The following is a 72,089-nucleotide window of genomic DNA, read 5'->3' on the forward strand; positions in this document are numbered from 1 at the left end:
TTCTTTCATCTCTGAATCTTTATAAGCTAGTCCTCTGTGTGGAATAAATTTCCCTCAGTGATCCACAGAAAACTGAACTTTTCTTATCAAAGGACATATTAAATTATGGAATTGTCTGTTTCCCTGCCTGTAGCATCTAATAAAGAAAGTTCCTGGGATTGGGGCTGCACAAAGTGTGTTTATCCTTATATCCTAGTTGCCCAGCTAGCTAAGTTGGTAGAGAATAAGACTCAACCTCATATTCCACACTTAGCAGAATGATTGAGACATAGTAATCTACTCAATAAGCACTTGAAAATGGAATCAAACCTGTCTGGTTTTTTCTACAGTGCCATATTTCTAAGTTTAAATGCATATATTTGATGTTAAATAAATAGTAATTGAATGGATGCTTATGATGTTATTTTTTAAATATCTTATTGAAATAATTTATACTTTTCTTGTTGTTCTTATTTGCCAGGAATATTAGTCCCATTTCAGGTTATTATCTTAAATTTCTTCTTATCTACCTTAAACTTTGCCAAAAGATTCATATCCTTTTCTTTCTTCCTCTGCGACCACAGAAGAATAAATATCTACCTTCTCATTTTAAGACTTCAGGGTCAAGGGTGTCTTCTCTCCCCCTCTCTGGGATCTTGTTTTTGCAGATATATCCAGTAGTTATAGATCATTTAGACTCTTCCCTTCAATTAGTTTTTTATGCTCTGTTAATTTACCTATTATCTGAGTTCTACTGCTGATTTACATAATTAGAAAATAAACTACTTGGATCAACTGAAGAAGAGTGAAGAAACCAAACTTTACAGATTATGAGTTTTTCTTTACTGTATTGTGAACTTCTTCCTATGTCATATATATCTTTATATTCACATAACCCAAGGCTTGTTAGGCTTATCATATATGTTAAATAAATAAATATTTATTAATTAATTTACTTATTATACTTTAAGTTCTAGGGTACATGTGCACAACGTGCCGGTTTGTTACATATGTATACATGTGCCATGTTGGTGTGCTGCACGCATTAACTCGTCATTTACATTAGGTGTATCTCCTAATGCTATCCCTCTCCCCTCCCCCTACTCCACTACAGGCACTGGTGTGTGATGTTCCCCTTCCTGTGTCCATGTGTTCTCATTGTACAATTCCCACCTGTGAGTGAGAACATGCGGTGTTTGGTTTTTTGTCCTTGCGATAGTTTGCTGAGAATGAATGACTATCAGTTTAGAGCTCTTGAATTTAGACCTACCTCTGTTCCAAGCTAGTTTTGTGACCCTGCTTAAATAACCTTTCAAATAAAGAAAAGACTATATTTAAAGTCCTTTTAAGGCCCAAAGTCTAGGATTTTATTATTTTAATGCTCTGCAATAAGACTTTACCAGCTGTACAATTTAACATTGTGTCTCTTTACAGAACATCAGTGGAGGAACAGTTTATCAAATGAGCATTAGAGTAAAAATTAGTCTATTACAATTTGACCAGAGATTAATTTAAAAAACTATTTTAGACTAAAATTAAATCTTTGTGGTATAGAGTTGGTATATTGGAAGATGATGCTGATAATGTTGATGATAATTTGCATTGAGTTATTGACTGTGATAAGTTTATGTGGTTTTGTGCTATTTGGTGAACAACTTAACCCATTTAAAAACAGGAAAAAAAGAATACTGAAATTAGTATATGCAGCACATGTTGAAATGCTGAAATTCTCAATAAATAGTACAATTTTATATTAAACAAACTCATTTCCTGCAAATGCTATACCAATACAAAAGGTTCTAAATTATTGCGTTTATTTTAGGTTGACATTTGCTTTGCAGTCTATTCTGAGGGTAGAAATGTGTAACTATGGAAAAAAGCTTCTTTCACTGGCAGGGAAACAAAATGACCAAGATGCTAGTTTACAACTGGGAGCTTGAAGAAAATGTAGGGTAATTCATATTCTGAATAATCTCCAGGGTAACCATGGGTAAATTGAATATACAGACATCCACAGAGTTGCTAAGTGTATTTGGTGGAAAGTGCATCTTCAAGTCATTTCTATGGCAATCATAAATAAATCCAACTACTCTGAAATTAACACAGCAGCTGCACATTCAAACAGATATGATCAGCAGAATCTGGAGAGTTTCAGCATACATCAGGAATTTGATTCTCGGCATGCTTTGTTTACAATAGCATAATAAGTTATTGGATAATATTTACTATGTTAACTCCTAAAGTTTCCTTTTAGTTACAACTTTGTTCACATTTAGTAAAGATTTTTAAAAGAGGAGTGATGAGGTTAATTTTTTAAACAGAAACACTGAGTCACTAGTGCTTTCGTTTCCCAATGTAAGAAATAGAAAAAAAAAAAAAGTTCTCTCATGAAAAGGGTAATCAGTTCAGTACACATTTCATTCAATAACAATAAGACAACTCTTTGTTATTATTTTATTATCTTCTTTGTATATAATAACATTATAACATTATATACTAAGAAGATATTATATACTTAGTATATAATAACAATATGCTGAACACATTATCAATATTATCTTTAAAAATTTGATTGTTAAGTTATTGTTGCCCTATTTTATAAAGAAAGGTACAGGCCCAGGGTGATTAAATGACATGTCCAGGTAATATAGCTAGTAAGAGGAGAAGCAGAATTTGAACTCAAGCAAATGTTTGTTAATTTTGATAGGGAAAAGCCATTCTAAGTGATAGAAAAAAACTTAATTTCAGAAAACATTGTACATTTGTTTATATAAAACCAAAAATGTTTTGTAAAATCAAAAACAAAGTTGGTGAAGTTTCAAGAAAATAATAAATTGTGAACAAATATTTGCAGCTCACATCAAAAGGTTAATTTTCCTAATAAACACAGTGTGCCTAAAAGTCAATAAGAGAAAGACCAAATATCCAATGGAAAAATAGGCAATGGATATAAACAGACAACACATAGTAAAGGGTATTCAATCAGCTTTTAAACATAAGAATGATGCAATATCCCATACAAGAAGAGAAATACAAATTAAAACTACACCCAAACTATTTTTCATCTATCATATTGGCAAATACCAAAGAAAGATAACAATGTGGATTGACAAACATGTATGAAAAACACTCATATATTGTTGGAAAATCATATAAAGTCCTAAAAATTCTGTGGAGGGTAGTATGGCAATAAGTATCAAAATTATAAATGTGCTAACACTTTGACCATCAATTCTCCTCTAGGAATTTATAGTAAAGATGACATTTGAAATGAAGTGTACATAAGTTTATTATTGCACTAATAGAAAAACACTCAAAGCAGCCTACATGTGTATCAATAGGGGACTGGTTGGGTGATTTACTATAAAGACAAAGAGTGGGATGCTATATCTGATTCTTTACAACCCTTAAGGCTTTCCTATTCCTGATCTTGCCTGAAACTGTAAATCTGGGTACTGGTGCCACAGCCTCTCAAGTAGATGGGATTACAGGCACATGCCACAACACCCATTGAATTTTGTTTGTATTTTTAATAGTCGCGGGGTTTCTCCATATTGGCCAAGCTGGTCTTGAACTCCTGATGTCAAGTGATCCACTCTCTTTGGCCTCCCAAAGTGCTGAGATTACAGGAGTGAGCTGCTGCACCCGGCAAACTCCCGATTTCAATGAGCAGAAAATGCTAATTTGATATTCTTGTGTTCAGTAAATGTTTGTTGCAGGCTTGTGTATATTGTGTGCAAAGTATGGTGCTAGATTTGGAATGTATTAAAAAAAAATTACAGAGACTCCTATCTCAATGGTGTAACAGTCCAACAGGAGCAGGGATAGTACAGTATGTGTTATAATGGGGTGTTCCATGATGATAGTAAAGGGTACCTAATTTAGCTTAGCAGGTGTTAGGTAGACCACTCAAGAATTCCACGAGAAAGTGAAAGTTGATCAGGGATGGCAAACAGAAAGATAAGTAGATAAAAGAGAGAGGAATTAGAGTTGACTTTCTAAAATACTTTTATATAAATTACTTTTATATAAATTATAAGTTTTTTGTTAAAATTTGCTAGATGATGTCACAGAGTAAATGCTGCCTAGTTATTTTAGTCTTAAATAGCATCAACATTAGAGAAAAATTAAACCTTTGTCCTTCTTTACTTAGAGCATAATATGATGTTTGTTGATTTTGTGTCTCTGCTTTTTTTCTAAAGTGATGACAAAGATGAATAAGTTCTCTCACTGAAACTACATTATCAATTTCACATAGACAGAAATGTAATTACTGAAAATGGATTTTAGCCAGACCACCTGAATTAATAACCAGTCTGAATCCTTTTACTCTGGGAGAGGGTGGAACAGAACTCTTTATTGACCACCAGTGGTCATGACCTTTGCTATCTTCCTCACTCAAAATGCCACAGGAGGAAGTCATGTAAAATGCCATGACATTTAAACAAAGTGAGAAATAAGTATATACAGTTGATGAGAACAGACTAACACTTTTCTTAATTTGCACTCATTTTTAGGTACCATGATTAAAAATGCCCATTTAGTATTTCCAGAAAAATTCGAAAATATTTGTCATTTTATTAAAGTACTACAACCTTTAACCCATTTTGCCCCACATAAAAGTTTACCTCTTTTTGGTTTGTATGACACTTTATGACACTAGAACAAAAAAGAGAGTTTCCAGTTTTTTACTTTGCAATCATGTAGTGTAGTGGCTTATTATACTTGGCTGCAAAAATAAACTCTCAAAACAAATATTCAGCCAATGGTCTTCTATTCATAGTTTTCATTATATTTTCTATAGCTAAAGCCAAAATATCCAAGGTAAATATCCTCCAAGACTTGATTTAACTCAACTTTGATTGCAAGAATAGAAATATGATTTAAAGTAACTCAAATAATTAAAAAGGTAATTCACCATCATTCATTTTACCAAACCACTGCAAGCACAGAGAGAAGCTCATCTTGAGGATGTGGAAACCAGGAATTCAAATGGCATCAGGACTCTGCTTCTTAGGCTTTTATTTCCACTTTTCTCTGTTTCAGCTATTGCATTTATCCTGGCATCTCCATGTGGCCAAAAATTTGACCATGGGTAGAAAAAGTCCTAGCTCTTAGCTTTATTTAGACATATCACAAGAAAAGCGTCAATAATCTCAGATTAGTTCCTGTGTATCCAAATTTTAGGTTAGAAAGCTGTGGCTGAAACAGATAAGGAAAAATAATTTATAAACAGAAATAAATGCTGTTGACATAAGAAGCAAGACTCCTAGGCAGGCCAAACTGTCAACAGCCTGTATGTGTGTTAACACATTAAAACTGCACTTGTTCAAGCCATAGAAGCAATTCTCAAGGAAAATATTAGCTAAGGTAGTAGAGTTGCTTTAGGACAAATGTATCATTAGGGGTAAAAATCTGTTTATTTATTGTTTATTGAGGTATATCAATTATTCTATAAAGCATAACAGTGCACATTAGTGTGACCATCAAAATATTATAGAAAAACATAAATAATTGTTACACCATTATTTTAGTTTTCTGACAGTTATTAACCCAGGAAAGCAAACATATTTAAAAATAAATAAATGGGAAATAATAAATAATCGATTAACATTGATTGACTTTAAATAATACTATGAGTCATTCTTTGAAAAGTCCCTTTCTATCAAAAAAATCAGTTTTATAAACCAATACACTTATGCTTTATTTGCTGATAAACATCAATTCAACATCCACGCATGCATAACAAAGCAAGTATTTTTTGAGTGCCTTATAAATTGTAAGCTAGTGTGTTAGGGGACACCATATACCAAAATCCCTTAAACGTACTCTCTGTGCTTGAGGATCACAAAATGACTTAGGGCTAGAAAGACATTACCATAAAGAGATGGAATGTTTAAAAGTACAAGCTTTTGCCAAAAATGGTATATGAAGAGATAGGGAATTGGAACTCAGAAGAGAACGAACTATGCTTCCAGCTAGAAAGATTAAGACTTTTATAGATGAGGATTATCATAATTTGTGATGCATGGTGATTTTACTGTTATATAGGTCTTCCTTTCATATTTAACCTTAAAGAAGTAATTGACTAAGGCAGAGGTCAGAATTGAAGGCATAATTTTGGAAACCAAGCCATCCTCATCAGTTTACTTGCTCTTCTTTCTCTATTTTTCATTCTTGAAGAATTGTCATTTGGTAGTGAAGGATGAGGGTGGGAATATTTTCATTTTATAGATTTAAAAACATTTCAGGCTTAGTGCACAAAACGCACATGTGGATGTAAATATGCATTGTAATTCATTTGTGAAATAATTATGGAGAATTTACTATATTCATTCATTTATTCAACAAATATTTGAAGATTGGGGATGCACTGGTAAACATGACAAAGTTTCTGCCCTCATGGAGATTAGTCTTCTAAGGGTGACAAAAGTTTATAATCCAACAGTGATGACAAACAATACATAATGAAATACAGTGAGTAGAGATAACTTGAGATAGTTAAAAGTTATTTGAATAAAATAAAATTCAGCAAAGGGCTAAAGAGTAACAGAGGATGAAAGAACTCTAGGATAGAGCATGGGAACAGAAATTTCTTAATGATGAAACAGGAAAGGAAACCTCCCTACCCTACATTTGCATGATACTATCTTAAAACACTATACTTTTTGAGATTTCTCAAAATACATGTTTGGTATGTATTTATTATAACAACCAGAACCGTAAAATTTAAAAGGAGAAACAGAAGCATATGCATTGTGAATAAACATGTGGAATGGTACAGTGGACATTCTTTATCTAGGTAAAAATTACAGTGCATGTAGTTATGCAGTTATTAGTTTGTAAAACAGAATTCATTATTTCATGAACATGTTTGATTACTAGTGAATGACTAGTATTAGATTAGTGCTCAAGCAAACACTCCTTCCAAACAAATCCAATGTCTCCGTCTTTGCCAGTGGGTCTCTTCCATGTTGTTGAAGCTATATTTTTGCAACCTAGCTCCTCTTTCAGGATTCCTATCTCAGAGAATCACTCAAAAGTTCTAGCCAGAAAACCAGAGATTATTCTTAGTTATTTATTTACTTATTATATTTTAGAGACAATGTCTCACTCTGTCACTGGAGATGGAGTGCTGTGGCCTGATCATAATTCCCTGCAACCTCAAACTCTTGGGCTCAAGCCATCCTCTCACCTCAACTTCCTGAGTAGCTGGGCCTATAGGCGCACATCACCACACCTGGCTAATTTTTAAATTTTTTGTAGAGATAGGGTCTCACTATGTTGTGCAGGCTGGTCTTGACTCCTGGCCTCAAGCAATCCTCCTACTCAGTTTCCCACAGTGTTGGTATTACAGGTGTGAGCCACTACTCCCAGTCCCATTCTTGACACTCCCTTGTTGGAGTCCTTTGTATTCAATGCGTCATTGAGGCCTTACATATGATAAAATTTTCCCAAATATTTTTCATCTTTGCAGCCTTTCCTTGAAATTTCTCTTATGAGCTGTCATGATTGCTAGTGTAAAATCCTTCTTTTTATTCTCCTTTCTTCCACTCTTGTCCCCTTCAATCTTTCTTTTTAAGGTAGCTGACATGAGCTTTCCAAAACGGAAACCTAATCATACCTGCACCCTTTCAACACTTCCCTTTTCCCTTTGGATTGAGATAAAATTCTTTATCGTGGTCTAGCAGCCCCTTGATCTGACTCATTTTCTGCTCACATAATGATTCTCTTGCACTCTGCACTCCAGCCACATTTACCTCCATTCAGATCCTCAAATATGTGATCCTACCTTTGCCACAGTGTTCTCTCTGGCACGGTTGTCTATCTAGAATTATTTTACCCATCTCTGCTGCCCGTTTCTACAATACCTTGCATGACTCTAATGCCTGTTCGTCTTTCGTATCTCAGGCTATTTCATTTACTTAGCTTAAGAAGTCATCCTTGACCCTCCAAAGGTTGCTGTTTACCTTTCCTCTAAGATTTTATTGTACTTATAATTTTACTTGTGCTTCTTTGGATTATTTTATGAATACTTAACTATCAGGAAGTAAGATCTCATGAGGATAGGGACTATGCTTTGTTAACCTAGCATAGTGCCTCTCATGCTGTTTGTTGAATGATTAGATTTGTCATCATCTTTAAGGCTCCACTTAACTTTGGCATTCCCTGCGTTAACAAGGTATAATATTTATTAAACAAAATAACAAAATTTTGAAAACAATTTGGGTACTGGATTAATATGTTTGAGAGATATAACTTTATCTGGAAAGGGAAAATGATAACCTTTCAGCACTATGGTTCTCTAATGAAGGAGGAATTTTATTTTCTCCAATGTCTTTTCATTTTCTTTGCAGGAGACTTAATAAGATGTCAAATCACTGTATCAGGCTGTGTTTTACTTCAAATACATGATTTTCTTCTTGCTAGAATGAATCCAAACAAGTGTTTCTGAATGACTAGTCACAAATAGTTATGCCTTTTGAGTTTTGTTTTTTCACTTTGCCTGTAGAAACAAATGATGCATGTTTTATTTCTTTATTTCTAAATATGTGTCATTTATCTGTAAGCCTCTCAAAAGTTGGAAAGATCCTAGCAGTACTATGTATTTGTATGATTCAGCCAAGTAGAATGGATTCCAATGAGTCTAGCTATTTTCATCTCCAAGATTTCTGCCCCTAACAGGCTCCTTCCCAGTTGCACAGTCATTGTGTTTACAATCACTTCATATAAGACGTGGAGGACTTGACAAAAGTCCTTCGGATAAGGACCCAAGTGCATTAGAGACTCTATTTTTCCCAAGGACATAAAGATCAATTACTGTATTGTAATTTAAACAATGCAAAATTAATTTTGATGGTTTTTCCAATTATATCTTCTAAGAACTCATAAGCACTACAAAATGGAAAGATTGATAATTTCTTCTCCAGTAAGTACTGGAGATATTTTTTCTAGAAATATTCTAAAACAAGCAAATGCAAAAAGCAAGCAAACAAACAAAAACAAACAAACAACAACAGAAAAACATTGATTAGAGAAGCACAGCTGGGCACGGTGGCTCATGTCTGTAATCACAGCACTTTGGGAGGCCAAGACAGGTGGATCACTTGAGGTCAGGAGTTCGAGACTAGCCTGGCCAACATGGTGAAATCCTGTCTCCACTAAAAATATAAAAATTAGCCAGGCATGCTGGTGAGCACCTGTAATACCAGCTACTCAGGAGGCTGAGGCAGGAGAATTCTTTGAACCCAGGAGGCAGAGATTGCAGTGAGCTGAGATAATGCCATTGCACTCCAGCCTGGGCGACAGGAGCAAAACTCCGTCACAAAAAAGAAAAAGAAAGGAAGAAAGAAAGAAGAGAGAGAGAGAAAGAGACAGGAAGGAAGGAAGGAAGGAAGGAAGGAAGGAAGGAAGGAAGGAAGGAAGGAAGGAAGGAAGGAAGGGAGGGAGGGAGGGAGGGAGGGAGGGAGGGAGGGAGGGAGGAGAAAGAAAGAAAGAAAGAAAGAAAGAAAGAAAGAAAGAAAGAAAGAAAGAAAGAAAGGAAAGAAAGAAAGAAAGAAAGAAAGAAAGAAAGAAAGAAAGAAAGAAAGAAAGAAAGAAAGAAAGAAAGAAAGAAAACACACATAACACACACATATACACACACACACAAAGCACAGAGGCTATTAACTCCAGGAAGTTTCTACTAATCAAATTTAGTGTTTTAATCTAAGCTTTACATATTTAAATTTCACTTATTTTTGCAAAGGATTTTGAGATATTTATTTCTGTTTAAGTTATCTACTGCTGCTTAGGAACCTATCCCCCAAAGTGGTGACTTTGAACAACCATAAACTTTTGTTTTGTTCATGAATCCATAGCCTGCAAAACAGAGGGTGGCTTGTGTTTTTCTTGCGTGGCCTCCGCTGGAGTGGCTTAACTGGGAACTGGAATATCTATCTCCAAGAAGACTTATTCAAGCGGATGGAAACTGGTATTGACGGCTGATTTGGAAGCCAGCCAATGCTATAGACTGAAGGAAGGTTTTATCTTCTTCCCACAGCCTATGCTTAGGCTTCCTCACAATATGGCATCCAAGTTTCAAAAGTAAGCATCTTAAGAGAGCAAGGCAGAAGTACATGACAACTTTATGATCTAGGATCAGATGTCACATAAGTCATTTTTGTCATACTCTATTGAGTAGTAATTAAGTCCCAGACAGGCTCAAAGAGTGTTGATACAGAACTCATCATTTTATGGGATAGTATCAATGTCAGATTATGAGAAGAGCACATTAGATAAATAATGTTTTTGTGGCTACCTTTGGAAAATTCACACTTTGCTCTTTGGGCACAATAATTTATATTCCTCCCCCATGCAAAATACAGTTATCTTTCTCTTGAGAGTCTCAACTTTATTCAATAATGACATGAACTAAAAGTCCAGTATCTCATATTTTAAATCAGGTTTAGTTAACAGCGAAAATTCTGTTACAGCTTATTGAATAGCGTGCTTCTCAGTCTAAAGACCATAATCTAAAGAGACAAGATATTTGCATACCACCTATGCTTTATATGGCAGTGCAAAAATGATCAAATAACTTCTGTACATATGTCCAATCTAACAAGGGAAATAATGAAAGGCACACAGCAAACTTTGGTGCATAGCAATTCTAAAATCCACCAGGACATACGTTGTTACATTCTTGAAGACCAGCTCAGTCTCCTACTTGCTGAAAATTGTTCTTCATGATGCTTGGTTTTGCTCTCTGGGTTCTTGTTGCTATCATGGTCATCTTTTCCTATGCAAAGTAGATCTTCTTCGCAGCTGAGTAATTTTCTGACAGTGTCTCGTTACCGTGGAATTTGGGAGTTCAATGACCTCCTTTAATTTTGTACTCTCTCATTTCCATTCAGTCTGAGTTGAAATAATTATTTTAAAATCTCATAGGGTTTTTTGATATCAATATATAATTCACTCCATTAGAAATCCACAAATATTTTCTATGTTTGGGCTTCCTGTGAAATTGCTGTGTAACAACATTCTTTGGATTCTTAAAAATCTCACTATTAAATAGAATATCTGAGGCATATTGAAACTTCTTAGATATTTTTTTCTGTGTCTGGAAGTTTCTATAAGATATGCCTTAATAATTTCTGATGTTTTAACAAAGGATCTTATAGTCCAATTCTGGATTTTATCTTTGCTCTGAAAGCAATTCTTAATTTGAAGATCAATTGTCATAAAGTAGCTGGGAATGAGAAAGTTTTATTTTTGAACTCAGAAATTTCCTGTTCATTCATATTTAACAAATTATTATTTAGTTCATCTCTGTCCTCTCCCATTTTAATCATAGGTAGCAAGATGAAACTAGATGTCACTTTCAATATTTGGCTATGCTAGGAATTCTCCTTAACTAGATCATTGAGGTGATTGGGTATATTTCTTCCTTTCCACCTCACCATAGAAATAGCATTGCCAAAGTTTCCACCTCTACATAAAATAGCACATTTTCTTGCTGACATTAATAATATTTTTCTCACTTTCCACTGATATCTTACTACCAGTCTCCTCCAGTTTCTATAGGCTTCCATTAACATTCCCTTTAAATACTTTAGGCTGTTTTTAACAGTCACTTCAAAGCTTTCTCAGCTTCCATGGATACCCTGTTCCCAAAGTCAAGAGACAAGTTTTTTAAATTCTTTTTTATTCTGCTATTTTTATTTGTTCTTATTAAATTTGTCTCAGTTTTTTAGTTTTATTTCCATAATTTATCAATTTTCATGTAGACTAGAATAATATTTAAGTCATTATGCACAGCCCACACTTAAGGAATGAGAAGTCATGCTCTACCTCCTTTAGAGTGGAGGGTCTTCATAAATCATTTGAAATTTTTCCACATGGTTGAGTTGTCTCTTTTTTCCACTTATTGACTTAACTGATCATTTATTTACATCAATTGAGCTTATGGATATTTATTTTATTATTTATTTAGAGATAGGATCTATATTAGTTTGTTTTCACGCTGCTGATAATGACATACCCGAGACCAGGTACTTTACAAAAGAAAGAGGTTTAATTCGACTCATTTCCATGTGGCTGGTGAGGCCTCATAATCATGGCAGAAGGCAAAAGGCACATCTTACATGGAAAAGGCAAGAGAGACAATGAGAGCCAAATGGAACAAGTTTTCTATTATCAAACTATCAGATCTCATGAGACTCATTTACTATCACCAGAACAGCGCAGGAAAGTCGTGTCCACATAATTCAATCACCTCCCACAGGGTTCCTCTCACAATATGTGAAATTGTGGGAGTTACAATTCAAGATGCGATTTGAGTGAAGACAGAGCCAAACCATATCATTCCACCCCGACCCCTCCCAAATCTCATGTCCTCATGTTTCAAAACCAATCTTGCCTTCCCAACAGTCCCCGAAAATCTTAACTCATTTCAGCCTTGTCTCAAAAGTCCACAGTTTAACATCTCATCTGAGAGAAAGCAAGTCCTTTCCTCCTGTGAACCTGTACAATAAAAAATAAGTAGTTATATCCTATATACCATGGAGGTACAGGCACTGAGTAAATGCAGCCATTCCCAATGGGAGAAATTGGCCAAAACAACGGAGCTGCAGGCCGCACGCAAATCCTAAATCCAGCAGCAGTCAAATCCTGAAGCTCCAAAATGATCCCCTGTCACTCCATGTCTCACATTCCTGTAATGCTGATGCAAGAGGTAGGTTCCCAATGTCTTGGGCAGCACCATCCCTGTGGCACTGCAGGGTATACCCTCCCTCTTGCCTGCTTTCTTGGGCTTCTATTGAGTGTCTGTGACTTTTCCGGGAGCACAGTGCAAGCTGTCCATAGATCTACCATTCTGGGATCTGGAGCTCCACTAGACAGTGACTCAGCTGGGACTCTGTGTGGGATCGCCCACCCCACATTTCCATACCACACTGCCCTAATAGAGCTTCTCCATGCAGGCCCTGCCTCTGCAGCAAATTTCTGCCTGGGCATCCAGGCATTTCCATACATGTTCTGAAATCTAGGCAGGGATACTCAAACCCCAATTCTTCACTTCTATGCACTGGCAGGTTCAACACCACATAGAAGCTGCCAGGGCTTGGAGCTTGCACCCTCTGAAGCCAGGGCCCGAACTCTATGTTGGCCCCTTTAAGCCATGGCTCGAGCTGCTGGGATACAAGGCACCAAGTCCCTAGGCTATACACATTACAGGGACCCTGGGCCTGGCTCATGATGCCATTGTCTCCTAGGCTTCTGGGCCTGTGATGGGAGGGGCTCCTGTGAAGACCTCTGATATGCCCTGGACATATTTAGCCTACTGTCTTGGGGATTGAAATTCTGCTCATCGTTACTTATGCAAATTACTACAGCTGGCTTGAATTTCTCCTCAGAAAATGAGTTTTTTCTTTTCTATCACATTCTCAGGCTGCAAATTTTCTGAACTTTTATGCTCTGCTTCTCTTATAAAGCTGAATGCCTTTAACAGCACCCAAGTTACTTCTTGAATGCTTCGCTGCTTGGAAATTTCTTCCACCAGATACCCTAACTCATCTCTCTCAAGTTCAAAGTTCCACAGATCTCTGGCTGGGGCAAATGCTGTCAGTCTCTTTGCTAAAACATAACCAGAGTCTCCTTTGCTCCAGTTCCCAACAAGTTCCTCATCTCCATCTGAGACCACTCAGCCTAGACCTTATTGTCCATATCGCTATCAGGCTTTTGGTCAAAGCCATTTAACAAGTGTCTAGGGAGTTCCAAACTTTTCCACATTTTTCTTTCTTCTTCTGAGCCCACCAAACTGTTCCAACCTCAGCTGGTTAGCCAGTTTCAAAGTCACTTCCACATTTTCAGGTATCTTTTCAGCAATGTCCCACTCTACTGGTACCAATTTACTGTATAAGTTTGTTTTCCCACTGCTAATAAAGACATACCTGAGACTGGGTAATTGACAAAAGAAAGAAGTTTAATTCGACTCACAGTTCCACGTGGCTGGGGAGGCCTCACAATTATGGTGAAAGGCGAAAGGCAAGTCTTACATCACAGCAGGCAAGAGAGAGAATGAGAGCCAAGAAAAAAGGATTTCCCCTTATCAAACCATCAGATCTCATGAGACTCATTCACTCTCATGAGAACAGTGCAGGAAAGACCTACCCCCATAATTCAGTCACCTCCCACTGGGTTCCTTCCTCAACACATGGGAATTGTGAGAGTTACAATTCAAGATGAGATTTGGGTGGGGACACAGCCAAACCGTATCAGGATCTTACTTGTTGCCCACCCTGGAGTGTAGTGATGCTATTATAACTAATTACAGCCTTGAACTCCTAGGCCCTAGTGATCTTCCTATCTAGCTTCCTAAATAGCAGGGACTACAGGCATGCAAGATGATACCTGGCTAACTAAATAAAATTTTTTTACAGATAAAATCTTGCTATGTTGCCCAGACTGGCTTCAAAATCTTGGCCTCAAGGGATCTTCCTGCCTCAAACTTCCAGGTAGCTAGATTACATGGGTATCTATTTTGTACATTCAATTATAATCTAATACTGCTTTCTATATTTATTTACTTTTTGTTTTTACTGTTGTCCCCAGTGTTTCAGCTTTGAGTATTGTGAGCTTATTCAGTTGGCTTCTGTGTCATTTTGACATATTCCCATCATCGTGGGCTTTTGTTTTGTTCTGTTCTGTTTTTGAACACTTTCTAATGTTTTGTCACTACAGGAAGTTCCATTATGATTTCGTGTATTTCTGGTACCAGGCCTAGAATCATCTATTTTAATAGGGACACCTCGGTTCCTTTCTTTGGAAATAGTATTAGAAACCAAGATCTAGTGCTAAGTGTGTTTGTTTCTAAGAGTGTGATTGCTTCTAGCTCTTCTCCGCTGACACAGCAAATAGTTAAATGTGTGAATACTAAATGGTGCATGTTCATATATCTATAAATATTTTTATATGCAATGAACTATATCTATATATATATAAGCTAAACGTATCTTCATATTATGTATCCAACTGTAATCCACTACCATATGGATAATTCTAACCTCCATGCTTGACATTTTTGCATATCTATTTAATGTCTGGTTTAATAGAAGAAACCTGGATTATCAAAACTATTCTGTGTTCAATTCACTGAGATAATCACACAGCATGAAGTCTCTAAAAATTCACTCTACTTGTGAAAAAATAAAAGTGAAAAATATAAATACCATGTTAGTATTACTATGAAGATTTTATGAACTCTGAAAGGATTCTGTGGACCTCCTTGAGATCTGCTGCTGTTACAGGATCTTTGACGTGTCACTTTTCTGGCCAGAAACCTCTTTGGGGTGTTGCTTTTCTGGAGGGAAACCTCTGTGGCCAGTGGTGCCTTTGCACAGGTTCTTTCCTGTGTCCAGGAAGAATGAAGTGCCAGAAAAGTGGAAGGTAAACAAGACGAAGAGGAGCTTTATTGAGTTTTACAATAGCTCAGAGGAAGCCCACACTGGGTAATTCCTCTCTATAGGCAGATCGTCTCATGAAGTGTTCAGTTCAGCAGAGAGGAGGCCCTGGGGAGGATGGTTCCTCTCTGCTGGCAGGGCGTCCAGTCTCTCCAGCTAGCAGAGGAGAGGGTATTTCCTCTGTAGCTCCTCCCTGCAGCTGGTCATCCCATAGTCTCTTTGTCCTTGCCCTGATCTTACTCTTCTGCCCTGCTCTGGCTTAGCCTGGGGCTTTTATGGATCTCAGAGGGGAGGAAGTGCCTGCTGATTGGTCTATGGGTGGCCCTGGGCAGGCACAGAGGACACACCGCAAGTCCCCATTGCGGCCAGCTCAGTGGGACTGGCAGTCTGGTCCCCAGCCTTTAGGCCTTCCCTGACCTGAAGGAGGGCCTTACAGGGAACCACCCCCTTCAACCCATGAATCTGTCTGTCTTCCACTGGCATTCATGGCCCTGGGGCTCAACCTCAACCCCACTGGGAGTTCTGAGCAGGCTCCGGGAGGAGCGAAAAGCCAGGCAGCAGGAGCAGACACCCCCGAGCCTGCAGGGTTTGGAGGGTTTTCCAGGCCCATGAAGATGTCCGGTTCCTGCACCTGGGAGGGCGGCTGCATCTGCATATGGGGAGCTTTTGCTCCACCAACTCGGGGAGGATGGAGCTCTCACTTGTCCGGGACTCCTTTCCTGCTCTGTGGAGTAGGAGGCCCAAGTCTGCAGCCCTGATTGGCTACAGCTGCACCTGGGAGGTCAGATCCTGCCTGCTCCCACCCTGCCTCAAGAGCACAGGGAGGCTTGGATCCACAGGGGCAGTTTGGGTGGCTGTAGCCCAACCCAGGAGAACAGGGCTCCTGCCTGCTCAATGGAGCGGGAGGCTTGGGTTTGCAGCCCGGTTTGGGTGGTTGCAGTGGCATCTGGGAAGCTCCTGCCCCAACTCAGAAAGGGTGGGGGCTCCATGGAGTGTGTAACTCCAGGTGTACCTCTCTGTTGCAGCTGGCATGATGTCAGCAGCCACTGCCATCACTGACTTATACTATTTATCCTTTTATTCACTCAGTGCAAGGTTGAACCAAATCTTTGCTTATTTTCTTGTTTTTGCATGGTCAAAGGCAAAGATGGCCTTTAAAAAATGGAGCTGGATAGAAGATTTTCTGCCAATGAAATGGGATTTGTTTGTTACATGTTTGGGTCACCATGATTTCACTTACCTTCCAATGGTCTAGGCCATTTCAGGTTTTCTATTGCCAAAATACAAATTTTTTTAGTTGGCAATTTTATATAGAAAACTCGAATTTGCTTAACAGTTTATTTACTTGACTACCACACTTAACTGTAGTCAAGTAAACTCTATTGTTTATAATGTTTTTATAATCAAATTATAAATTCCATTGTTTATAATGTTTTTATAATGAAATTTTCTCAGAAAATAAAAGAACGCTTGATTGAAAAATAATGGCATGCTTATAGATGTGCTTCAGGCAAGTTTTTGCTTTGTAGGGTCTTGTTTTTTCAGCAGTGGAAAAGTTGAGTATGTAGACAGTAAAAAACCTGATTATATTTTGATGATGAAGAACATTTTATCTGTCTTTATTTTCCTCCAACTATGGAGAAGAATATCTTGCCACTTTTGGCATGTAAGTTTGATAGCACGTATTTAGGAAATCAATTAATTAATTGATTAGTGACAACTCCTTATCACTCGTTTTCTTCATTTCTACAGACCTGTTATAATATTTACAAAATAAGCTTCCGCACTGACTACCTAAGTGCGTCATAATGCTACACACATTTGATAGAATTTAGACAAGCTGGCCTTTGGGATTGGAGTATTTAAAGGTACGCACATATCTTACCAAAATCAATTGTCTATACTATAGATAAAACAGACTTTTATAATTATAATGTATAAAATATATAACCAAAGAAAATTATTTTGATCTTACATCTATAACGACATGGCTGTTAAGAATATTTATTATAATATATGAAAACATATCGTAAAGCAATAATTATCAAAATATCTTAGAACCAATATATTAAAATATTGACTGAAAGACAAAACAAACAGATATTCTTGCAACAAATTTTTCTCTAAATATTTATGAGGCTAGCATTACTTACTTACCAAAACCAGAAAAAGATAATATAAGATAAAATATCATGAAAAAATTCTTAACAAGTTTTATATATATGTATGTAAATGTGTTATATAGGTATAATACATAAATATAAATGTGTCTAAACACACTTATATAAACATATACGTAAAGTATCATAAAAATAATCCTTAACAAGTTATATATATGTGTGTGTATATATGTGTGTGTGTGTGTATGCATGTATGTCTGTAGTTATATAGATATAATATATAAATATATTTATACAAACTTATATAAGCATATATGTACACTACACATATGTGTTTACACAGTGTGTGTAACTCACATGATGACTAACCAAGGGGATTATTGGAGAAATGCCAGAAAAACCCAGAAGATACAATTTATTTTCTCAAACTGACAAAGAGTATCTATGAAGAATTTACAGCGAACATTATACTTAATGATGAAAGACTAATTTTTTCCCCATAAAATTGAAAACAAAGCAAGGATGTCCACTCAACCACTTTTCTTCAACAATATTTTGTTCAACAAAAGATATTTATTTACAAACAACATAACCATGTATATAAAAATTGTAAGGCATCTTCAAAATACTGGCAATATTGAGTTTAGCAAACTCAATACTGGCATTATTGAGTTTAGCAAAGTTATAAAGTACAGAATACCACAGAATTGATATGCAAAAATTTATTCCAATTCTATATACTAGAAACAAGCAGTCAGAAATTACAAAATAACAACATTATAATACACCCAGAAAATAAAATAACTAGAGTTTTTTTTTAAAAAAAACGTGGCATTTCCTATATACTAAAAGCCATAACTGTTTGCAGAAATTAAAGAATATCTTAAGGGATGGAGAGAGATGCAATTTTCATGAATTGACATCTCTATTGTTAAAACGATAATTTTCCCTAATTTTTTCCACAGATTTAGTACAATGCCATTCAAAAACCTAGCAGGCTTTGTTGATTCTTTTGGTGTTTTTGTAGGAGAAACAGACAAACTGATTTAATTAGGTTGGTACAAAACTAATGGCAAAACCAAAATTACTTTGGCACCAACCTAATAAAATTTATATGAAAATATAAAGAACTTGAGCCCTCAAAATTGAAAAAAAGAAAAAACTACCAAACAACAAAGTTGGAATACCTCCATAGTACGTAGTGTACTATGTGATTCCAATACTTATTTTAAAATTACAGTAATCAAGACTGTATGCTATTGGGATAATGATGTTTAAAAATATCTTGTCCAGTATTTCTTCAATTATTGTTTCTGCCTCAGTTTTTTTCTCAATGTCTTTAGGGATTCCAAATATGGCCCTTGAGTTTCAATAGAAAGGTTGAAGTATTTACCAAGACCCTATAAATTGAAGCTGAATTTCGAACTCTTTCTTCACAACATTGATCAGTTGCTGAAATAGCTAATTAGGTCTTTTAGCCTATTACTTTCAGTTGAGTCTTTGGAGACATGTTGCAGTCATATGAATTAGGGAATTAGCCAAAGACTTGATGGGATTTTTGCATGCAAAATGTTGACTCTCTTTCTTAGCTCTACACTTTCCTCAACTTTCCTGCTCCATTTCCAGCTAGCCTTGCAGTCAGCTTTGAACTCTGCTAAATTCTCAAATAAGACTGCTGATTTCTACTTGAGTCTATCGTGTATGGAAGGACAGACTGAGACTACCATCAGGTCAAAGATGATTTCACATGGATCTCACCCACTGTGTTTCCTTCTTTCACGGGCCTTTTCCAGCCATTTTCTGGCTGCTTTTGGTCTTATTTAGTGGCTTCAAGGCATTGTTGATTATATACTTTTAGTGTTCGTAACTGTTATTAGTATTATCTGTTAGTAGACACTTTGCTACTACAAGAGTTACTATCTATATTAAATGTTTAAAAAGAAATTGATTCGTGATAATAGTAGACCCATACTAATAAGTTTAAATTTTTACTGCTTCACAGCTTGTGGATATGGTGGTGAAGGAGTATATATTTTATTAATTTTTAATTTTTGTGGGTACATAGTAGGTGTATATATTTATGGGGTACATAAAATATTTTGATACAGGTATACAATGCCTAATAATCATATGATGGAAAATGGGGTATCCATGCCTTCAACCATTTATCCTTTGTATTACAAACAGGCCAAGTACACACTTTTAGTTATTTTTAATTGTACAATTAAATAATTATTGACTATAATCACCTTGTTGTGCTAACAAACACTAGGTTTTATTTATTTTTTCTAAATTTTTTTTGTACCAACCTTCCTCACCTCTTACCACTCCCTACTACCCTTCTTACCCTCTGGAAACCATCCCTTCTCTATGTGTTCAATTGTTTCGATTTTTACATTCCACAAATAATGAACTTGATGTTTATCTCTCTGTGCCTGGCTTATTTCACTTAACATCATGGCCACTAGTTCCATCCATGTTGCTGCAAATGACCATGATCTCATTCTTTTTATGGCTGAACAGTACTCTATTATGTGTATGTACTACATTTTGTTCATTTTGTTCACTACATATGTATTCATTCATCTGTTGATGGACACATATGTTGCTTCCAAATCTTGGTTATTGTGAACAGTGCTGCAACAAACATGAGAGTGCAGATGTCTCTTTGATATGCTGATATTCCTTCTTTGGGGTATATATGCAGCAGTCGGATTGCTGGATTATATGATAACTCTATTTTCAGTTTTTAAGGAACCTCTAAACTGTTCTCCACAGTGGTTTTACTAATTTACATTTCCACCAACAGTATACAAGGGTTCCCCTCTCTCAATATCCTTTCAGCATTTCTTATTGCCTATTGTTTGGATAAAAGCCATTTTAACTGGGGTGAGATGATATCTCATTGTAGTTTTGATTTGCATTTCTTGATGATGACTAATGTTGAGCACCTTTTCTTTATTATTATTATTATTATTATTTTTATTATTATACTTTAAGTTCTAGGGCACATGTGCATAAGGTGCAGGTTTGTTACATATGTATACTTGTGCCATGTTGGTGTGCTGCACCATCAACTCGTCAGCACACATCAACTCGTCCTTTACATCAGGTATAACTCCCAATGCAATGCCTCCCCCCTCCCCCCTCCCCGTGATAGGTCCCAGTGTGTGATGTTCCCCTCCCCGAGTCCAAGTGATCTCATTGTTCAGTTCCCACCTATGAGTGAGAACATGCAGTGTTTGGTTTTCTATTCCTGCGATACTTTTCTGAAAATGGTGGTTTCCAGCTGCATGCATCCATGTCCCTACAAAGGACACAAACTCATCCTTTTTTATGGCTGCATAGTATTCCATGGTGTATATGTGCCACATTTGCATAATCCAGTCTGTCACTGATGGACATTTGGGTTGATTCCAAGTCTTTGCTATTGTGAATAGTGCCGCAATAAACATACGTGTCCATGTGTCTTTATAGCAGCATGATTTATAATCCTTTGGGTATATACCCAGTAATGGGATGGCTGGGTCATATGGTACTTCTAGTTCTAGATCCTTGAGGAATCGCCATACTGTTTTCCATAATGGTTGAACTAGTTTACAATCCCACCAACAGTGTAAAAGTGTTCCTATTTCTCCACATCCTCTCCAACACCTGTTGTTTCCTGACTTTTGAATGATTGCCATTCTAACTGGTGTGAGATGGTATCTCATTGTGGTTTTGATTTGCATTTCTCTGATGGCAAGTGATGATGAGCATTTTTTCATGTGTCTGTTTGAACGTCTTCTTTTGAGAAATGTCTGTTCATATCCTTTGCCCACTTCACTTTTTGATGTTTTTTTTTTTTTTTTTCTTGTAAATTTGTTTGAGTTTTTTGTAGGTTCTGGATATTAGCCCTTTGTCAGATGAGTAGATTGCAAAAATTTTCTCCCATTCTGTAGGTTGCCTGTTCACTCTGATGGTAGTTTCTTTAGCTGTGCAGAAGCTCTTTAGTTTAATCATATCCCATTTGTCAATTTTGGCTTTTGTTGCCATTGATTTTGGTGTTTTAGACATGAAGTCCTTGCCCATGCCTATGTCCTGAATGGTATTCCCTAGGTTTTCTTCTAGGGTTTTTATGGTATTAGGTCTAACATTTAAGTCTCTAATCCATCTTGAATTAATTTTCCTATAAGGAGTAAGGAAAGGATCCAGTTTCAGCTTTCTACTTATGGCTAGCCAGTTTTCCCAGCACCATTTATTAAATAGGGAATCCTTTCCCCATTTCTTGTTTCTCTCAGGTTTATCAAAGATCAGATGGCTGTAGATGTGTGGTATTATTTCTGAGGACTCTGTTCTGTTCCATTGGTCTATATCTCTGTTTTGGTACCAGTACCATGCTGTTTTGGTTACTGTAGCCTTGTAGTATAGTTTGAAGTCAGGTAGCATGATGCCTCCAGCTTTGTTCTTTTGACTTAGGATTGTCTTGGTAATGCAGGCTCTTTTTTGGTTCCATATGAACTTTAAAGCAGTTTGTTCCAATTCTGTGAAGAAACTCATTGGTAGCTTGATGGGGATGGCATTGAATCTATAAATTACCTTGGGCAGTATGGCCATTTTCATGATATTGATTCTTCCTATCCATGAGCATGGTATGTTCTTCCATTTGTTTGTGTCCTCTTTGATTTCACTGAGCAGTGGTTTGTAGTTCTCCTTGAAGAGGTCCTTTACATCCCTTGTAAGCTGGATTCCTAGGTATTTTATTCTCTTGAAGCAATTGTGAATGGAAGTTCATTCATGATTTGGCTCTCTGTTTGTCTGTTACTGGTGTATAAGAATGCATGTGATTTTTGCACATTAATTTTGTATCCTGAGACTTTGCTGAAGTTGCTTATGAGCTTAAGGAGATTTTGGGCTGAGACAATGGGGTTTTCTAAATATACAATCATGTCATCTGCAAACAGGGACAATTTGATTTCTTCTTTTCCTAACTGAATACCCTTGATTTCTTTCTCTTGTCTGATTGCCCTAGCCAGAAATTCCAACACTATGTTGAATAGGAGTGGTGAGAGAGGGCATCCCTGTCTTGTGCCAGTTTTCAAAGGGAATTTTTCCAGTTTTTGCCCATTCAGTATGATATTGGCTGTGGGTTTGTCATAAATAGCTCTTATTATTTTGAGGTACGTTCCATCAATACCGAATTTATTGAGCGTTTTTATCATGAAGGGCTGTTGAATTTTGTCAAAGGCCTTTTTGCATCTATTGGAATAATCATGTGGTTTTTGTGTTTGGTTGTGTTTATATGCTGGATTACGTTTATTGATTTGCGTATGTTGAACCAACCTTGCATCCCAGGGATGAAGCCCACTTGATCATGGTGGATAAGCTTTTTGATGTGCTGCTGGATCCGGTTTGCCAGTATTTTATTGAGGATTTTTGCATCGATGTTCATCAGGGATATTGGTCTAAAATTCTCTTTTTTTGTTGTGTCTTTGCCAGGCTTTGGTATCAGGATGATGTTGGCCTCATAAAATGAGTTAGGGAGGATTCCCTCTTTTTCTATTGATTGGAATAGTTTCAGAAGGAATGGTACCAGCTCCTCCTTGTACCTCTGGTAGAATTCAGCTGTGAATCCATCTGGTCCTGGACTTTTTTCGTTGGTAGGCTATTAATTATTGCCTCAATTTCAGAGCCTGCTATTGGTCTATTCAGGGGTTCAGCTTCTTCCTGGTTTAGTCTTGGGAGAGTGTAAGTGTCCAGGAAATTATCCATTTCTTCTAGATTTTCTAGTTTATTTGCATAGAGGTGTTTATAGTATTCTCTGATGGTAGTTTGTATTTCTGTGGGGTTGGTGGTGATATCCCCTTTATCATTTTTTATTGCGTCTATTTGATTCTTCTCTCTTTTCTTCTTTATTAGTCTTGCTAGTGGTCTATCAATTTTGTTGATCTTTTCAAAAAACCAACTCCTGGACTCATTGATTTTTTCGAGGGTTTTTTGTGTCTCTATCTCCTTCAGTTCTGCTCTGATCTTAGTTATTTCTTGCCTTCTGCTAGCTTTTGAATATGTTTGCTCTTGCTTCTCCAGTTCTTTTAATTGTGATGTTAGAGTGTCAATTTTAGATCTTTCCAGCTTTCTCTTGTGGGCATTTAGTGCTATAAATTTCCCTCTACACACTATTTTAAATGTGTCCCAGAGATTCTGGTATGTTGTATCTTTGTTCTCATTGGTTTCAAAGAACATCATTATGTCTGCCTTCATTTTGTTATGTACCCAGTGGTCATTCAGGAGCAGGTTATTCAGTTTCCATGTAGTTGAGCGGTTTTGATTGAGTTTCTTAGTCCTGAGTTCTAGTTTGATTGCACTGTGGTCTCAGAGACAGTTTGTTATAATTTCTGTTCTTGTACATTTGCTGAAGAGGAGCACCTTTTCTTATATTTGTTTGTCATTTGTATGTCTTCTTTTGGAAAATGTCTATTCAAATCTTTTGCCCATTTTTAAATCAGAATATTAGACTTTTCCTTTAGAGTCATTTCATATTCTTATGTATTCTAGTGTTAATCTTTTGTCAGATTGGTAGTTTGCAAATACTTTTTCTCATTCTGTTAGTTGTCTCTTCATTTTGTTGATTGTCCTTTGTTGTGCAGAAGCATTTTAAATTGATGTGATTCCATTTGTCCATTTTGCTTTAGTTGCCTGTGCTTTTGGGGATATCACTAGAAAAATTTTTGCCCAGAACAATATCTTAGAAAGTTTCTCTATAAAGGTGTTTATGATTAGCAAATTTGCTAATTTTCTAAAGATGGGAAAGCTTAACACGAATTAATATAAATGAAATCCCTGGACAAAAGTCTAGCTTAGTCAAAAGGTAGTGGATTCATTCATTGAGACATCGACTATAAGCAGCTTTTATTTTTTTAACTGCCTGCCATAAGGATCTTATGTTCCCACAAATTAAAATGTTTTTGTCTGACATTTGATTCATATTTTGACAAGCCTGTTTCCAATGAAAACGTTTTTCAAGGCACATCATTTGCCATGTTCCTAAAATTACCTTGGCAAATTTTTATTTAAGATCGGTTTCCATGAAGAATATCATAATGCATATAAATGTGTTTAGGAGTAGAGCTATGATTGATTGGAAGTGGTGGAGTTCCTTTGATAGTTGTTTATTGAGTTACCAACATTATTCTTGCAACTGAAAGCAAATATCTAACCAGAATCTCTCAACATTGCAAAGAGGACTCTTATTTTATCATGTGTTGAAATGAGATTAGTGTTCATGTGAGAGATTTGTTGTGAAACTTCCATATGTAATGTCCAAATGTAGAATTTCCTGTGGAAGTTAGTGTTTACATGCAGTGGTCCAAGGGAGAGGTAGCACTGGTGGGTTAAATAATAGGTTAGAGATTTAAAAAATACTAGTCATTTTCTAAAAATCTTATTCTTCATATTTTACATGAGATTGATGAAACTCCAGCTGTTCAAATAAAGGAATAGGTAAAGATAAGGTTGGCAGCTAATACTATATATATATATATATGTCACCCTTTTATACTGTTAATATAGATAAGAAGATTATAACCTCTAGTCATAACACCAATATTTCTTGGGAGGATAGACAACTGAGATGTCCATGAACAAATATAGAGTATAATCCAGAAGAAAGATTATTATGATCAGATATGAAGAATTTATGTTGTGATTCTAGGTCTGCAACTAACTGTTAAAAATCATTAACATGGTAAATTTTAACATCTTTTAGGATTTGAGCATTTTCATTTTCTTTGGTTCTGTATTTTTAAATAAAAGGAAGAAATTAGATTGGAAAGTGTCTAAAACCCACATCACCTCTATAATTTTTTAGGTAAACAAAGATTAGGCAGATAAAATAATAAAAGTACTAGGGACTTTATTATAATATATATATATATATATTATTTTTGAGTATTGACAGCCGAAGGAAAAATGAAGCAAAAATAGAATGATTAAAAGGTCAACTGCGATTTTATTTAATAGGGCAAAGTAGTGAAAAGGTCTCTCATGGGTGTGATGAAATGTTATTGGCAAATAAAAAAGGCAAGAACTTTTGACGCAAACTGGCCTAACTTTTAAAGCACCTGTGATAGAAACTTACCTTATAAATGATTGCCTCAAGGATTAACGATGTCAAATTGTGTCTGTCCAAAATGTTCTCTGTTTTTCTATCAATTAATTAAGTCAACAAATTGCTGAGTGCTTATATATATATATATATATACCAAACACGTTTTTAGAGGTTTTTTAAAAAAAAAAAAAAAAAAGTTAGGCTTAATTCATGTTCTCAGACATCTCAAAAAAGATACAAATTCAAATGAAATTATTATTTTATAAATCTATCAGTTGTTCTAACCATCATTAACAATAGTAATTAATCTATTGGGAGAAACATTTTCTTTTTACATTTTAACATCTCTGAAATTAAAATAGGCCATACAACAGATGGTGTCTTAGTGTTGTGTCATAGTTTATTTGGTAATTTTCCATTTTTCCTCCTATGTGTTACATAAAATAATGATGCATCCTAAAATCAATAGTGTATGCATCTTCTTTAAAATATATTTTTAAAATACTAAAAACAGATAATCTATAAAATGCATGGTGAATTCTCATTTAGAATTAATTATGAGATCCCTGGTAGGTAGACTCACATCTGTGATTGCCTTGACCTTATGCTTTCTACCATTGCTACCCAATAACAAACCTCAGCAATTCCAGGAAGGAACAAGTGCCTCCATGGTTCTGTTTGAAACACTTGATACTTCTTAGAATTTAGTGCTCAGTGTTCTATATTGGATAGATTAATATAGAACATGCTCAGTGTTCTATATTGGAATAATTATAATGATCATTAATAATGATATAATGATTATAATGATTTATAATTTTTGAGGATCTAGTAAACGACAATACACTAGTCAAAACTGCCAAGATTTCTTTGGTTTATTTCTCCTAAAAAATCTTGCACAGTAAATATTATCATTACCTATACTTTACGAATGAGTGAATGGAGGCACAAAATGTTTAAGTTACTTAACTAAAGTCCCAAAGCAAATGGTTAATAGAGCAGGATTCAAAGCCAGGCCTCCTCCCTTAATACTGCATGACACTTACTCTCAGAAATATATAGGGACAAACAAATTACCAGCAATAAAATAATAAAACTGATATAAATTAATTAACTGTTAAATTATTTTCTCATGAGGGAATTTTCAACATAGATTAGTCAATAATCTCTCTGATTTGAAAAAATGAATTATGGCCAGATGCAATTGGCATAGTAGGGTTAATGATCTCTAGAAATCTGAGTAGAAAATGAATGGAAACAAAATCTACAATCAAGGAAGAATGCAAGTCTCTCAGTGCTGCCAGGAAAGATGGCCCAACTCTGAGTGTTCTAATGGAGAAAGTCAACAAAAGGCAAGAAGCCACCAACTAAGCTCATTACCTCGTGTATGTCCTTAAAGGCCCTGTGTTTCCTGAGCTTTTGATGACTTGAGAGAAGGAATTTTCACTTAGATGGCATGAAATCGAAGGGATGGAACTTAAAATAGACCACTTGTTCTTTCTAGCAGAGTGACAAATACAAATTCTGTAACTTGCTTGTCTTTGTTTAAGATACACATTTAAAAAGAATGCTTAATACACTGAAAGATGCAGAGGGGGAATCCTATTGTGCTATCGATCAAACATATATGTCATTTTTGTATCTTTTAAAAGTATGAAGTATGATATTGTTACTTGAGTTTGAAAGGAAAACCATAAAGCTGTTGATATTTAAAACTGCTAAAAATAATCAGTCTTCTTCTGTCAGATGACAGAAAGGTCACAGTTGTGATGCAAACCTTAAAATTCCATGCAATTCAGACTTCACAAATGGAAGGCTCATTGTAATCAGTGATAAACTTTAATTCATGCAAAAATATAGGCTAATGTCAAGTAGTCCTCCCCAGTCTTTCTCAAACATATTATTAAGTATAATGAACCTAGACATACAAATCTTTCAGTTTGGGGAAAAAGAATATTTTATGTTATTTGTTAGAATATTTAGCCACTTTCAAGCTTTAAAAAGAAGAAATTTGGTTTAAGTAATAAAAAGTTAAGTTTACTCTTTGCCCGTGCAGCAATTACTTTTTCAGAAGGATTTCCAATTTAAACTATTAATATATTTGATTTTCAACTTCAGGAGCCACAAATAATTTCTAAATATTTAAGAAAAGTCTAGACTTCAGTTATACTGAATATATATCATGCTTGGATTGCATTTAAATGTCTGATTTTTTTTCAGAAATGCATCATTAATAGTTACAATACCTAACAGTATATTTAGTTATTTCACTGGTTATTTCCTATACCTACACATATACATAGTATCATCTGCATAGTAGCCCATTATAACATTCTGCAGAATGTCAAAATAAATAAGATTCCTACTGACTATATTTTTAGAGAGAGCAGAACATTTTACATGGCTCTGTGCACAGGCAGTGAATGTATTTTTCTGTTCTTCCTATGTAAAAGCGAATGCTTCTGATTTTCATTATTGATCTATTTTGAGAATTCATTTCCCAGATCAATAGCTACATAAAATGTCAGATGCTGTGTGAATCACTTCAGTAAATATCTAATACCTAGTATGACAAATGCAACTAGTGATAGCACAATATTGTTTTATGGTAGTCAATCAACATTCACATGACCAATCTGGTTTCTAGAGAGGATATATTGATGACTTTTGAGAAATTGAGGAGATCATCCCCCCTTCATTCTTTAAGATTTTGATAGTCACACTAATTTATGTAATTCCCTCTGCAATTTTATTTTATCTTGATTCAGGGTTGAGAGAGGGCTCTTATAATAAAGGAAAATAAGAAACATAACTTTTCTATACATAATTGGGGACAAGGGAAATATATATAGGATAGATCTACTGACCCACTGGACCACTATGAGATAGGATATGGTAGTTACAAAGGTCCCTTGATACATAATCTATTTGTTGTCAAAACAAGGACTATTCCCACACTTGGCTATACTGAGTTATGACTCTGTTTTCTGACCCAGAGGCATTGATGGGTGGCAGAGATGGGTCTTGAAGAGGGCAGGCATTATTCTTTAGGTGAGATATTTGTAGAGTATTCAGACAAGTGAAAGCTACTTTTCTCTTGAAAGAAGTAAAAGCTATTTCTCTTGATCAAAAAGATCCTGGGAATCTATGGGTTGAAGATTCTCAGAATTCTCCCATGAAATAGCTTCTTCTCAGGTCTCCAAATCCCACACTTTTCTTATCAGCATCACAGGATGCAAGATTGATATACAAATATCAATTACTTTTCTTCATATAACAATAAAAAATTGAAACTTAAAAATCAGTACCATTTAGAAAGCAGCAAAAAGACAAATTACTTAGATATAGGTGTACACAATATGTGTGAAGTCTATGTGTTGGAAACTACAAAACTCTGATGAAAGATCAAAGAAGGAACTTAAGTAAAATAAAGATGTATTTTGTTCAAGATGGAAAGACTCAGCATTGTTAAGAGAGCAATTATTGCCAAACTGAACCAAAAATATAAGATGATTTTATTCAAAATCTAGAATTTTTTAAGAAACTGTCAAATGGTTCTTCTGATATCCATGTAGACTAAAATCACCAGCACAATTATGGAAAAGAATTTTGTTTTAGTCCATTTTTATACTGCTATGAAGAAATACCCAAAAACTGGGTAATTTGTAAAGAATAAAAGGTTTAATGGACTCAGTTTAATATGGTTGGGGAAGCCTCACAATCATGGCAGAGGTTAAGGGGAATTAAAGGAATGTCTTACACAGCAGAAGGCAAGACAGCATGTGAAGGGAAACTGCCCTTTTAATACCATAGGATCTCATGAGACTTCTTCACTACCATGAGAACAGAATGGGAAAGGCCCGCCCCCATGATTCAATTACCTTTCACGAGGTCCGTCCCACAACATGTGGAAATTATGGGAGCTACAATTCAAGATAAAATTTGGGTTGGGACCCAACCAAACCATATCATTCCACCACTGGCACCTTCCAAAGCTCATATACTCACATTTCAAAACCAATCATGCCTTCCCAAAGGTCCCTCAAAGTCTTAACTCATTTCAGCACTAACTCAAAAGTCCACAGTCCAGAGTCTCACCTGAGACAAGGCAAGTCCCTTCTGCCTATGAGTGCATAAATTCAAAAGAAAATTAGTTACCTCCTAGATAAAATGAGAACATAGGCATTGGGTAAATACACCTATTTCAAATGGGAGAAATTGGCCAAAATGGAAGAGCTACAGGCCCCATGCAAGTCTCAAATCCAGCAGGGTAGTCAAGTCTTAAAACTCCAAAGTGATCTCCTCTGACTCCATGTCTCACATCCAGGTCACACTGATGAAAGAAGTGGGTTCCCATGGTCTTGGGAAGCTCCACCCCTGTGGCTTTGCAGGGTACAGCTCTTCTGGCTGCCTTCACAGTCTGGATTTGAGTGTCTGCAGCTTTTTCAGATACATGGTGCAGCCTGTTAGTGGATCTACTATTCTGACATATGGAGGATGGTGGCCCTCTTCACAGCTCCACTAGACAGTGCCTGAGCGGGGACTCTAGGTGCAGGCTCCGATACCACATTTCCCTTCCACAGTGACCTAGTAGAGTTTCTCCATGAGGGCTCCACCCCTACAGCAAACTTCTGCCTGGACATCCAGGCATTTCCATACATCCTCTGAAATCTAGGCAGAGGTTGCCAAACCTCAATTCTTGACTTCTGTGCACCTGCAGGCCCAACACCAAGTGAAAGCTGCCAAGGCTTTGGGCTTACACCCTCTAATGCCATGGTCCAACCTGTACCTTGGCCCCTTTTAGGCATGGCTAGAGTGACTGGGATGCAAGACACACCAACTTCCAAAGATGCACACAGTAGAGGGGCCCTGGATCTGGCCCAGGAAACCATTTTTCTCTCCTAGACCTCTGGGACTGTGATAGAAGGGGCTGCTGCAACGTTCTCTGACATGCCTTGGAGACATTTTCCCCAGAAAATGAGTTTTTCCTTTTTACTCCATCATCAGTATGCACATTTTTCAAACTTTTATGTTTTGCTTCTTCTTGAACACTTTGCCATGTAGAAATTTCTTCTACGAGATACTCTAAATGGTCTCTTTCAAGTTCAAAATTCCACAGATCTCTAGAGCAGGGGCAAATCTCTCTGACATGTCCTGGAGACATTTTCCCCATTGTCTTGGTGATCAATATTCAGCTTCTTGTTACTTGTATTAATTCATTTTCACACTGCTAATAAAGACATAACGGAGACTGGGCAATTTACAAAAGAAAGAGGTATATTGGACTTACAGTTACATGTGGCTGGGGAGGCCTCACAGTCATGGTGGAATGTGTAATGCATGTCTCATATAGTGGCAGACAAGAGAAGAGAACTTGTGCAGGGAAGCTCCCATTTTTCAAACCACCAGATCTCCTGAGACTTATTCACTATCATGAGAACAGCATAGAAAAGACCTGCCCCATGATTCAGTTACCTCCTAACAGGTCCTTCTCACAACAGCTGGGAATTCAAGATGAGATTTGGGTAGGGACGCAGCCAAACCATATCATTACTTACACAAATTTCTACAGCTGACTTGAATTTCTCCCCCGAAAACAGGGTTTTCTTTTCTATCACATTATCAGGCTGCAAATTTTCCAAACTTGTATGCTCTGCTTTCTCTTGAATGTTTTGTCACTTAGAAATTTCTACCACTAGATAACCTAAATCATCTGTCTCAAGTTCAAAGTTCCACAGATCTCTAGGGCAAGGACAAAATGCTGCCACTCTGTTTGCATAGCATGAGTGACCTTTACTCTAGTTACTAGCAAGTTCCCCATCTCCATCTGAGACCACCTCAGCCTGGACTTTATTGTCCATATCACTATCACCATTTTGGTCAAAGTCATTCAACAAGTCTCTAAGAAGTTCCAAACTTTCCCACACCTTCCTGTCTCATGAGCCCTGCAAGTCTCTAGGAAGTTCAAAATTTTCCCACATTTTTCTCTCTTCTTCTGAGCTCTGCAAACTGTTTCAGCCTCTGCCTGTTACTCAGTTCCAAAGTCACTTCTACATTTTCATATATCTTTACAGCAGCATCCCACTCTTTCTGGTACTAATTTAACGTATTACTCTATTTTCATACTGCTATGAAGAAATACCTGAGACTGGGTAATTTATAAAGAAAAAAAGTTTAATGGATTCACAGTTCCACGTGACTGGAAAGGCCTCCCAATCATGGCAGAAGGTGAAGGAGGATCAAAGGCATGTATAACATGGTGCAGGCAAGAGAGAGTGTTCAGAGGTAACTGCCCTTTAGAAAAGTATCAGATCTCATGTGTCTTTTTCACTATCACAAGATCAGCATGAAAAAACACACCCCTTCGATTCAATTACCTCCCACTGGGTGCCTCCCATGACATGTCAGAACTATGGAGCTGCAATTCAAGATGAAATTTGGGTAGGGACACAACCAAGCCATATCAAATTTAGAGGGCTAGCACTACCTGATTTCAAGACTTACTGTAAAGCCACAGGAATCAAGATAGGATAGTACTGGTGAAAACAGAAGCAAAAAAAATCAAAAGAACACAATTAAGAATACAGAAATAGAGCAACTTATTTATGGACTTTTCATTTTTGACAATGTTTCTGAAGATAAATGCATGGAACAAGGATAGTCTTTTCAGCAAATTTTGTTGAAGCAATTGATCATCTATTTACACAAAGCAAACCTCAATCATAATATGTACCACATAAAAATATTAACTCAAAATTGATTATAGACCTAAATATAAGACATGAAACTGTAAAACTTTTAGGAAAAACAAAACATTGTGTCACCGGGGCGGGCAAAGATTTCTTATACAACACCAAAAGCATGATTAATAAAATTTTTTTAATGATATATTGGAATTTGTCAAAATTGATAATTTTATTCAAAAGAAAGTTTAGAGAATGAAAAGGCAAATTACATTACAGAGGACAAAAATGTTTGCACAATACATATTTGATAAGTTTTTATATTCTACATCATATATGACATTCTGAAAAGGCAAAATATGTAAGTACAGACAACAGATTAGTGCTTGTCCTGGGCTCTAAGTCAGTGGAGGGGTTGTTTACAATGGACAATGGGAGGGTTTGGGAGGCAGTTGATGATTTTCTATATCTTTATTAATAGGGGTTACATTACTTTATGCATTTTTCAAAACTAGAGGAATCATAAACTCTAATGGGTACATTTTATATTTAAGTTTCACCTTATTAAAATAAATAAGAGCGATGACAAGCTACTGGGAAATAAATGTAGCCTACCCAATATTTAATGTATCTGTCCTCTGCTTTGCTCTGCTCCTCTGGTGGGCTTCCTAATTGGCAGGTGTAAGCTGAGTTTTGGGCAGTATGCTTGCATTTTGACCTAGACAAGGCACTTAGATACAGCTTAGTTATTGACTTCTGTGTCACAAAGGGGGCTGTGAATCACCCTGAAGCTTTTCTTTGAGTTTCCACTGGAGAAGCTGTGCAACATTCTGGCCATGATATGTAAAAAATCATTTTGTTCATCATGGTAACTATAGTTTTCATAGAAATATTATATTTAGGCAACATTTTTTAAAAAATGTCTTTTACTCAGTTAACTACCAACTAAGTATAGAGAATTTTTAACCATGTTAAAGGGAGCGTCATGACCCAGAGCGTTATTCTTAGAAGTTGCCAGCCTTACAAAGACCCATCAGGGTAAGCAAGTCTAGGGGCAAGCAGTTAAAAATGATACACGTCTAACTATGCACTTCAAGGTGAAATAGATTTTATAGAAAAAGCCATATAAAACAAAAATCTAAACTTTCAGAACTAGATGAATTGATGGATGGCATTACAAAATGACAGCTAATATAACATAATTCAAAATCAAATGAGTTTTGAAAATAGAGCATCAGGGTCGGGTGCGGTGGCTCACGCCTGTAATCCCAGCACTTTGGGAGGCCGAGGCAGGCAGATCACGAGGTCAAGAGATCGAGACCAATATGCTGAAACCCTTGTCTCCACTAAAAATACAAAAAATTAGCCTGGCATGGTGGCAGGCGCCTGTAGTCCCAGCTACTAGGGAGGCTGAGGCAGGAGAATGGTGTGAACCCCGGAGGCGGAGCTTGCAGTGAGCCAAGATTGCGCCACTGCACTCAAGCCTGGGTGAGAGAGCCAGACTCCATCAAAGAAGGAAAGAAAGAAAAGAGAAAATAGAGCATTTGGCAGAGAGCATCATCCATATGACCCTTCACCTGGGTCATATTCTCATTGTGGCTTCCAGGGTTTTTTCTCTACCCTTTCCTTCAATTTGAGTTTGTTTGTTGCATTGAAACTAATGGTACTTTTCATGAGACAAGAATCTTTCATTTTGCAGTATCAGAAAGTACATATGAATGACCCCAAGAATACTGTCTCTAAAGAAATTTTTGTGAAACCCACAAAATTAAGTAGTAGTGGCACATTATTAGTCAAGGGTCTTTCCTCTTACCTCATAATCCTATCACATGAACATGATAGTAAGTTACTTATATAGTTTAGCTCTGTGTCCCCACCCAAATCTCACCTTGAATTGTAATCCCGATAATCCCCATGTGTCAAGGTCAGGACTAGATAGAGGTAATTGGATGATGGGGGAAGTTTGCCCCATGCTATTCTCGTGAGAGTGAGTGAGTTTCATGAGATCTGATGGTTTTATAAGCATCTGGCATTTCCCCTGCTGGCACTCAATTCATTTTGCCATCGTGTGAAGAAGGTGCCTTTCTTCCCCATTGCTTTCTACTATGCCTGAGACCTTCCCAGCCATGTGAAATTGGGAATCAGTTAAACCTCTATATAAATTACCAAGTCTCATGTATTTTCTCATAGCAGTGTGAGAATGAATTAATATAGTTTACTTCAGGAATGATTCAGCCTTCAAACAAATGTACTGTTGAACATCCAGACAATCAAAACAGACAGACAAGCAAGCAATAAAAACATCATGAAAGATTTTTTCTGTCTTCAAAATTGGTTTGGAATTACCTCTAATTTTTAGTTCAGGAAATTTTTATCACTTAAGTGATTACACTTTCATTCAGTGGAAAATTTTCAGATTTGTAGCTCTCAGGAAAAGTTGATGTAATATTTTTAAAATTATCTATTTGTCAATTTTAATAATATTAAAATAATTGTAATATATGTTTTAGAGAGTTTTAGTAATATTTCTCCTTAATACAAAAAAAATGCAATCCTACTTTCCTAGTTATAAAAAATTAGGATGCCAAATAAGACCAACATTGCAGAGAGACTAGTACAAGGAATCATCTTCTGGATATAGATTTATTCATTTTAATCAGGAGAATAAAAGCATGCTTTTGATGTTTTTAATCAGACAGTTTAGATTTATATTTTGTTTTGCTAATGGACAAACAACAAATTTACCAGGAGTTTTATGGAAGGTTCCTTGTTTTCTTCCACTATAAATCAGTAATCTCTGAAAGTTAGAGTTTATTTTAACATTCATGACATTTCATTTTAAAATACTAACTTGCAAATAATGTTTTTCTCAAAATTTATTTTCAGATGGTAGTCTATTTTTCTGTTATCTTACTCTTTAGAAGATCAGTAACATTTGAAGGTTACGTCGTTTTCAGGCCATAGAGCAATTCACGGGATAAATTTGCATTTGGACTGGTGAACTATTGCTTATGCAGGTGATTAAAAAAAAAGAAGCTTGATAAAAAACAAATTCAAAAACCTAAAAATGATAAATAAATGGAAAAGAAAATGTCAGATTGACATTTATGTTTTAATTTTGAATATTTTAATTATCCTTCACTTCATATAAGCATGCCATTTTACATTTCCCATCATTATATTTCACACAAGAAGTATTAATTTGTTCTTCCACGGTATCTATATACATTGATTTTCTTTCTGAAAGCAATTTGTGTGTAAATAGTTGCCTGACATCTTAGAACTCCCGCTTTAAAAACCTACCGTCTTTTTTGTAATGGAATATACCATTTCTAACAGAAAAAGTTTCTGAGTTCTATATGTATACAAGGATGTGAAGACTTTATAATAGAGAAAACATATCAACTGGATTTGTAACTTTTATTTATCTTCAAGATAACTTCAGCAAAATTATATTTTCCTATTGTGGTTTTTAAAATAACAAAAATATAAATTAAAACCGTTATTTTCAAGTATTGTAGCAGAGCATTTACACACTGTTTATAAGATGCTAATAGATCAGGTTTTTAAAATATTTTGAAATATTTTAATATTTTGATAATTTGATAATATTTTGAATAATTAACCTATGTGAGGCAAAAACTGAGAGAACTGCAAGGAGAAACAAATAAATCCAGTAATACAGTGGGAGCCCTCCAAATGTTTCCCTTGGTAATTAATAAGATCAGCAAAGTAAAAATCAGTAAGGGCAAAGATGACCTGAACAGTACTATCAATTAATTTCACCTAATTGATATTTTTAGAATACTTCATCCGATAACAGCAGAATACTAGTTCTTCTCGAGCTCACATGAACATTCACCAAGAACAATCACATTCCGAGCCATTTAAAAACATCATATATATATATATATTTAAATAATAGAAATGAAAGTATGTTCCTAGACCTCTAGGGAATCAAACTAGAAATCTATAACAGAGAGGTAGCTGGAGAACCCCCAAATATGTGAAAATTAACGCATTTCAAATAACTCATAAGTTACAAAAGGGGATGCAAGAGAGGTTTTGAAATAGTTTGAACTAAATAAAAATAATATCAAAATATGTAGAATGCATAGAAATCAGTGCTTACGGGAAATGTATAATATGGAGTGCATCTATTAGAAAATAATAAATTTCTAATATCAATAACCTCTAGCATCCACCTCAGGAAGCTAGAGAATGAAAAGCTAATTAACACTAAAGCAAGAAATAAATAATAAACAGAGTAGGAAACAAGGAAATCAATACCAAAACACAATATATTAAAATAAACTAAACCAAAAATGAGTTCTTTGAAAAGATCAATAATATTGATAGATCTCTAACTAGGCTAACACAGGAAAAAACAAGAGAGCGATATAGCAAAAATTACCAATGTCAGTAATGAGAGAGAAATTATTATTACTAATCCCATGGACAGTAAAATCATGATAAAAGAACATTATGAACAACTGTAGGCTTACAAATTTGATAAATTGAATGAAAACAGATCAATTCATTGAAAGACACAAACTACCAAAACTCACACAAGGAAAAATAGCTGAAATAGCTACAGTAAGCTACTGTGTTCTTGGATAATAGACATGTAGATCTATGGACCAAAATCGAGAGCTCAGAAATAGGCCTGCATAAATGCAGTCAACTTTTTTTTTTTTTTTTTTTTTTTTTTAAGTCACAAAGACAATTCAATGGAGAAAAGATCATTATAAAACAATGGTGTTGGAATGACTGTAAATACAAATGTGAAAAATTAAATCTAAAGCAAATATTACAACCTACATAAAAATTATTTATAGACCTAAATGTAAAATGCAAAACTATAAAACTTTGAGATAAGAACATAGAAAAAATATTTATGATGTAGGATTGGATTATGAGTTTTAGATATAAACTAAAGCATAATTCATGACAGTAAAAAAGTATGCTAGACTCGAGTAAAAGCTTCTGCACTGTGAAAGTTACTGGTAAGATAATGAAAACTCAAGACAAAAGTGAGAAAAAATATTTGCAAAATACACATCCAAATGGACTTACATTCAAAATATACAAAGAACTCTTAAAACAGTAAGAAACAAATGAAAAAAACATGGGCAAATAATCTGAACAGACACCTCATTCAGAAAAAATATATAGACAGGTAGAAAGTAAGTGTATGACAAAAATGTTTAATCATCGGTTTTCACTATGGAAATGAGAAATTCAAGCAAAAAAGACATTCCACTGCACACGTATTAGAATGTCTAAAATCACAAACCTGATTATACCAATTGCTGGTGAAGTTGAAGAGCAACGCTTTTCATTTAATGCACGTGGGAATACAAAATGGCTTAGCCACTTTTGAAGACATTTGGAAATTTCTTACAAAGATAAACATAACCTTATGCTCCAGCAATCATTGTCCTAGTTATTTACTCAATTAACAGAAAAATTCATGTTTACATAAAATCCAACATGCAAAATTGTATAGCAGCTTTATTTATGATTGACCAAAACTGGCAGCAATAAAAATGTCCTTCAATAGAGGAATACATACATAAGCTATGATACATTCATACAATGGGATACTATTTAATAATAAAAAGAATGAACTATCAAGCCATGTAACAATATGAATGAATATTAAATGCATATTGCTGAGTGAAAGAAGCCTGTCTGAAAAGGCTGCATAGTATATGACTCAATGTACACACATAATGTGGAAGGTCAAATTCTAGAGATAATAAACAGGTCAGTGGTTGCTTTAGGTTCAGTGGCAGGGGGAGTCTTGTAAAAGTAAAGCATAAGGGATTGTTTTAGGACTGTGAAAATATTCTGTATGGTGCTATAATAGTGGATGTACAACATTAGTCATTTTTCAAAATTCATACGTCTTTATAGCATGAAGTTAAATTCAATTAATGCAAAATTCAAAGAAAAAACAACTAGGAAGTCAGAAAGTTCCAGTATGGAATACAGATTCTCACAAAGTAGTCTAATTGTACTAAAATATATGCAATAACCACTTTGAGGGGAATGTGGGGAAAATAATAATGACCTAAGTAACTTTGAAAATGAATGAGGACTATAAAAGAATAAAGACAGAAAAAATTGTACATAAACATTTTGCTCTATTTGATAAGGTTGTTTCCTGTAACAATTTCTGAAACTACTCTGTGTATACTAGAACTGAACAATTAAGTAAATGAATGTGGCAAGGTACAAGTTATGCCTTCTTACCGATGTTGGGAGGTTTTAGGCAAGCAAGGAAAGAGGGCTTGAATGTTCCATTTGGTAATGGAATAGAGTTAGACAAATCAGTACCAACTCATATATAGCATAAGATGGATACAGCGGGTAACATATAAAAATACTTCTACACATATATAAACATAGTATATATGCATATTATGGACTGAATGTTGAAATCTAGTCCCCAGTGTGATGGTATATGGAGTGAGGCTTTGAGGAAATGATTAGGTCAAGTGATTTAGGTCATGAAGGTAGAGCCCTTATGAATGCGATTAGTGCCCTTATGAGAATGGGTCAGAAAGCTAGGTTCCTCCTTTTCTGCCATTTGAGAGTCCATCCACATGATAACCATCCGCAACCTGAAAGAGCGCTTTCACCAGAACCTAGCCATACTGGCACCATGACCTTGTAATACTAGTCTCTAAAACTGTGAAAAATAAATTTCTGTTGTTGATTAAGTCAACCAGTTTATGGTATTCAATATAGCAACCCTGTGCTTGCCAAGACAATGCATCTATTTCCTTGCTCTGTCAGCTGGGAAAGGCTTGAAGAAATGTTTCCTCAATAGCCATAAGAATACCTAGCAACTGCACTCTGAAAGCAAGGGCTGTATATACGGACTTACTTACATAAAGTACAATGTGGAAAGGTGGGAAAAGAGTAACTTGACAGTAGAGAAACCTGACAAACACCATCAGCCAAGGGATCAAGGTCCACATCAGCAGTGATGTTATGTTGATACTGTGTATCCCTTGATACAATGTGATGCAAGTGGCACATCAGCTCTGTATTTTACATTTTTCTCCTAAAAACCAGCAGCCTTAGTGTAATCATGAGACAATTGAGGGAGATTCTGTGAAATGCATGACCAGTACTCCTCAAAAGTGTCAAGATCATCAAAAATAAAGAAAGTATGGGACACTATCACAGCCAGGCGGATCCTAAGGAGACACGATAACTAAATGTGATGAGGGATCCTCGATGGGATCCTGGAAGAGAAAAAAGACATTCGGTAAAACTAAAAGACTCTAAATGAAACGTTCACTTTAGTTATTATGCATCAATGTTAGTTCATTAATTGTGACACATGTACCATACTAAGGTAAGGTATTACTTTAAAATGGAGGAAACCGGGTGTAGCTATATGGAATATCTCTAAACTATTATCGCAACTTTTTTAGTAAATCTGAAACTATTTAAAAATTTTAAAGTTCATTTATAAAGGGATTAAAGAAGAAAATGGCTCAACATGATTAGTCACTAGAAAAATGCAAATTAAGATCATGATGAGGTGTCATTAAGCAGTCATAAAAACAGCTAAAATAAAACACAGTGACATTACCAAATGTCAGTGTGGCTTTGGAGAAACTAGATATCTCATCCATTTCGTAAAGAGATGTAAAATGGTACAGAAAAATTGGAAAATAGTTTGACAGTTTTTTAAGAACTGAATACACAGTTTTGATATGCCACAGAAATTGTAATCCCAGCATAAATAAATCATCATAATTCAATCACAATATAATTAAAATCACTATTGCTCCTAGGGTAAAAACCTCTATAACATGTTATTGCCCTGAATACTGTAGGCAGCTGTTACATAACTGTAAATATCTGTGTATCTAAACATAGCTAAACACACAAAAGGTACAGTTAAAATATGGTACTATAATTGTATGGGACCACTGTCACATAGATGGTTCATAATTGATTGAAATGTCATAATGTGGCACATGATGGTATTTTAGCTGTTCATTCTAGCATTCCCATACATAAAATGTCTATAATAGAATATTTAAATGAAACATTTAAATACCGTCTGTTGATTTTGCATTATATAATTATTGTTTATTGTTGGCTTTGTACTGTGTTATAATGTTTCCATTCTTCATTTTTGTGTGTTCTTCACAAAGTTAATACCTACTTATTTAAAATTATATGGCTGTCTTGAAAACTAGAGTAAACTATGTATTACCATTATCTTTCATAGCCTTTGATATAATTTTCCAGTAGTGAAATCTCTCACATTATTGACCACTTTAATTTTTCCCTTCAGATAGCATCACACCTCAGCTCTCTCTCTTCTTACTCAGATTGGATTTATTTCATAGTTATAAGATCCTGAAATTTTCTTTCACTTTTTTGCTAAGAATTTTATTAACCTTTTTCTTTTGGTGCCTGTGATTTGGATCATACTTTTTTCTCATTCTTGCTTATTCCATTATTTTGGTGAGATATATTCTCACTGGGTTTCCCAGGAAAGGGTGAATAAGAGAAATAATGTTATAGACCATATACATGTAAAGACAGTCTCCTCATCCATGATTAATTATTTAGCTGGGTATAGAATCCAGGTGTTTACAAGATTTTAACTGTTGCTATTGAAAATCATAATGCCATTCTGATGCCTCATCTTCTGTACAGAATCTGTTTTGTCAGCCATTTTTCTGCCTCTCTATTTCACAATATGATTTAATAATGGTTCCCTTATAAAGAATTTTCATCAATCTCCTTTTTTCTAGCTCACATGTCACCCTTTCCCTAGAAAACAGGCATCTCATGGTTTTATTTGTATACATTTAAGGGGTACATGTGCAGTTTGATTACATAGATATGTTGCATAGTATTGTAATCTGGAATTTTAGTGTAACCATCACTCCTGAATAGTGTACATTTTCACTCATTAAGTAATTTCTCATCCCTCACCCTCCTCCCATCATCCCACTGTTATGAGTCACCAATGGCTATTATTCCACATTCTATGTCTATGTATACACATTATTTAACTCTGCTTATAACTGAGAACATGTGGTATTTGACCTTCTATTTGAATTGTTTACCTTAGGATAATGGCTTCCAGTTTCATCCGTGTTGCTGCAAAAGACATAACTGGATTCCTTTTTATGCCCAAGTAGGATTCTATTGTGTATGTGTGTGTGTGTGTGTGTGTGTGTGTGTATTACAAATTTTCTTTATCCCGTAATCCATTGATAGACAGGTTGATTCTGGATCTTTGCTACCATAAATAATATTGCAATAAGCATACAAATGCAGGTATCTTTTTGATATAGGGATTTTTTTCCTTTGGGTAGATACACAGTTATGGGATTACTGGATCAAATGGTAGTTCTTTTTTCAGTTCTTTGAGAAATCTTCATACTGTTTTCTATAGAGGTTTTACTAATTTACATTCCCACCAACAGTGTATATGTGTTCCCTTTTTGCTGCATCCTTATCAAAATCTTTTTTTAAAATATTTTTACAAGTGGATATTCTGCCTGCTATAAGATATCTCACTGTGGTTTTAATTTGTGTTTTTATGATAATTAATGACATTGAGTATTTTAATATATATGTCTTATTTTGAGAAAATGTCTTTTCATGTCCTTCGTCTACTTTTTAATGGGGTTATTTTGTTGTTATTCTTAAGTTATTTGAGTTCCTTGGAAATTCTGGGTGTCAGGCCCTATGTGAGATTCATAGTTTACAAATATTTTCTTCCATTCTGCAGGTTATCTGTTTGCTCTGTTGATTATATTTCGCTGGCTAGGCAGAAGATTTTTAGTTTAATAAGTAACATTTGTCTATTTATATTTTTGTTGCTTGTGCCTTCAAGGTCTTAGTCATGAACTATTTGCCTAGGCCAGTATCTAGAAAAGTTTTATCCTAGGTTTTATTCTTCTATTTTAAACATTTCAGGTCTTATTTAAGTCTCTGATCTATCTTGTGTTTTGCATATGATGAGAGATAGGAATCAACTCTCATTCTTCTGCATATAACAATCCAATTCTCTTGGCACTATTTATTGAATAGGATATCCTTTCCCCACTGTATTCTATTTTTTTGTTAAAGATCAGTTGGCTGTAGATATGTGGCTTTATTTCTCAGTTCACTATTCTATTCCATTGATCTATGTGTCTATTTTGTCTTCCAGTACCATGCTGTTTTGGTTACTATAGCCTTGTGTAACTTGAGGTCAGGTAATGTAATGCCTCCAGCTTTGTTCTTTTGCTTAGGATTACTTTGGCTATTTGGGCTCTTTTTTGGTTCCATATGGATTTTAGGATTGTTTTTTCTAATTCTGTGAAAAAATGATATTGGTAATTTGAAAGAAATTACATTGAATCTGTAAATTTTATTTGGGCAATATGGTCATTTTAATGCAATTAATTCTTCTGATCCATGAGCACGGGATATTTTTCCAGTGGTTTGTGTCATCTACAATTTCTTTCATCAGTTTTTTGTAGATTCCCCTGTAGAAAGCTTTCATCTGCTTGGTTAAATATCTTCCTAGGTATTTTATTTATTTATGTATTTATTTATTTAGTAGCTATTATAGATGGGATTGCCTGATTTGGTTCTGAGCTTGATTGTTATTGGTACATAGAAATGCCACTGAATTTTGTGCAATGATTTTGTATCCTGGAACTTTACTAAATTCATTTGCCATGTCTAAGAGTTTTTTTTTGGAGAAGTCTTTAGGATTGGCAAGTATAAGATTATACTATCAGCAAATACATCTTTGTGGAGTTTTGTAGTATAAATAGACTTATTGCTTGTTAATATCTCTTTTGCAGTGACTTGGAACTGTATTCGCTCAGTTGGTTAAAAAACTCACCAGCTTTCTCTAGCCCTCAAATTATTGACATGTCTTGTGCTTTATTATTTGTTTTCTTCTGCTTTCATCCTTGCATAATTACAACTGTTTTTCTTCAAATGGGACTCAATAAGGGAGATGACATGAGTGTACACATTCTGTCTGCTACCTTAACTGCAAGTTAATTCAACAACTCTTAAATGTATTTTGTTAACATAATTACCATAAGACATTCAAGTCAGTTATTTTTTCTGTTAATTCAATCGCTTTTTAAGTTTTTATTTTGTCTTTGTTTTAAATAAACTGACTATAAATATGAGCCTTTATTATATGAGCCATGTATTTGCTAGAATGTGTAGTAGCGATAATTAATCTAATAAGACATGCAATAATCTGTTTTGAAAAATGAGTTGTTTCAGTAAACTAAAAACTTACTGAAAATCATTTCATTATTTTTTGCTTGAAATCTTCCTGAATTCAGTGCCACTTACTTTTCATCTTAAAGAGTATTGTGTTTACTGAATGAATATTCTTTTAGCTATTGTTGATAATCTCTATTCAGCAAAAACTAATTGATTTACTCAATAGCAAAAATAACATTTCAGGTACTGTGGAGACATGTAAGATAGGGTGTTATTAATATGTATATATATATGCAAGATCACCATTAAGTTGGTAATTTTTCTCTTGCCTTTGCTAACTAAACTTAGAGCTATAATTCTAATTTTACTTCTCCTTGGCTGTTAAATCCTTTATGATTCACTATAGTCTATAAACTAAAGAAAAATAAAATTTCCAGTCAAAACGCTTATTTTATGAAAAAATTGAGTCTATTTCTGTAGTACTGAGAGCTCATATCTCTAAGGTAGTTTAAATAAAATAATATAGTATATAACAGATGTTTTCCTCAGAGCTTTTTTTTTCCTTCGTTTCTTCTGGGTTTCCAGATGGGTCTTATTTGTTTTTCAATACAGTTTCCTTCATCAGGATATTAGAGTTATCAGCAAATACTCATTGAATTAAGATTGAATTATCATAAGAAGAATTCTTCTTGATGGTAAAGTAAAATCTTTTAAGTTGGTTGAATAATTTATAGAATATTTACTAAGAAATTCTAGTAAAAAGCACAGTCTCTGAGGTTAGACTCCTTTCTCAGCTTTACTTCATACTGGCCAGGTGACCTGGTCCAAGGCATTTAACTTTCCTAAACTTTGGTTCCCTCATCTTTAAAATAAAGATATTAATTTCTTTCCCACAAGGTTTTAGTAAAGATTAAGCCACATAGTCCATAGTGCATTGCTTTCCATGGGGTAATATCTCCATAATCATTAGTTGTTACCATTTTCTTGTTTTGTGTTAAGGATTGAACTAGGTATTGGTGATGAGCAAAACAGCCACATTCAATGACCAGAAGTATGAAACATGTTTAGTCCTAGGATAGACTAGTAAATGCATGTGGTTTGTCTATAGACTGGTCTAAATTTATGATCTCGTTTTGGGGCTATCTGTTACTTTTGGCAAGTTATTTAACCTCTCAAAGTCTCAGCAATCTCAATTATAAAATGGTTATTCTAGCAGCACCTTTATTTGGTTGTCATGACAAATGTATAAGAAAATGACCATAACGTGAGTAATGTAGTCTACTTCACAAAGAAGTGCATAATTATGTCAGTATGACATTAATATTTATTCCTGAAACAACATGCAAAATTTTAATCCATTAATGATGTATATTCATCCATTGTTCATCATTTAAGAGTGATACACATATATAAACATTGATGTTTTATATACATTTTGTGAACCACATAACATAAAAGTATGCTTTAATTATAGTCTGGTCTTTAAGTCACACTTTCTGAGAACTGTTTCCATCGATGGGGGGTAGGTTTTGAATAACATAGTGGTATTCTATTTGTAGGCACCAATTTAAGAGGATTGTACCTCTGAGGGGAAAAAAAAAACTACTTAGAAAGTTTTAGTATGGGTTCTGTTCTTACTGTGAGATGTAAATTTTGTTTTCTTTTATAACAGGGAGTAGAGACTCTCCATGCGCTCTTTCTCATCCCAGCTCTCCTGAATGTGAATGTCCAAATTAGTCACCAGGAACATAGTGAAATTAGCACAAAGCTTTCATTATTGCTGTGAATAATAACAATTCAAATTTTGCTGTTTAATTTCTAAATGAAAACAAGTGTTACTTTTTACAAAATAAATAATGTGAAATTATTGCTTGCATATCTTCCTCTGCAAGTAAACATGACCAATATTTATTCATAGCTTTCTGCATGATATCAACATAGCAAACAATTCAGTGCATTTGATTTTGTAAGAAACTTAATCAGATTAATTATACCACATTTTGAAAATCAGATAATTTGTTAAGTTAAATTTTCATTTTTATAGCATGTTTTCGTGACATTACATAGACTGAAGCCTATTAGAAATACTCATGTTCATTATCCATTGCATATTTTAATTGAACTTTACAACAAAAGAACATTTCTTTGAAGATGAAAACTATTTTTACTTTCCATGTCTATAACATATGATTTAGTTGTTCTGATTCTACCAAGTAATTCAGAACTTAACCATATCAGATAACTGGAAAAAATTTTAAATGTTCCAAATTCTCTCCATTTCCCATGTAGAGAAATAACTTATATTAATTCTTATAATAAAAAGAAACATGAAAATAACACTGAGGTTGGAGTCAGGGACATCTCCACCCCAGATTAAATAGGGATTTGTGAATAAACATACCAGCAAAAATCTGAAAAAAACAGCAATAGGGAAAAAGAGTAAATTATATGTAAATTATCAAAAGGATACAGAGAGAATATGAAAAACTTTTATGCTTTCGCTTATATTGTCTTCAATATTTCTAACATAGCTAATGTTTTGTCAAATTTTGGCAAATAGTGAGTTTTCCCAAATAACAAGTGAGGATTACACAAACTATATTTCTAATACAGTAATTGCTGTATGCAAAAATCAATGAAGTAAATGTAAAGATCATCAGTTGTACTCTCCTATTTTACAGATGAACAAACAGGCTAGGGAGGTTAATTGAAGTCATGGAGAATGTCCTGTGAGTTACTTGCTGAACTAGAAATAGAACCCATATATGTGTTCAAGTTCCTTCATGCTTCACATCACTGGGCCATTCTATATCAAAATATTTCCATTCTCTGATTTTTCAACAAAATTTTGAAATATTATCTACCAACACATTTTCTTCAATCTATAGCAAAACTTAAGAAATTGTCTAGACCAATGATCTCTCAACTGGGATAGACAAAACCCAGAAGTTGTGCAGTAAACTATGTAGTGAACTGGTCACTACAGTGCAAGAAAAAATACTGTAACTTCTACTTACATTTACTTTTATCTCAAAATAAAAAATTAAAGTTCTCAAACAATGTATATTAGCATATATGTTGGATGACAATTCCTCTTACTATGTTCAGAGTAATTTTAGCTCCTGTTTTCCAATAAAATTGTTAGATAATGTTTCCTTTCACTTTCAAAATTGGCCCAGTTGAACAATAAGTTATTTGGCTAACAAGTAAAATGTGTATACAAACACATACAAAGTATTCTAATGAGACAGTAGGTGCTTGACAACCTGGAAGGGTCCACTATCACTTCGATGTATTTCAACACATCACCATTAACTAAACATAATACAAATGGAAAATGCTTGAAAAATATTACTGGAAAAAAACATATAGATTGATGTTTACAGTAATAATCTAAGCATGAAAAAACAATCAGAAAATAGCAGAAAGGATACTTTTAACCGTTAAACTCCTAAAGCTATTTGTCAGTCCTACAATACGATGAAAGTTGAAAAGAAATTAACTACAGTAAGCAAGATATTTAAAAACCACGAAATCAAACACTTTGTCCTAGGAAACGTTTGAACACTCAATACATATTGATTCAGTTCATCTTTATCTCTGTAGGATAGGTATGACTATTACCTTACTTTTGACTTGTGATGAAACTGAATCACAAAGATTTTCAATAACTTTTACAAAGCCATGTAGCTATTCTTCCTTGAAGACCATCTGAAAAATTTTTGAAAGTATTATATTAATAGAGTAGTATATTAATATTATTCATATAAAAGCATTGTATAAACCTAAGGCACACAGATTGACCCTATGTTTATGGCCTATAGAAATGAAAACAACCCATTCTATTCTTGGAATTTAATATATAGATTTATTTGCAAAAATATGAAATGATTATATATACATTTATCCATTGCAGCATTTTTTGTAATGGGAACTTTTGGAAACAACCCAACTGTCCACCACTTGGGGATTAAGCAAATTGTAGCAAAAACAACATGAAAAAGACAGCTATACAAAAGAATTAGAACATCCATATGCAGATCCAGTGTTAATATTCTATCTTGATAATGAAAAGCAAGTGTATAATAGGCTTCTTTTTTGGTAAAATGATGCAAAGTAATCTATGTTTACATTTCAATGTGCATTCATAAAGACATTCTGGAAGTTAAACAAACAAACAAACAAAAGGCAGGAAAGGATCAGTGGTCACTTTAACCAGAATTGAGGAACAGGGATATCTAAATGAAATGGAAGAGGGATTTTCACTTTGTACTTTGGGGTTGTTAAACTATGGTCTTATTCTCCTTCTTCAAAATTAAGTTAACTTAAAATTTAAAAAGCATTAAAACTATTGTGTCATAACTGATCACATCAGCTAAGATAAATCCAAAACCATTAGAAATTAATTTGCCATGGTAAAAAATATTACGAATGAAAGATATGAGATATAAATGATCTTTCCATGTATCGGCTCTCTTCTTGTCAATCCTTATCAGTATGCAGCACAGAACTTATTTTTATGTTTTGCACATTTTGTTTCTTAAATTTAGTTACACTAACTTTTTTCCTAAACATACTGAAGACCATTCACAAATTTTTTCTATTCTTAATAAATCATACACCAATATTCATCTCTTAACTTTAGTGGACAATAATGAAAGATCCTGATGTTTGGGAAGATTGGCCATTTCTACAATTTATGAGTTCTATAGACTTGGATAGGATTCTTAACTTCTCTCGGACTCTTTCTTCAGCTGTGAAATAAGAAAATGATTATCCCCTTTATTTCATTTCTTAATGATATATTGTAGGTAAAGCCTCTAACACCTATTAGGGATTCAATTACTTCCCTTTTGCTTTTCATAAATAAAACAGTATTCCAGAAACAAAAGAGAACTTCCAAATGATAGATCCAGGCATGATTCATGGAGAAGGTAACATTTACTCTGAAGCTTGGAGCAGAATTAAAAGTTGGACTTCTGAAAATGTAGGAAAAGAAACTCTGAGAAGATAAAACAATGTGAGCAACATGAACTAATTCAAAGTGTTAGAAATAAAAGATAGGTGAGGAGTAAGGAGTACACCTGTATATCAGCTTGCAAGAAGCATAATATGCATAAAATTGGAAGTAATTAGAAGGCAGAATTTTTAAGGTATTAAAATTCTCACTAAGAAATTTGGAATTATATTTATTAAGAACAAATACCTGTTAAGAGGTTTTGTATGACATAAATAGGAGAGTGAGTTATGAAGAAAAATTCAGCAACAGAGTGTGTCTAGAGTGGAAAGAACTTGTGTAGGAAGACACTAATTATGAGTCTTTAGGAAGAGTCATGAGAGAAGTAAATAAGAAGCATGGATTTGAAGAACTGTGGTAAAATGATGGGGTAGTGACTCGCAGAGTTACTACTAAAGAAGCACTGTAGAAATGTCACCTACCATAAAAGAATCAAAATGATATAGTTATGCATACATGGAAATGTCACAGTGCATTACTGCTTTGTGGCCCTGCCCAGTCACTATCTCCTTTGTTTCAGATGTTGTATTTAATGATAAGTGGTGAATGGTTTAGTATTCTTCATTGCACAAGTAGTATGTCAAGGATGTAATGTTATGTATACATATATGTCATATGTAATGTCATACATAATGTTAAGTTATATTTATATATATGACAACTTAACTTAGTACCTAGATATTTTAATAACAACAATTGTTATTAGTGGTAATATTAGTATCATTACTTTCAACAATATTTGGAAGCAGTGAGTAAATAGCATTATATAGTATCTTCATTATTTTCCCATGGCTACTATAACAAACTACCATAAACTTAGTGGCTTAAGACAGTACAAATTTATTATATCAAAGTTCTAGAGGTCAGACTTCAAAATGGATCTCACTGGGCTAAAATTAACTTGTCAGCCGGGCTGTTCCTCTTGGAGGTTTTAGGACAGGGTTCATTGTCTTGCCTTTTCCAGCCTCCAGAGGCTGCCTGTCCTTGGCTCAGGACTCTTCCATCTTCAAAGCTATTAGTGACCACTGGGGTCTTTCTCACACCATATTTCTCTGATTCTCTCTCTTCTGCCTCCTCCTTCCACAAGAATGCTTGTGACCACATTGGACCTCACCCACCAGATAAACCAGAAAACCTCCCATCTTAAGGTCAGTTTCTTAGGAATCTTAACCACATCGGCAACCTTAATTCCCTCTTGCTATATAACTTGACATGTTCACAAATACTGGGATTAGGATGCAGGCATCTTTTGGGGCCATTATTCTGTCTACCATAGTGCTCAACCTGGGATTTTTCAGGATATGCATTCCAGAGTTTTCCTATAGACACATGGCAGAGACTAACATCACAGGAAACCAGGTTGGCAGTTGGACAAAATTATTTTTTCACAAAGTTGCTGAGCACTGCTGACATTCCTAGTTTATTCACCATCACTTGCCAAATATCCTGACCCTTACTAAGCTCTTTGCAGAGTTTCGTATTTACAATATTCTTTCTCACACTTAACGCGTTTGAAGATCCTTTTTACTTGTTGAACGCTCATTAATTCCTCCAAAATCTCCATAATTATAGCAGTTTACATGTACATTTATGTACATATTTCAACACTTTCTAACTCTAGATAAGGAATTTCTTTTTTTTTTAATTATATTTTATGTTCTAGGGTACATGTGCACAGCATGCAGGTTTGTTACACATGTATACAGGTGCCATGTTGGTGTGCTGCACCCATTAACTCATCATTTACATTAGGTACGTCTCCTAATGCTATCCCTGCCCCTTCCCCCCAACCCACAACAGTCCCCGGTGTATGATGTTCCCCTTCCTGTGTCCAAGTGTTATCATTGTTCAAGTCCCACCTATGAGTGAGAACAGGCGGTGTTTGGTTTCCTCTTCTTGCAATAGTTTGCTGAGAATGATGGTTTCCAGCTGCATCCATGTCCCTACAAAGGACATAAACTCATCCTTTTTTATGGCTGCATAATATTCCATGGTGTATATGTGCTGCATTTTCTTAATCCAGTCTGTCATTAATGGACATTTGGGTTGGTTCCAAGTCTTTGCTATTGTGAATAATGCCACAATAAACATACGTGTGCATGTGTCTTTATAGCAGCATGATTTATAATCCTCTTGGTATATGCCCAGTAATGGGATGGCTGGATCAAGTGGTATTTCTAATTCTAGATCCCTGAGGAATCATCACACTGTCTTCCACAATGGTTGAACTAGTTTACAGTCCCCCCAACAGTGTAAAAGTGTTCCTATTTCTCCACATCCTCTCCAACACCTGTTGTTTCCTGACTTTTTAATGATCGCCATTCTAACTGGTGTGAGATGTATCTCATTGTGGTTTCGATTTGCATTTCTCTCATGGCCAGTGATGCTGAGCATTTTTTACTACAAGGCCACAGTAACCAAAACTGCATGGTGCTGGTACCAAAACAGAGATATAGACCAGTGGAACAGAACAAAACCCTCAGAAATAATACCACACATCTACAACCATCTGATCTTTGACAAACCTGACAAAAACAGGAAATGGGGAAAGGATTCCATATTATAAATGGTGCTGGGAAAAATGGCTAGCTGTAAGTAGAAAGCTGAAACTGGATCCCTTCCTTACACCTCATACAAAAATTTATTCAAGATGGATTAGAGACTTAAATGTTAGAGCTAAAACCATAAAAACCCTAGAAGAAAACCTAAGCAATACCATTCAGGACATAGGCATGGGCAAGGACTTCATGTCTAAAACACTAAAATCAATGGCAACAAAAACCAAAATTGACAAATGAGATCTAATGAAACTAAAGAGCTTCTGCACAGCAAAATAAACTACCATCAGAGTGAACAGGCAACCTACAGAATGGAAGAACATTTTTGCAATCTACTCATCTGACAAAGGGCTAATATCCAGAACCTACAAAGAAATCAAACAAATTTACAGGAAATAAACAAACAACCCCATCAAAAAGTGGGCAAAATATATGAACAGACACTTCTCAAAAGAAGATATTTATGCAGCCAACAGACACATGAAAAAAAGGAATTTCTTTAAAACAATAACAAAATCCTGCCACAGAAGTTATTCAGTCATTCTTTTGCTCTTTTATTCAATTATCCAGTGTTTTCTGGTCATTGGTGGATTGCTTTCCAGGGAACATTGCTGGACTTATTTCACACTATTCCTGAGCACAGACCAATCTTAAGAGCAAAAATAGTTATCCCATTATTTTCCATAGTGTAAATTTCCTGTGCATTTTCTCTGCCTGGAATGTCTTATGCAGATCCAATTCTGCATATTCTATAAGGTCCATCTTGAGCCTCATTGCCCTAATAACTGAGCATCTCTTAATTACTTTTATTAGAGACTACTGGCCCTAACTCTTAACTGGCATTTATTCTTGATATTGCATTGAGACATCACTGACATTTTTTAAAATTTAGCTTTATTTTTTAACTTGCATTATTTGCCATGCCTCTCCAATAATGTAAAAACTTCACAATAATTTCTTGTGACTTCCATAACAACAAACATTTAAGTTTTTGAATTATTTTCTCATAGGTGAAAAAACTTAGTTTCATTGTCTTGTATTTATTTTTATAGGACATTTCCATTAACACCAAATCTCATTTAGAAGACATTCCATAGAATCTTTCATTCTGTCAGTTGGATATATATTCAATTAGCAGTGAATGCTAATTGATTGACAGTGTTCAATAAGCATTTTCTCCAATATTTTTATACTCTTGTTAAATTAAAGGCAAAAATAATACATTTTGAAATTTTAAAAGTAAACATTCACTCTTAGATATCTATATGATACTGTGATGAAAATCTGTATTTCAGTTAAAAACAATAATCCTATGTCATATACCTTCCTAAATTTTTTATTTTAATACCTTTTTATCACTGCTTATATCATCTTATATATCTTGGATTTGTTTTCTTCCTGCTATAAAATATTTTCTAATAATAGTTCCTATAAATTTTGCATGAGGTTAACCATCTAAGTAATTGTATCTGTATTTTACCCTACATTTTGAAATAATAATTTTGATGGGTATAAAATTATGATGTCATTTTCTCTCAGGATTACAAATATATTTTCCTATTACCTTTTTGTATTCAGTATTATTAATAACAATAAACTATCAATTTGAAGGCCATTTCTTTGTATATTATCTACCTCTTCCTCTGGTAATTTTTAGATTTCTTTCATTAACCCTTATTTTCAAAAATGTCAGCAAAATTGTCTAAATGTAGTCATTTAAATCCAGAGGTATTAGTGTATCATTTCAATAAAATACATAACTTTCTTCAGATTTGAGAAATTTTGATCATTATATTTAAGAAGTTCTTCTCTCCAGTTTATCAATACTTCACTTCTTCCCATTACTATTAATAAATGTTGAAACTTCTAGTTTTTATTCTCCACATCTCTTCACTTTTTAAAATAATTTTGTCTTTTTGGACAGCAATCTCTGGGAAATAAAGCAGTTGTCTTGGAGGATCAGCCTACTAATATTTTCATTGGCAGTGTACAATTTTGCAATGATATCATTGATCCATTTTTTTATTTTAATATTAATTTTGTGTCAATAATTTTAACTCTCAATAATGCTATTTTTATAACAAAATATTTTTGATCCTTGACATATTATTCTCCCTTATCTCTTTACAACTTATCATTAAATTTATGTTAAACTCCTGTCTATATTGCTCAAGTATCTCTATGTCTTGAATATAAGGTTTTTCATTTGCCATACCTCTCTTACTGAGTTGAATATTATATACTTTTTTTTTTTATTTTCCATGATAGAATGTGTCCATGCTTGTTTTCAATCACAGTTTCTCATGATTACTGTTACTTCTATTTCTTGTTTGTTTCTCGGAGATTTCTGATCGTTGGAATGTCCACATGTTTTGGGGGTGATGGTGGTTATTATTACATCTTTTCTATTATTTCTATATATTTGCTCCATGAGGAGATCTACTGGCTTTGACTGTTTTTGACATCAAGTGTTTTGTTTCAGAAATCAGTACTTTTGATACCAAGCAACACTGTGTCCTACTATGATGACGTGTTAAGCATTAATGAATGTTATATATGTTTATCAACATTAGTGGTCTCATATCACAAACAGAAACATTAGAGCAATCTTGGATTTATTTGGTATTATCCTATGTACCCATACTAGCAACTAATATATGTGAAAACCTGAAAATAAGGGTTAGTCTGCTAGATCATGCTACAGCACTACAGTCAGGACAAGTAAATACATTTAACATGGAAACATATTCTGCAGTACTTGGTGCCCAAATACAAACAAAACATTCCAATTTCTTATTTTTATAAGAATTATACAGTTATTCATTCACTTAATTCACATAATTATTGCTAAAATTCTGTGAGGTTGGATTTAATATACTTTTTCAGATAAGAATATTTAAATAGAATATTAGCTCAGCCAATACCACAGAAGTATTATAGAGGAAAACTTTCATCCAAACCACAGTAGATTACAACCATTTGACATAAGGAAATCAAAACTCAGAAATTTGCATAGCAAGTTTTATGTTTCTTAATTTTAAAAATTTACTTCCAAGACTACCCCCTAAAACTTAGCATATATCTTTCTGTTGGCAAAACGGTCCTAAGACATTTGTGGCTTCTCTAGGAGAGTATCTCTATAGTGGTCTCTCTCTCTCTCTCTCTCTCTCTCCTTACTGCAACCTCAGCCTCCCGTGTAACTGCGATTACAGGAATGTGCATGCGCTACCACAACTGGCTTTATATATATATATATATATATATATAGTGTTTTTACTAGAGACGGGGTTTCTCCATGTTGGTCAGGCTGGTCTCCAACTCCCAACCTCAGGTAATCCGTCCACCTTGGCCTCCCAAAGTGCTGAAATTACAGGCATGAGCCACTGCGCCCAGCTTCTCCGTAATGTTTTCTGTCTCCTCACAGTAATTAGAACAATTACCAGTAACAGAGAACATTGAAAATTCTCCTATTTGTAACTTCAGTCTCCTCATGGTTTGATCCCAGAATTGTGATTGGAATTCATCATCTCTACCTAATTTTATTTTTTTTTAATTTTAATTTAATTTTATTTATTTAATTTTTTGAGACGACATCTTGCTCTGTGGCCCAGGCTGGAGTGCAGTGGCGTGATCTCGGCTCACTGCAACCTCCGCCTTCCAGATTCAAGTGACACTCCTGCCTCAGCCTCCCGAGTAGCTGAGATTACAGGTGCGTGGCACCACGTCTGGCTAATTTTTTGTAGAGATGGAGTTTCACCTTGTTTAGCCAGGATGGTCTCTATCTCTTGACCTCGCGATCTGCCCACCTCGGCCTCGCAAAGTGCTAGGATTACAGGCTGAGCCACCGCGCCCGACCCATCTCCACCTAACTTTGTTCTCCCAGTTGTGGTTCTTGTCTCATCAAATTTTACCAGCATCAACCATTTTCTTAAGCTATATACAGTATATACGTGTCATCCTTTATTTATGTCTTCCACATTTTTATCTGTATTAGTCTGTTCTCATGCTGCAAATAAAGATTTGCCCGAGACTGGGTAATTTATAAAGGGAAGAGGCTTAATCTTAATGGACTCACAGATTCACATGGCTGAGGAAGCCTCACAGTCATGGCGAAAGATGAAGGAAGAACAAAGGGACATCTTACCTGATGGCAGGAAAGAGAGAGCTTGTGCGGGGAAACTCCCATTTATGAAGCCATCAGATCTCATGAGACTTATTCACTATCATGGGAACAGTATGGTGGAAACTACCACCACCATTCAATTATCTCCACCTGGCCCCACTCTTGACATGTGGGGATTATTACAATTCAAGTTGAGATTTGGGTGGAGACACAGGGGAACCATATCATTATCCAATTAATAGCCACACTTTTGTTTTTAGTTCTATCATACACGCAGAAACACACACACACACACACATACATACAAGTATAGACACATACATCTCTCTCTAAGTTATCTACAAATGGTAAAATTCAACATTAACATCTAATTTCTTTCTTTCTTTCTTTTTTGAGATGGAGTCTGGCTCTGTCGCCCAGGCTGGAGTGCAGTGGTGCCATCTCCACTCACTGCAAGCTCCGCCCCCCGGGTTTACACCATTCTCCTGCCTGAGCCTCCCGTGTAGCTGGGACTACAGGCACCCGCCACCGCGCCCAGCTATTTTTTTGTATTTTTAGTAGAGACGGGGTTTCACAGTGTTAGCCAGGATGGTCTGGATCTCCTGACCTCGTGATTCGCCCGTCTCGGCCTCCCAAAGTGCTGGGATTACAAACAACATCTAATTTCTCATATGCAACATGGGACATTATAGTACAGTAGAAAAGGCTGCCCAAAGATATTATTCAGCAAACTGACTGAAAAAATTCAAGACAATTATTGTTCACTGGATTAGTCCGTTTTGTGCTGCTGTAGTAGAATACCTGAGACTGGGTAATTTATAAACAATAGACATTTATTTGGCTCATGGCCCTGCATTCTGGGAAGTCAAAGATCAAGGAGCTCCATCTGATGAGAGTCTTCTTGTCACATTGTCTCATGGTGGAAGGCAGAAGGGCAAGAGAGCGCAGGTATGTGAGAGAGAAAGGGAACCAAACTCATTCTTTTATTAGGAACTCACTCCCACAGTAACTAATCTACGTTCATGACAACAGTATTAATCCACTCATGATGGCAGAAACCTATGACCTAATCACATCTTAAACATCCCACCTCTCAATATTGTTAAACTGGGCATTGAATTTCCAACACATGAACTTTGGAGAGCACATTCAAACCACAGCATTCACTTATTCTATCAAAGGAAAATATTTGAGGAAATACCGCAGTCTAGTACTAATCAGCCATAACGGGATTTGAGATGGAGAAATCAAGGAGTAGACTAAATGATGAAAAGCTTACTAGAATGCAGACTCCATGACAGCAAAAATGTTTGTTTTGTCTTGGCTAGACTCCAGAGCCTAAAGAGTCACATAAAATAAGCATTCCAAAAGTATCTGATAGATGAATACATGATTAATTTGATATAGTATATCTAATTCAGTTTATATAATATATGATTAAATACAAATGGATAATGCTAGATTGTTAACATAAAGTGTAACATAAAGTATGGTTACTATAGAAGAAATAAAACACAAGAAAATTTCACACCCTAGAGTTGGATAAAGTGATATTAATAAACGTGTTTCTAAATCTTATCTAATGGGTGAGAGAAGGGAAGGACGATGTAAAATGAAGATAATTCTAAAGGTTTCACCTTATTAGGATGTGGAGGAAAGCAGTAAGAGCCCTTAATAGTAGGTGAAGGAAAAACTTGATATATTTTTTTGGTATAAAGTAGAGTAAGCTATTTTTATTACAAATTGCAAGGAAGAGAAAGTAAATAAACTTTAAAATTAGCTAGTAAAGGTGAAATAATTGAGCAAGTCATAATGTAAAAATATATGAATAGAAGAAAAAACTAAAATTAAATATTATTCATACTAAATGTAAATGAATAGCACTATTAAAAGAGAAATGGCAAGATTAGATTAGAAACGATTATTGGTGGCATCTACAGAAACACTAATAATAATGTGATTTAAAACGTGAAGATAAAGAAATTGGTAAAAAAGAAATCAGGAAGTGCACTTAAAGTGGAATAGCAGCAGTTCCAGTAATACCAAATAAAGTAGAATTAAACAAGATTTCATTATATAGTTATATGATTCTCTGAAAGAAATCATAGTAAAAAATCTATAACATAAAAGTTGCAGCTAAATATAAAAAGTAAAAACTCTTAGAAATATACAGAGAATGCAATTATATAAGATGATTTCACTTCTCTACATTTGATATATGTGGAAACTAAAATACAAGTGTGGATACACAGAGGCAAATAATTAAACAATTTATATTTGTTGAAAACGTTGCCTTGGAAATGAAAATAAGCATATTTTTTAGACCAGTGAATATTTACACACATTCAAATAGCTACTTGAAAAAAATAAAACAAAAAAGGTATTAAATAATGGAGGTGTTGCAGCACACATTACGTATTATAATCTAATACTATTAGAAAAAATGTAGGTTTGATCAGAGTACTTTATATGTAAAATTAAGAAACATAACACTAAACAAACCTGGAAGCATTTAGGAAATTAAAAGGAAAAATTATATACAACATAGAAAGCAATACAAATGAGAGCAATTTATATTAAAATCTAATGATTATACACAGCTAAGTATTTAAAAGAAGAAAAGTGTAAAACTTAAATGCCTTCATATGACAGAAGAAAAATTTTAAAAGACACCAAGTAATTAACTTAAAAAATTCAAAATGAAAAAACAAAATAGATCAGAGTAATTAAACTTAAAATTAAAATTAATAAATGTAGTAGCCCCTTAAAAAACTAGAATGGGTAAATAAATCCAAAAGCTGATTCTACACAAAGACTAGTAAAAGGAACACTTTATGTTCCTAATTAAGGAAAATAGAGGAAACAACACTAGGTAAAGAAGAACTTTTAAAACTAGTATGAAGAAAGAAGATATGACTAAACCACAAGAAAGCTTACACAATTTTGAAAGACGAATACACAGAATTCTATAGCAATAGTTTTGAAAACCTTTAGGAAATATAAAATTGTTCTAGAAAGTACAAATTACTAAAATTGATCCAAGATCAAGTGGAAATTTGAATAGCCTAATAATGATAGAAAATTTAGAAAACTGATTAAAATTCTGTAATACAAAAGGACATAGATTAGATAAACGCCATACTTTATCTAACATGTAAAAAAAATTCAATACTATTAAAAGAATTTCAGGAATGGCAAATGATGGGAAAGTGTCCAGTTTATTTTCTAATACCACAATAAACCCAATAAAAGTAATATAGCTGGAGAAAAGTATAGAGAAATGTTATTTATGAACACAAATTTAAAAATTTAAAATAATTTATTATGACAGTAAACTGGTGTTAATTGCTAATTGCCTTGCTCAACTTTGTTTCCATCTACTAGAAACTGTCAAGATAATTGTACATGTTCTGTGAATAGTGCCTCATAGTGTTATGCAGTGCAGGCCTTGCACAATCAGGCATGGAGCAGGCCTGACACACTGACAAAAATCTATTTCAGATAGACTAAGGATTTTACATATCAACATTAAAAAATAAAGTATTGCGAATGAATCAGGGAGTGAGATCTCACGTAAACTTTAGGAACATTGCAGAATTCTTAACCCAAACAGGAAAACAAGAAGCTTTTCAAAAATTCTACATTCAATAATTTCATATAAATTAAAGCCTTTTATAGTAAAACATATTATATGGAACTTCAATAGAACAAAAGAAATTTGAAAAAACTGTTAAATGAAATAATGAGATTTTATCTAGAATAGACAAAGAGTACCTAGAAATTGAAAAAAAACTCAGTGTAAAAATTGGCAGTAAATATGTAAATGTAACCTATAGAAAATAAAAAGCCAAAAAAGGAAATCAGAAAGTCAAACTATTGTTATTCTCATTTACATTTTCTTAATCTATAATTAAATCAAATTATGATATCTTATTTAGTACTTATTAATTAGTAACAATTAGGAAGCACTACAATACTTATTTTGGTAGAGGAAGGTTAGTTTCACATATTGCTGATGGAATTTAAAGTGTTAACAACAATATTTCTTTTAAAATGTCAGAAATACATACAGCCTTTAACCCAGAAATTGGCAAACCAAAGATGAGTAGCTGAGTAGCTTTCTAATTTACATTTCCCTAACTGATAAATTATGATACTACATGATTCTGTATTCACTAAATTAGCAACAATTATAAGAGCTATAATACTTATTTTCCTTGGGAAAGGGTAATTTCACATATTGCTAATGAAAATGTAAATTGCTGCAACCTTTTTGGAAAGGAGCCTGGCAATACTTCTTAAAATACAAAATACATTGAGCCTTTAACCCAGGAATTCCATTCCTAGGTGTTCCTCACAGGGAAACAAAACACCTATAAGTATAAAACCTTTGCATAAGTTTGTTACCTTGTAATAGATAAAAAGAAACAAAAATTGAATACAAGTCAATGTATAATTGGATAATAAATTAAGGCACAGCTACTCAATAAGATAATTTATTAAAAAGAATAAATTAGATCTATACAGGTTAATGTGAAAGGATTGCCACAATGCATTGTTGGAAAATGAGATTAAGAAAATGGTATAAAATAACCCCGTTTTGTAATTAATGACCATAACTTCTTTTATGTACGCTAATTTGTAGGCCTGAACCTGTAGAGAATAATGAGTCATCACTATGCAAATTTCTTTGTGTGAAGACTTGGGAGTGGTCTGATGTAGGTAGGCTTAGAAGCAGAAAGAAGATAAAGAAAAACGAATGAATAAATGTATTAAATAATTAAAATATAGAGATCTTATATTTTTTTGAGTAGAGCAATATACCTTCAAAACATGTTCTGAAAAATCTATGAGCTTCATCTTTACAGTCACATATTCTTGTGGGATAAATTTACGTTTTCTTAGCATACATCAATTGTTTGGCTAAATCAAACTAAACACATTTGTTTACAAGCTGGAACTTTTTGAATTAAAATACATGGCTATATATTCAAGTAATCAAAATAAATCTTCACATAGGACTATATTTTAGCATATTATTGTAAGAAAGATATCCTATAACATGACCATCAATAAAACTTTTAGTTGTCTATCTATAAACTGACATTCTTACTCAACAGATCTTCCATGTGGTCTACAATTTATGTGAAAAGCAACTGAATTATATGTATTCCTTGCATTTGGGGTGATAAAAACAGCTTTTGCAATTTTATTCTGAAACTTGTATTCTAATTACAATATTTAAATAAAATTCAGTATTTTAAAAAAGGTTTTAATTTTAAGGCAGCAACTGCTGAAGGAAGTATACTAATAAGAATTATTTTCTTTCTCCAGAGAATACTTTTAGTGTCACATTTTGATCAGCAAGTGAGTCAAGACTGTGATATTTTCAACTAATAAGATTGTAATAAATCAAATGCCTCTGGAAATGAAAGGAGGCTAAAATGCTGTTGAGCTATTATAATATCTCAACTAGTTTCCTGGTAACAGTCAGTCTATAGTAAAAATGCCTCTTAATAGTTTCCCTAGAATGAATTAATTCTGCAAGTTTATTAATAACTCATACCTTAGTAAGAAAGAGTTTGTTCTCTTGGTAACTCCTGGTAGGAATTTCTTGGCTGCCATTCAAGATTAGGGCCAAGCCACAAAGATGCCCTATTGAGCGAAACTGGCATCTATATCTGGACTTAGCTCATCAATAAATTACCAGAAGGAATATTTCCTTTCTGTCACTGGGGAGCTGCATATGAAATCCGCTTCTGCTTACTGCTTGTTCATGGTCAGGCCCAGACCTATTGGGAGCAGGGAGGCCAGGCACAATGACTCATTCAAGCCTGAGCACAGGGGAGGAAATGCTCAGATGGCCAAAATGCTATGTGGAGTTCCATTCAGAGCACCACATATTTCCCTGAAACTTGCTTAGGAAAACATTCTAATGCTGTTTTTAGTGTGTTCTATTTGTCATTTTGAAACACAACACATTAGCTGCTTTGAACTCCTGGGCACTAAAAATATTTAAGTTACATAAGCAGATTGATTGAAAGACTAAATGGAGCTTTTAACTCAACACACTCAAAAGCATCTCCTTATTGCTCTAAGGAATAGTGAAGCTCTTGTAAGCGACTGTGGAAAGACTTCCAGCCAGCCAGCCCATGTTGGACAGTGAAAAGGAGCAGCTAAACCAAGATAAACAGCCGTGCATATTTTCTACTGCTGGAATGAAAAGCAATGTTTTGCAAAAATATATACTCTTTTTCCTATTACTGTTACAATTCTTGCATGACATTCATGTTCAATTGTTGGCTCACTGGAACTTTCAAAATGTTTGAGGGTAGAAGAAAAACAGAAGAAAGAGCTATTACTTTTGTGCCCTATTACGTCCCATACACATTTGAAAAGCAGACACCATGTAAATATAAAAGCAAACTTTCCAAATTTACTAGTCTTTTCTGCCTTTGTTTTTGTTTTCTTTTACATTTTTGGAGCTTCGATTCATACAATTGAATCTTTTAGTGTGGGTACCTCTTTACCTTTGTATTCCCTGTGTAAAGCACCTACTGCCTCTTTTTAGGGCTGTATAGTTACCAGTGAGTTTGGAATTTTTATCTGAATATTGTGTGTGTGACATTATATGTAGAAAATATTACATAACAGTGATGAGAGAATCTTTATAGGGGCTCATATAAAGAAGCTTTATTATACATGTGAAAATAAATTAAATAGTAAGAAAAACCAGAATAAATGGCATCATAAATATTCATAATACAATTGTTTTTAAGCATGACTGAAAATAAATGTGACATCCCAAAATGTAAACATACATATGCACACACACCCCTCAACAGAAAATTGGTAACCTGGGTAACTTTCTTTGCATTCCCTTGCAGTCCTACTGAAGTACTTTACTTGGTGGGGAGCGTGGGGGGGAAGGAAAGAAAAAGAAGGACTTGGTGGTGGCATCGTAAGTCTCATAAAATGTTGAAAACAAAATAAGCAATTCTTAAATTAAAACTTATTTCTTATTTTTTGATTAGCCATTTTGGGTCAAATGCATATGGAAATCAAAATAAGGTTATAATTAAAATCTGTTTTAAAATCTAATTTATATCCAAGTAAATAGGACAAATACCTGTTATCTTACTATAAATATAATATTAACTTTACTTCATACTAGTTTCCCTAAGAAAAATTTTAAAACATTCTCGCTTGAGGCAGGGGGGTACACCTCAGTCAGCCAAATTAACCTGCATAGCAGTAAAAATACCTAATTGTATAACAGATATTTCTTAAAGAAAAATATTTTTAAAGCCTCCACATTTGAAGAATAATAAAAAAGAGATGGTTTTAATTAGTGGCAAACACAGATGTGAAATAAAATGAGGAGGGGCACAGGATATAGGAAACTATTTGAACTATTTTAGCACTTGAAAATGTCAGACAATTTATTGAGGATTTATTCACTTGGTTTGGAAGGTCTTAGGGACTAGCTGTAAAAACATCTAAGAACTGGTCTGTTATAACTGAGTCAAACAAGAGTGTGATCACACAGTACTTTTCAGGTTATTTTATTACACAAGTAAATGAAAGGAACAAATTAATTACTGTTCTTTTAACTTGAAGCTTATGAATAAAAGAGAAATAGCTAAGAAAGGAAAGTAAAAGCTAAATTAGGAAATACTTTATTTTGGAAAAAAAATGTAGACTATCCCCTCTGCATGCCTCATACCCAAAGGAAGATCATACCCCATTTAATTTCTTCCACATAGCAGATTTAATTTTAGGAAAGTTTTGCATTAATTTGTAATCCTTCAGTTATTGAAGATTAATATCAAAACTACTGTTCTACTCCACATGAAGTTTTTCAGAATATGTAAGATCATTTATGAGCAACTGCTTTGACATAGAAAAAATAAGTGGATTTTATATTAACATATTTAAGATATTGAATAATTTGCATGTATTCATTTATAAATTGTATTCAGTTTACAGTTATAGCTTACACTTATTGTATACACTTAAATTCAACCTCTTATCCTGATTTTATCATGTATACAACTATTCATTTCTACAGGAGGACAGACCTTCAAGTATATTGTATGTAGTGAGCAACCTATTTCCTGTCGCATTTTCTGAATTCAAACTTGTTACTACTTTAACTGCCTTCCCTTATTATCATTGCATTAGCTCATACAACAAAGTCAATTTTAAGGAAGCATATTTTAAGAAGCTAACTTTTGCTTCAGGAAGAAACCTTATTATTATTATTATTTGTCGTGTTAGACACCACTCTCACCCATTGATGAGAGGGACAAATCAGAGAAGAAAAGAAAACCCACATTTTGAAAAAACAATGATATTATTTTAGTTTTTCTCTTTTTTCTCCTCTCCAAGTGATCTGGGATTATTACTGTGAATTACTTACTACTTTAGTGTTGCATGTTGTTGTTTGTTCTGTGTCTAGAAAGTGAATTATCTCATGTGCTAAATGTTCATTTGCAGCTTAAATTTCAGAATAGTAATTGCACACATACTATTCAATAGGGTAAGTGCAGCAAAAAAAAATGTTAAAGAAGTATTCGAATAAAAATATTTCAAATCTCCTTTTTTTATCTTATTTTAAAAAATAATAAATAATGTCAATAGCCTTTTTTAGCTAATGATAGCTCCCTTTGTGAATTTAAGTTTATAATACCTCACATAGTCTCAAACTATGATGTTTCCTACCCATTTATTCTATTATTCTACTTTCAGATTTTTTTTTTCACTTGAGAATTATTTACACAAAAGGAAATTGCTGTAATCAAGTAACTTTATCCAGGTCACTGGAGCACCCTGCCTTCCTCTCTTCTGTTTTCCCACCCACCCGGCACAAACTGGAATGTAGCTGCAAGCATCATTTTCCCTGTTCTGAAGACGTCATAAAAGCAATTGGATAAGTGTGAGCAGTGGCCAACTTTTCTTTCTTTTCCTTTTGGTAAACAGTGTGGTTCACAAGTTTTCAACTCCACTTCCGAAACTTTCAGTCACTCTTGCAAACCACTACAGCCCGCAGGGCAAGAACATAATCAGCGAAAAAAAGAACATCTTACATAGAAGAACAAGAATGGTTGTGTGAGAAAGAGATTATATCAGAAATTGCTAAGATAATGCTTTTCCCAAACTCATTTCTATTATTAGTTACTATTACCAGGATGCTGTAAGGGAAAATAATGAGGCGAGACATTACAAAAATAACATAAAGTTGGGCTTTTTAAAGAGATAGACTATTGCTAGTTCTCATCATATCTGGTCAACTGTCCCATGAACCTGTTGAACTAAATTTAACTGAATGAGAAGAATACAAATGTCTTTATCATTAAGTAATAAATATAGCTACTGGCTATATTATTGTTTTAAACAGATCATCTTTTCCAACTTCTGTAGACAAATAAGGTTGGTGTAATTCAATTTCAGAAGTTCGGTACAACTTCTGAAAACAATTTTGGGAGTTTCTTGACAATATAGACTCAAAGATCTCTACATCTGCAAAAGGTGACAGTGCATAGAATATTCATAGGCCCTGTTTAAATGTAGCAATGTCTTTCAGTAAACAATTTCCGCTACACCCACCACTACTTGGAGCAACCTCAGAAAATATATGTCATTGTACTTTATAATCAATATTCTCAGTTGTAACACACAAAAAAAGAACTACAAATGCAATAGTTAGAGATAGTGGGATAGAAAGGGAGCTGAAGTAGTAAAAGTGCAGAAACTGATAATGTAAATGAAAAAGAATAACTGCACAGATTATAAAGTAATTATATTGTTATGACTGAGTCTGATGATTTTAAAAGCCTCTTAATCATATCAGGGGACAATGTACAAACGTCTCTTAACTCTATCCTACCTACCTTTATTTCTATAAACTTTTTCCTGACAAGTTTTTTTCCACACCTGTATTTGAAGCAATTCAGTCCATTCATATTCAAATGTTAAGTATGAGTGAAATCACCTAATTGTTCACTTCAAAATGTATGTAAGGATTGTTTATAGTGGTATCACTCCTAAAAAGCCTTTACTTCTGTATAATTTCATGTGCAGTTAAATATAATTTTTGTAATTTATTTCATTCTTTAGATTTTTAGAATTTTTAAAAAGTAGGGTAAGTCCTTCACATAGCTTATGGGTCAACGTGTCAGGGCTGAATCAGGACAAAAAATGTGTAATAGACATCAGTAAAATTTGGAGGTAATTTGATTTCTTTTTTGTGCCAATAATAGGATGAGGTAAATTGAGAAAAAAAATGCATGATGAGTAGTATACATTTAAGAAAAACGAAATTACTTTTTGAGAAAAAGAGTTTTGAAAGAATGCATGAAGAAAGCTTTCTTAAAGGGTCATATGCTTTGTTTATTGGAATGAATCATGGTCTCAAATGTCACACTGGAGGTCCCTCCCACCCCCTATAGCTTGTGTAACACTACCAGATTTAAAAAAAAAAAAAAAAAAAAAAAAATCTTTATTTACTCTTTAAGTGTAACACCTAGACAATGGATATCTATTGTCTATAAACACTAACCCCCAAAATGATGAGGACATTTTTAGGTGTAGTTTAGTTGGTTTAATGTTTGAGCCAGAAATCTCAACAGAGTGGCAAATGTATATCAATACTTTCCAAACCTATCTATTGACTATAAGTTCTAATATGACTTATGTGTTCCACATTCATTTGAACATTTTAAAAGGTAAAGTATCCAATTACCAGTATGTGTAAAAGCGAAACAAAATGATGTAGTGCTATTAATACTAACAAAATTGACTAACTATTGAAGTTTTGTGTGTTCTTGGTACTTCTTTCACACATTAACATATTCATTTACGTATTTAGCCTACATATGTAATAATTTTCCTGTTTTATAAACGAAGATACTGAAAGTAGAAACTCTCCCAAGTCACATAGGCATTGACTGTCAAAGTGAGGGTTCAGAGCTGCTCTCCTTTTATTTTATGCTGTCAAAATGAAAATAAAGGTTATTTTTGAAAAATATCAGAGTTGAATTAAATGTAAAACCAAGGTTGTGAATGCAAATCTTTCTGACAATCTGAATCGTTTTCTGAATCTAAATAAACACTCATATTCAGAATAATTTATCTATTTTTCTTCCACTTTTCTCTCTTTTGATATAACATAACAAATAAATTTTAACAATGTTTTTACTTTGCTGTCATAAATTTATAAACCATCTTTGAGAGAATAAGACATAAAACATCAAGGGTTTCTGCAACCTGCAAGATTAAAAGCCTGGTAGCAGCTTTCATCCCACTCTGTGCTTGAACCTGTCTGTGCCGACAGAGCTAGCAGACTGTTTAAAGTTCCTGTGGCTTGGGCAAAAGCCAGGCTTTACAGACACAGTTTCACAGAAGAGAGACTTTTTTCCCTTTTGACTGGCCAAGTTTTAAATCCTTCAGTGGTTGAGTCTGATTAGAAAGGTAACACTGGTGGAAGGTGGAATGGAGTATGGGAGTTGGTTTGTTGAGAAATTATGTTTTATTAGAAAATAATAATAATAATAAAGTGTCCTCAGCTGCAAAAGATCTAAAGACATGAATATTTTCAGTTAATATTAGAAGCTAAAAGATGGCTAACTCTTATGTCACTGGTTTTGTCTCTGCATTCATAGCTGCCTGGACATTAAAAAAAAAAAAAAAAAAAAAGGAAAAGAAAAAAGTCAGCAGCCACCTTGCCCCTTCACTGCCATTGCTGTTTTCATTGGCTGGCTCTGAAGACACATTTCATTTCATTCACTCACTCATTTATTCACTCACACATTCTTTCATTTCTGACTTGGGGCTGCAATAAACCATATCATTGTGCTAGAATTCTAAGTTTAGCTTTCTCTATGCCTGTCTTGCTCTATTCTCTAATCACTGAATCTCTAAACCACTGATTTTTTTTTTTTTTTACTCCAATGTAGTTTGAAATACGATAATCTTATAAAGATATTTGATATAACATTTTTGTGTGTGGAGGGAAATGTGTGTGCCATATATCTGCAACTCAAAAGTATTGATGTAAATATTTATACTTCTGTTGTGCTAGAGTAATATAACAAGTATTTTTTCTTCATGGAAAGATATAACAACCACCATGACCTGTAACAGGAATCCTTCATCATGAATCCTTGAAGCTCCTCATAAAGAGAGTTCTCAGGGTTTTGTGAAGACTGAAATTACATGAAAATTATATGTGTGTGTGTATATATATATAAAACATATATAAATGTATATATAATATAGACATGTGTAATATTTATAATATCCAGTAAAGACATTTGATATTTCTATTAGATTCCCAGAGTATTCTTCGATATACATCTAAGCACGAAACTGTGAATTACTTATGATAAATACCTTTATTAAAAGTTGTATATATGTACTTTCATTAAAATCAGGATACATGAATTTTATTGCTAATTGGCAATGATTATGGGCATCAGAACATTCAGAAAAATGTTCTCCCCAAATCATCCTTCTAAGTCTTCTTTCTCTTAGAACATACCAATCACAAATTTTCAGATGTAATATTGGATTCCAGTACGTAAGAGACAAACTTAACAACTAACCAAAAATAAACAAACCCTAAAATATGTCACTTAATCCTCTTTTCTTCACCAGAGCCTATGGTTTGCACTCCTTCCAAATTAAAAATTCTTCAGCAAAATTCTACAGATACCTTCATATCATTTACAGATCATTTCATATTCATGATCTGAGTTCTAGTCAAATCCGCTAAGTACGAAACTTATGAAATTCTGCATGTGTCACCATTAAGTTAGTTCACCATGCCAACTCTGTGAGAAAACTTTAGAGGCTAAAATAAAGTGAAGAAGTAAACAAACATTTCGCTGAGATTACAGTTTATAAGTTATTAAACTGGGAATTAAATTCAGTCTACTAATTCCATGTCATTTGCTCTTTTTCCTCCTCTCTCACAAGATGCTTTGGTAAATAATATACCTTCCTGCGTTACTGTAACTTCCCATTTATCTTTTGTCAAGTCCTGTTTTTATGCTTCACTTCTCAATGATACTTAGTGTCAAATATCTTCTTGATCTACCTGTGCCACTACATTTATTCACTTTTCATTCACTTGTGAATCATTCACTTAATGCAAGTGTCTACTAATAACTTCCTGGTGATGTATTTAAAGAAAAACATTTAAAGAAGGCCCATTTATTCACAAGTTAACTTATCTTTCCCTTATTCCTAAATTAATATTCAAAATTTAGATTTTCAAAACTAGATGTCATTTATTCAAAGCTGCAGTTTTCGTTTTAATTTTTATGATTTCTCTACAGCAGTAATTTAGAAGGATTTATGTAAAGATACGAGGAAAGAAGTTGGAATCATTTTAGTATTCAGATGAATTGACTTACCTTGAGGAGATACTTTAAGAGTCTGTTTTGCTTAATACCCTTATAACATAACTTTAAATTTTTCCACTCTTCACTTTTGGAGAGAATTTCCTAATTCTCCTCTCTACTTATGTAAGCTTTATATATTATATATAATTCTTCCATGAAGTTTTCTCTTACTACCACAGCTTAAAGTCAATTTATTATTCCCTGGAAAATTAGAACCAATATGTTATTAATGCACTGCAATTAGTCAAAGGATAGTCAAATCTCTACCACTGTTTCCTTGAATTCTTCCATAATTTTTATTATAGTCTTTTTCAGAATTTGATTTGTTTCCATAGCTATATAAATAACTCATAGGGAAAGAATCTATGTCTTTGGTCAGCTACAGCACTTGCTGAATTTTAAGTGCTCAACAGAAGTAGATTAATTCCACTTCACTAGTAAACTTTTCATATCATATATTGTGCTTTAAAATTTTAGAACCCTCTTTAGGTTTATATGGAGTTTCATTTCTCTGCTAGGTTTCCCAGGTTTGTTTACTCATTATGACCATTTTTAAGTTTTTGAACGTATATATGATAAACATGATGCTATGTGAAATTCATTCTCAAAATAATATGTACCATATAATTCAATTCATATGAACAAGTGAATTGAATATGAAATTAATTCATGATAAAAGATCAGAAAATAATGTTTGTCTCAGAATCGGTGGTGGGGTTATTGAGTGAAAAGGGGTATGTGGGGACTTTCTGGGTTGATTGAAATGCTCTACATCTTTTTGGGTAGGGGTTACATATACATATTCTTGTTTGTGTTTTTGAGACAAGGTCTTGCTTTAATACCCAGGCAGAGTTCTGTGGCATCATCAGAGCTCACTGCAGCCTCCAACTCCTGGGCTGAAGAGATCTTCCCATCTGTCTCCCAAGTAGCTGGGACTCCAGGTGCAGCCCACCACACCCTCCCTAATTTTTAAATTTTTTGCAGAGATGGGGTCTCACTTTGTTGCCTAGGCTGGTCTCGAACTCCTGGTCTGAAGTAATTCTCCCAACAATGCCTCTCAAAGTCCTGGAACTACAGGCGTGAGCCACTGTGCCCAGCCTGTTTTTAAATCTTATCAAATTGTACACTTAAGATTTATTTTGCCATATTAACTGTATTTCAAAATAAAACTATAAAATATTATTTAGGAGTACATATAAAATAAGACAAAACTAACATGGCACAAGTATACATATGTAACAAACCTGCACGTTATGCACATGTACCCTAGAACTTAAAGTATAATAATAATAATAATAATAATAATAATAATAATAATAATAATGATAATAATAATAAAGTGATTAGGGAAAATTCAGGATAGTAGTTACCTCTTTAGGAGTGAGGGAAAGTGATCAGGGAGGGGCACATTGAGGGCCTCTCAAGAACTGGTGATATTCTATTTCTTAATGTAAGTGGTGGATACATCAGTGTTAGTTTCATTACTATGTCTTAGAATGAATATATATTTATGTCAATGTATTTCAAATTATTTAAAGATTAACCCATAGAGGTTTCTATTTTGCTTTCTGCATTCTTGCTATTGTTTAAATTCTGGAGGAAAAGGTAAGTTAATGTCCTCTATTTGTTTTTCTTGATTCACAAAGATATATAACTTTTTCCATCATGGAAGATTTAAGTAGTAACAGTGAGAAAAATTCAATCCCTTGACATGAGAAAATGAATGTGGCTCATAGTAATGCCATATATTTCGCCAGGATTTCATAATTTATAAAGCACCCTAAAGTCAATGTAAGCATTTTGTCATAGTGATAAGGATGACTTGACAGGAAAGAAATGTAAAAAAAATGATAAAAAAATTTTTATTTTAAACTGTGCTTTAAATGTTTACATATATCATGATGTAATATTTACAAGAATGTGATAACAATAACTAGGGCATCCTGAAAAGGATAACCTAGAAGAAACAATACATATTTTATCACTTTTCTTGACTTTTATAAATCAGAAGACTGAGGAGGGTGAAATGGTTGGTTTGGTCAAGATTACAGTTGCAGAGTGAGGACTAAAATCTATGTACCTATTCCTCATTCAACACTCTTTCTTCTATTTTTTAAGCTCTACATGAATTAAATTTCATGTTCCTTTGAGTCTCTGACCAGTTACCACCAAATATACAACAAGATGACCAACAAGAAAGTTACACACAAAGTGAATCTTTTCAATATTTAAACCTACCCTGCTTTCTTTCACACTTCATTCATTCACTCAACATTTAACAAGCATTTATTTGCCAATCATCATTCCAGATTGTAAAAAAAATAAATAAATAAAGAATATGTGTCTCATTGTTTATACAGTGATCTTTTTTTAAGACATAGAGAGGGTAACCCAATGGCAAAAATGTTTATTTTGTAAACTTTTCTATGTGTCAAAATGCTTTACTACTAAACTTTCTGATCATCTCTAGTGATGGAAGCAAGTGATTGTTTCACTGCATCTTGTTTAAACATAAAAATAAAAACAGTGGCAAAAATCTAGTAAGTCACATCTTAATATTTTCTGCTCATACATATTTACATTTTCTTTGGAAAGTATATACACAATTTTATAGCTAATGAACAGTTTTTATTTAACCATTTTGTGTCCCCCCCAAAAAAAAAATCAATGGCATTTACCTATTTACTATAAGGCTTCCAGTACCATACCTTTGCCCTTCCTCTAATAAAACATCTAATATTTTCTTTTTCTCTTTCATGTTATCTGTTCTATCATCTTTACATTTTCTGCTTATTTCTCTGATGGTGTGATATAATTTTTCAAATCAATCATTTTAATTTTATAATATAGTAATGTTTCCTAATCAAATTGATGGTATGAATTAGCTATTCATAGAAATGTGTTTTTAAAGTGAATGAAGGGGAAAATGTGAACAAAAGACTATCATTCAGAAAGAAATGGAACAAACACTCCACTACTAAGCCATTCTAAATCTCTCAGAAATGCCCCTGGAATCTTGCTGATAGTAACTTTCCAAAAGGAAATTCCATGTGAAATGCTAATAGAATAATCTGGAATCATCTATAATATTCTGCTGTTTATTTTGATAATATTTTGTGTGTATTGTCACTTTATTGTGCCTGATCTATATAGGATTTTATCTAATGTATATTTTGGAAAATGCCTGATAAATGAGATTTCCTATTGTTATATTTCTTCATACAATATAATATGACCTCTTATCTTATTTAGAAGATAAATAATCCTTTCATGTATAAAATATTTGTAATCTTACTTTATCATTTAGCTGCAGTTTATGAAATAAATATGTAAAAAATGATTAAATATTATTTGATATTGTATTTTAGAATAGTACTAGGCATAACATAAAGTATTATAAAATAAAAATATTTTATTCCTAGTTTAAATCATAGTTGATTTCATTGCA

Source organism: Piliocolobus tephrosceles, chromosome 5 (genome assembly GCF_002776525.5).
Source record: "Piliocolobus tephrosceles isolate RC106 chromosome 5, ASM277652v3, whole genome shotgun sequence".
In the NCBI taxonomy this organism is placed as follows: Eukaryota; Metazoa; Chordata; class Mammalia; order Primates; family Cercopithecidae; genus Piliocolobus; species Piliocolobus tephrosceles.